The sequence below is a fragment of the Nicotiana attenuata genome, unplaced genomic scaffold (assembly GCF_001879085.1).
Source record: "Nicotiana attenuata strain UT unplaced genomic scaffold, NIATTr2, whole genome shotgun sequence".
NCBI classification, from domain to species: domain Eukaryota; kingdom Viridiplantae; phylum Streptophyta; class Magnoliopsida; order Solanales; family Solanaceae; genus Nicotiana; species Nicotiana attenuata.
This window is the reverse complement of record NW_017674664.1, coordinates 10,612-82,700: the sequence shown is the minus strand read 5'-3', so window position 1 is coordinate 82,700 and position 72,089 is coordinate 10,612. Positions and strand designations below refer to the sequence as shown.

At 39.7% G+C, this 72,089-nt stretch overlaps 1 protein-coding gene across 1 annotated transcript; it reads right to left on the bottom strand.

Annotated features, from left to right (window-relative positions):
* Window positions 1-34,921: 34,921 nt before the first annotated feature.
* Window positions 34,922-35,911, bottom strand: LOC109219082. Its single transcript, XM_019383502.1, has one exon. It carries the CDS (start codon window positions 35,909-35,911, stop codon window positions 34,922-34,924), a length of 990 nt encoding a protein of 329 aa, XP_019239047.1.
* Between the last annotated feature and the right edge of the window lie 36,178 nt (window positions 35,912-72,089).

Here is a 72,089-nt window from a genome sequence, read left to right as displayed (position 1 = left end):
ATTCCCGAAAGGAAACGAGTTGTTCCCAATAAATGTCGAACCCCGGACTCCGTGAGGAAAAATGGGGCGCGACAGGTGGAAGAACAGGATGAGAGACCACATCATAGGAGAAGACTATGAACTTTGGGACATTGTTACTAATGGTCCCCTCGCTACTACAAAGAAGAATGTTGAAGGAGTGGATGTGCCAAAGACTAGAGCTGATTGTACTGCTAAAGATTTGAAGAAGTGGGAAAAGAATGCAAAGGCCAAGAAATGGCTTGTGTGTGGACTAGGTCCAGACGAGTATAGCAGAATTCAAAGCCGTACTACTACTAAGGAGATTTGGGACACTCTACAAGTGGCCCATGAAGAAACTCCTCAAGTAAAGAGATCAAGAGGAACACTGCTGTATTCTCAATATGAGAACTTTACCATGAAGGAAGGAGAAACCATCTAAGAGATGTACACAAGGTTCACAACTCTAACAAATGAACTTAAGTCTCTTGGAAGAATTATCCTTGAAGAAGACAAGGTTGAGAAGATCTTGACAAGGGTCTTGCCAGTAACTTGGGAAAGCAAAATCACTGGTATTCAGGAATCAAAGAACATTGCTACTCTCAAGTTGGATGAGCTGAATGGAAATCTCACTGCTTATGAACTGAGAAGGAAAACCATGAAGATGGATGCACCCAAGAAGGAAAGAAACCTGGCTCTCAGAATAGCTGAAGGTGCTGACTTAGAGGATGATGAAATGGCTATGATCACAAGGGATTTCAAGAAGTACCTAATGAGAGGAAAGGGTTCTTTAAGAGGTGCAACCTTCAACAAACCAAGGGCCCCTGAAAAACAGACCAACGAGGGCTGCTACAAATATGGTAAGACTGACCACATGATCAAGAATTGTTCTCAGTGGGAAATTGAATGGAAGAAAGAAAGGGCTGAACAAAGAAACAGGAAGAAGGAACAGGTTCAACCCAAGAAGAACAAACGATCAATAAAGGCTATGATTTCTACTTGGGGAGAAAGCTCAGATGAGGATTCAGAAGATGAAGTTGGAGATGAACAAGCACTTATGACCATTGGAGAATCAGATGATGAACAAGAGGTAAGTGTGATTCATCTCAAAGACAAGATTAAATTTTTATCTAAAGAAAAGCTATCTGAATTACTGCTAGACTTCATTGATGAGTCTGAGCTCATAAACAATGAGAAGGAACAACTGTCTAGGGAATGTGTGATCCTAAATGCTAAGTGCAAAAATCTGGAACTTAGGGCTAGTGAAAGAGATAGTAAAAATACTGAGTTGAAGAACCAGGTTCTTGAACTTGACATCACCGACTTAGAACTTAGATCTGAAAATTTAAAACTGAAATTAGGAATAGGTAAAAAGAAAGTTGATCACACACACATCACCTTAGAAGAAAATCTAAGAAAAATGAAGGACGAGTTGTATAAGAGAGATGAGAAGATAAGAGTCCTAAAAGAAGATCTAGGCAAGGTTAAGCATGAACTAGACAGAACTTCCAAATGGAATAAGTCCTCTGATGCACTATCTTGGCTACAAGAACATTACAGTAGCAATAAGTGAGGACTTGGCTATGGAACCCCTGTACCTAAGTGGGATCCCAAAAGCAAGTATATCACACTTCATGAGAACAAAATCTGCACACACTGTGGTAAGACTGGACACTTTAAAAGTGAATGTAATGCAAAAGAAAAGGCCAGTTAAAAGAATAAAACCTTTGTTCAAGGGAAAAATAGGCTGCCAGGATGGGTTAAAAGAATTTAATTCACCCATTTGCCTATAGAAAGGGACCCAAACTAGTTTGGGTTCCTAAGACTAACCCCTGATTTCTTTTGTAGGTCAAAGTGAAGGGGAGCAGCCAAATACAGTACATGCATAGTGGATGCTCAAAACATAATACCGGTAGCAAAAACAAGTTCCTTTCACTTGAGGACCTCAAAAGAGGAAATGTCTCCTTTGGAAATGGTAAGAAAGGTGAGATCATTAGGTTGGAAATGTAGGTAAGACGGACTCACATTCCATTGAGAATGTCTACTTGATAGATGGCTTGAAATATAGCCTAATCAGTATATCACAACTGTGTGACAGTGTGACAGAGGTAACTTGGTAGCATTCACCTCTACATAATGTTATGTGATAAATCTTACCACTAACAAGATTGTTTTGCAGGAAAAAAGGGTAAACAATATATACATTGTAGATCTGTCCACTCTTTCAGAAAATGAACTCACCTGTCTAAGTGTGTCGGACAATGATCGCCTCCATTGGCACAAAAGACTTGGACATGCAAGTCTAAGTCAACTCAACAAATTAGTCTCCAAGGACCTGGTGATAGGGCTGCCTAACATCAAGTTTAAGAAAGACAAAGTTTGTGAAGCTTGTGCAAGGGGGAAGTAGTTAAGATCCTCTTTTAAAAGTAAGAAACTGGTAAGCACGACCAGGTCGATGGAACTGGTTCATATAGATCTCTGTGGTCCAATAAGAACATTGAGTAGAGGTGGTAAGAAATATGTGATGGTGCTTGTTGATGATTACTCTAGGTTTACTTGGACATTGTTTTAACATCTAAGGATGAAGCATTTGACATGTTTACTGCCTTTGTTAGAAAAACTCAGAAACAACTAGGTAATCAACTTGCATCAATTAGGTCTGATCATGGAACTGAATTTGAAAATGCCAAGTTTGCTGAATTTTGTGATGAGCATGGTATAGATCATAATTTTTCTGCCTCTAGGACTCCTCAGCAAAATGGAGTAGTTGAAAGAAAGAATAGGACTCTTGAAGATATGGCTAGGACTATGCTTCTTCCCAGTAAACTGCCCCATAGCTTCTAGGCAGAGGCTGTAAATACTGCATGTTACATCATTAATAGGTGCATGACTAGACCTCTTGTAGAGAAGACTCCCTATGAGTTACTTAAAGGGAGAAAACCAAATATATCCCATCTTAGGGCATTTGGATGCAAGTGCTTTGTACACAATAATGGAACGGTCTCCCTAGGTAAGTTTGATCCCAGAAGTGATGAGGGAGTATTCTTGGGATATTCTTCACATAGCAAAGCTTATAAAGTGTACAACAAAAGAACTTTGTGTGTAGAAGAAAGTGTACATGTAGTTTTTGATGAAACTAACATTCTTTCTGAGAGACAGGAACATGAAGATGAGGCTATTGGGCTGGTAAAAGAATTGAGTGAAGTCACAGCTCAAACTGAAGTCGCACCAAAAGAAGGAACAGGTGATGGAACAGGTTCTTCCATCCAGAGCAACCTGACAGGGGGAACTGAAGAAAGAAGAAGTGAATCTAATTTCCAAATGGAACCTGTCCATGAGCCTGTTCCTCAACAACAGAACATGGGAGAAACTCCAAACAGAAATCAGTTGGTTGTGAAACCTTACAAGTATCAAAGTTCTCATCCCACTGAGAACATCCTTACTGATCTAACTTCTGGAGTTAAAACCAGATCTCAATTAAAGAATTTGTGTGCTTTTGATGCATTCTTATCTCTTATTGAACCTAAAAATGTTGCTGAAGCTTTGCACGATGCAGATTGGGTGAATGCAATGCAAGATGAACTCAATCAGTTTGAAAGAAGTCAAGTGTGGCATCTGGTCACAAGACCCAGGGAAAGATCAGTAATTGGCACTAAATGGGTCTTCGGAAACAAACTTGATGAAGATGGAACGGTTACAAGGAACAAGGCAAGGCTGGTGGTCCAAGGTTATATCCAAGAGGAGGGCATAGATTATGATGAGACCTTTGCTCCAGTTGCAAGAATAGGGGCAATAAGACTCCTCATTGCCTTTGCAGCACACATGGAATTTACCCTTCACCAAATGATGTGAAGATTTCCTTCCTAAATGGCTACTTAAAGGAAGAAGTCTTTTTCAAACAACCTCCAGGGTTTGAAAGTAAGGAGTGTCCAGATCATGTATACAAATTGGACAAGGCCCTATATGGACTCAAGAAGGCTCCTAGAGTATGGTATGAACGTTTATCCAAATTCCTACTTGAACATGGATACAAAAGAGGTAAGATTGACAGCACTCTATTCTTGAGGTAAAAAGGTAAGGATCTACTAGGAGTACAAATATATGTCAATGACATAATTTTTGGGCAACCACTGAAAAACTGAGTAAGGAATTTGCTAAATTAATGGGGAGTGAATTTGAAATGAGTATAATGGGTGAGCTTAACTTCTTCTTAGGCTTACAGATCAAAAAACCCAAATGGAACCATGATCCATCAGCAGAAATATGCAAAAGAGTTGATTAAGAAGTTTAAAATGGATGAATCAAAAGAAATAGACACACCCATTGCAACAGCTACTAAATTAGACATAGATGAACCTGGTTCATCTGTTGATCAGAAGTTGTATAGGGGTATGATTGGTTCACTTTTGTATCTTACTGCTAGCAGACCTGACATTGTTTTCAGTGTAGGGCTTTGTGCTCGTGCTCGTTTTCAAGCAAATCCTAAGGAATCCCGCTTCACTGGTGTCAAGAGGATACTGAGATATTTGAAAGGCACTACTGACTTTTGCCTTTGGTGCCCTAAAGGTAGTAACTCTAATCTATTAGGATTCGATGATGCTGACTGCGCATGTTTCCTTGTGGATAGGAAAAGCACCTCAGGTATGGTTCATTTTCTTGGTTCTTGTCTGGTATCATGGGCCACTAAAAAGCAGAATTCAGTGGCCATATCCACTGTTGAGGCTGAGTATGTTATTGCTGCCTCTTGTTGTGCTCAACCGTTGTGGATCAAACAACAGCTGATGGATTTTGGCATTGAAGTTGGTTGCATCCCTATCTTTTGTGATAACACTAGTGCTATTAGTATGACTAAGAACCCAGTTCATCATAAGAGGACTAAGCACATAGATGTTAGACATCATTTCATAAGGGACAACTATGAGAAAGGATTGATTACTATAGAATTCTGTGCTACTAATAAACAAATTGCTGACATCTTTACAAAAGCACTGAGTAGAGAAAGCTTTGAAAGGAACAAGTTAGAATTAGGGATGATTAAGATCACCTAATGGGACCAGCTCAGAATGCACAATGAAAAAAAAATTGGCTAGGAAATCTGGAACTTGTGTAAATATCTAGATTAATTTTTACTCAGATTCATACTGTAAATAGTATACTCCTGTGACATGTGTTGATATGACTCACTGATCTCTAACAAAATTTTCTCTATTTTGGTAAATTGAGGCATGATCAAAAGGATTCTAAATGAAGAACCTGGTTCATCTGAATACCGAGGTATGTTTTGCTATACTCTGCACAATTAGAAATATAAATATTTAAATCATGAGCAGAGTCCTACCTATATTCAAAAATATCAGAAAATCCTATCCGTTTATTTTTGAACCAGTTCTGTCTCTACTAGAGTTCTCACCACAAAAAAATGCCTAAAATCTAGGAAAGCTTAACCGCTCATTCAACCTGAAATTTCAGGTTGATTGGACTTCTAATTGACTGCAAAAAGCTACCTTTAGTAATTAATTAAGTTTCTCTCTTTAGAAACCCATCATCACCTTCTGCCACTCTCATAAATCTCTAAACCGTCGAAATTTCTTCTTTCACTCTCAAATTACTCTATCTTCCAAAAGCCAAACTCACAAATTCTCTCACAAAATCAGTCACAATGTCTAACCCCCAAGATAACCCAGGAAATCCTCCACAACCTACCCCCTCTGATTCATCCACCCCTCTTCCACCCAGTACAACCCCTCAACCTAGGCGAAGGCGAGTAAAAACGCTTGCTCGCAAAAGGGCGGCAACTGGTGCTCTTTCAAGGAAATTGAACGAAAAATTAAAGGCAGACCAAGCCCAAGATTCAGAGAACCCAGATGATTCATTCAAATATGCGAGTGAGGGAGAAGGAACTGGGTCTTATGACTCTGAGAAGGCTCAAAACTTCTCTTCTGAGGTATGTTTTGTTTTGGTTGAGAATGTAGACAATAGGTTTGTTCTGGTTGGTTCTGTTAGGAATGTGGAATTTTCTGAGTCAAGAAGGAGAGGTGGTAAAAATAAAGGTGAAAAAGAAAAAGAGAGTAAGGGTGTGTCTGGTAATGTAAGGGGAAAAAGGAAAGAAGTGGTTGGTTCTTTACCCACTTCTGAATTAGTGGTACCAGCTATCTGTGGGGTTGATCGTGCAACTGAGGAAGAAAGTAGCAAGAAGACAGGGGGAAGTGGCTCAGGGGAGGCTGCTAAAGGGTTGGTTAGACTTAGTTCACAGGCAGATGAATCTGGTTCATCTATTGAGGAGATCCTAGAAGACCTTCCGAAGAAGGTAGGTGCTCGCTATGATCCAAAGAAAAGGAGAACCACAATACCAAAAGCCCCCAGCACTGCCAAACCTTCTAAGAAAAGAAAGGCTTTTTCACCAACAACTACTGAAATTCCCTTGCCAAAGTGGAGAGCCACAAGAAGTATGGTGAAACAAAGTGAGAGTGAATTACGAAAGGCTTTGGCTGAAATCAAGAAGAAGAGGATGGATAAAGGAAAAGCTAAGGTTGCCGAGCCTTCTGAGGCTGTTGAAGTTGAGGAGATGGAACAGGTCCATCATGAGGAACATACAATTGTGGAGATTCAGACCCCCAAGCCTAAAAAGACCAGGACTTCTTCCAAGATGTCTTCATCAGGGTCTAAAGCTACTGAACCTTCATTGGCCAAGAGGACAAGGTCTGCAGTGAAAAACAAACTAGTTAGAATTGCTGAGGACGAAGAATGGAGTGGTGAAGACGAAAGTGAGTCTGATGGTGAACAAGACAAGCTGGCCAAGTTTGGCAAAAGAAATATTTTGAAGGGTAGATTGCTGAAAGACTTGGTGGAACCGGGAATGGTTCGATTGGTTGATGCACTAGCTCAGGGTTGGAAGGACATGGTCCTTCAGATAGATGGAAGGCTATCCATGAATGAAATCATTGAATTTATGGCCAATGCGGAGGTCAAGAATGGCAGAGTTACCAACCAAGTGAAAGGGGTTCAAGTGACCTTCGATGCAGAAAAGCTGGGTGGGATTCTTGACATTCCCGCTGAGGGATATGATGACTATACTATGCAAAGATGGCCAAGTCTGGATTCCCTTCCTCCTGCCCTTGAAACCACTAGGAGATTCTGTGATATTGAAGAAGTGAATGAGGCCATGTTTGTGCACAAGAGTGAAATGAAGCCACAACATAAAGTCCTATTTGAATTTGTCAACAAGTGCCTACTGCCCAGGCAGGAGAGAAGGCACATTGCTAACTATATGTACTTAGTTCTGATGGAGTGTCTTGAAAGTGGCAGACAAATCAACTGGCCTGTATTCATCATCAAGTTACTAGACAGGGTTATCAATGGCTCCAAGGCCCATGCTACTCCTTATGGGTTTATTCTGACTATTGTGCTTGATTGTTGTAAGGTGCCACTAAAGAAATAGGAAATGGCTACAAGCAAGGATCACTTTGGAATCAACACTTTGATTGCTTGTGACTATGAGGTCACTGCCTTTCCTAATGATATCCAAGAAGACACCTATAAATAGCAAAGTCAGAGCTCTAGTGCAGGAGAGTGGGGCAAAGGATGCTGAGATAGCTAGGCTGAAGGCTCGCTTAGCAGAGGTTGAATCTGAGAGGGATGCTCTCAGAACTGAGCTTACCAAGGAAAAGGAGAAGAATGAGGGCATTCTTCAAAATATGCTGAATCTTCTTCAAACCCAAAGCCAACCCTCTAGCTCTTCCAAGCCTTAGAACCTCTAGCATTCATCTCCTGAACCTGTCTAGTACCACCGATGACCCAGATTAGGGATTTCTCTCTCTTTTGCTCATGTTTTGAATATTTTGCTTTCTTTTTGTGTATTGTGGTAGCAGTAGATCTCCTATCAATTAAATCTACTATATTTGCTCTTGTTGATTGTTAATATTTCCTTGAATAGTTTGAATGTGTTTGCTTGATTACTGATGATTAATCCATGATTGCACTTGTAGTTGCCACAGTGCCCATGAGTAATTGTTAAAATTTCCGGAATCACACTTTGTCTATGTAACTTTTCGATGATACCAAAAGGGGGAAGAGATATTGTGCTTTATATATTCTGAATAAGTAATGTTTATAACCTAATGAACCTGGTCCTAGATGATAAGTAAATTTTTCTAACTTTGTATTAATGAATAAGCTGAGTTCCGATAGGGCCTAAGTGAGTGAAAAGCACAGAGTTTGTCATCATCAAAAAGGGGGAATTTGTTGGCCCAAGTAAAGGTAAAGTTTTGAAGACTGACAAAAGGAACTCAGACATGAACCAGGTCCATCTTGTAAAGCACAGTTATTTTCAACCCAAACATGCGAGATGCACGTGAAGGAGATAAACCATACTTATCAGAAGTAATACCTCCTAATCAGGATCGAAAAGGTTGCATACTGGATAAGGAGAAAGACTCCTTACACAAAGAGAAACACGGCTTAAGAAATGGATAGAGTTAGAGGATGAGACCAACTAGAACTCTTCCACCAAGGAAGAGTAGATTTGTATTCTAGTCAATCTCTAATTGCTAACTCCTTAAATATTAGTGTTGTTCTCTTTTACAGGCAATGCACATAAGCAGAAGTTAAACGTGAATTGAGAGCAAAATAGCAAGGCAATTTTGCAAGCAATTTATGTGTGATTCAAGCATGCAATCCTGAAGCTACTTGACACTACAAGAAAAACGTCCTTTAAGGAAGGGAAATATGGTCCCTAAAGCTCCAAATCTGGTCCTAATAAATCTATTGCGACGGTAAAAAGCTGGTCGCCACTGGTCGCAATAGCTNCAAAATTCAAAAAATGCAGTTGCTCGACTACATATCACAAATGACTCATGTCCTTCTGATGATCACAAGGAAGGGAAATTACAAATGCTTGTTACAGCTGCTCCAACACTGGATATTTCAGTAGTACTGAGTGATGGTGTCAATAAATATGCTCTTTTACTGTTCGAGAAAAAAAAGTTCTAGGCTTTACTTCAAATGGCACACTATTTATGCCGAAGGCATATCGACTTCTATCTAGCAAGGGTTCCAGCAATCACAAACCAAGCCATTTGAATAGTGCAAATACTGTTGGGTTCTTCAGTTTTTCCTTGAACACCCCATTTCAGATGCTGCTCTCCTTGAAATTTCTAGCTAAAAAATGAGGCCATTGGAGAAAATGGGGATTTTCAGGGTGGTTGACCATCTCCAACATGCCAGTGAATTCTTTTTTGCTCTAATCAACAGCCCCTTTTGCATATGTATGATTGTGTGTATATATGTGTATTGTATGTCTGTTTCTTTCTTTCTGTTTGTCTATCTATCTATGACTACTCTGCCTCTGCATGTCTGCTTTTTCAGGCGATTGCTTACACATTACCCCCAGATCCCACTTGTGTGATTTCACTGAATTTTTTTTTTTGTTGTAATAAGAACAGTTAGGAAGAATCCTAGCTAGGTTGCTGTACCAACTAGACCTTTTTCTAGTTGTGGTACCAGCTAGGCTCTTTTACCCTTTTTCTACTTGGAGCACCAATTAAGCTTTTCCAATAAGGCATACAACAATAGAAGTGAATATTTCAGAGTATACAACATACAAAGGCCCTGGAAAAATATGAATAGTATCAACAAAAGTATTTTATCAATAATCAAACACAATAAAAACGCACAAACAAGTCTCAACAAGTATAGTCCTAAGCCTATCTAGAGAAGACTCAGCAGAAGCAGCAAGGAACTGAAGCTGACAATGGGCTCTGAATAATTGTTTCCCTCTTTTCAGAAAGCATTGAATTTCCTTTCCCGTTGCCGTCATACTTCCCAGGAAGTTGAGTGAAATGCAAACTCAAGCAACTATCTGGATTTTCTACAAATATGTATGTGTATATATATAATACTAATCAATAGGTAAAATGCTGTCAGGGGCATATTAGAGAACAACAAAATGGATACAATGTTAAATACTTTTTGCTTTTTGCAGTACTAAGGTACAGGGTACTAAGCAGAGTTATCATCTAAACCACCCACCAGACATTTTTTTGGGAGAAAAAATAATAAAGTTTTATTAACTGTTTAGAGGAGGGAGGATTAGTTTCTCAAGTGCAGACTTAAGGGGTCTCTTCGGTAAAATTCTCTCTTATAAATCAGAGAGTGTTTTACTTCACAAAATGGAGGTTCACCCCAGAACGAAGAATGAGGCCAATAAATAGAAAAAGGGAATTCTTCTGAGGGTGGTTTCCCCCTCTGCTTGGCCTATGATTTCTCCATTAACCAAACCAACAACCCTCTTCAAAAGTACAACTACTAGTGTTCTGATTTCTTTGAGGTAAAACCAAACATCCTCTGATCTTAGCGTTTGTTTATCAAAGATTGTTTGAATTGTCCAGATGTGTCTACTGTGGAAAAGTTTCAACTTTTCAAAAAAGGCAGTGATGATATTGCTAATACTGGGCTGATATTCGGGGGCATGGAGACAGTCTAACCCACTATTTTGCTAGGATAAGGTAAATCCTCAGTGACAATAGGGATAGCAATAAGATAGAAATGACTATATAAATCAACAAAAAAAATAAAAAGTAGGGTATATTGTTACTAACTTGGTCAGCACACAAAAGTAGTGGTCATTCAGTTGAAACATGGGATGTCGAAGGAGAGACATGTGATTGTTTAGCAGCGACGTATTCCTTTATTATCCTCATTTCTTTCATCTCATCTTCTAAGGTAGACAAGCGATCATGTAAGGATTTGTTTTCCTCATTCAAAGATTTGTTTTCCTCTCGAGTTGAACGTAGCGCGGACAATAATTCAGCCTTTGAAGAAGTGCCACCTTTCAAGTCTTTCACCTTTACTCCACCCCCAAAGCCAAATACATGGCTACGAGTTTGAGGTCCGCAACATTTTTCTACTATCTCTATGGTAGGTAAAGATGTATCTGATTGAACTATTTCATCAATATGAGCCTACAAAACATATGAAGAAATATTTATATTAGAACCGATAATAATTTCAACTAATTTACATATTCAATTGACTAAACATATATGTTTTTCAATTGCTTCAGGTTCAACAAGCTTGTTATTTTTCTTACGAGTCTCAAAGAAAATTATTGCCAAATCTGGTGGATTGCCATCTTTCCCGCCCTTTACATCAAAGGCAAACATGTCAATAAACACCTCGTAAATATTTCCTTTAGAAAAATAGAGATTTTATGATAATACCTCTTGATAAATTATCTCTCGAATAGGCTTGCTACCAATATGATGGAGCATCTTCAACTTGGCTCGGTTTACTGCATTCCTATTGCTTCTCGCCTTTGTGAAACAATAAACATAAATATAATTATTGTAATAAACTTAAATAGTATACTTAGGTTCGATTCTTGATATAGCGGAAAAAAGATATCTGGTGCTAGGGGGAATTCAGACTACATATGCTTTGGCGAAATAGACTATATATTAAATCCTTCGACATACCTGAAAACTTTCAGAAGAAAAATGTTCCTTTACTAACCACTCCCATTCTTTCTTGTCTACTCCCTTTGGAATATTCTTAAGAGCTTGTTGGATTGGCTTGTCCTTCATATATTTTGCATGCAAGTGTGCTCTCCATTTGTTCCATAACTCTTTTATCCATCCCAAGATATGATCACGATGATCATTCATGTCAACACTCTCAAACTTATCCTACAATAATCAAAATATTGGTTGAGTTAATGCATCACAAGAGTTCTCCTTAACCACGTGGGGTTTAAGGGGGGAGGAGTCAATTGGCTGAGAAGGCTGGACATTGTGCTCTTAAAAGTTAAAATCCAGACATTTCTATCTTTTTGTTATATTGGATGATTGTGATTTGCTTTCATATATGCTTATATTTGAAGTTTGAACAAATTTACCACTGCTAGAAAAAATTTCAGCATTATGCCAATGTTTCAGTCACATTGCTTTCAGTCACATTTGCTTTCATACATGCCAATGGTATGCACTAAGCAGATCTGCTTTTATTATCTTTTGTGTGTGCCTATGTGGTGCTATTTGTTAATATTTATCTTGTTTAATAGGGTAACACGTGCATCAAATAATCAGCAGCCACCTGCCAGTGTACCATGTTATAATGGACCTCTTAATAAGAAGCCGGAGACATGTAATCCAGCAGCGTTTTCTACAGCTGTTGGAAGCACAAATCAGGTATCTAGCAGCAGATGTTTTCAATTATATCAAACTTGTTAAGCCGGAGACTACAGTGGCTACACCAGAAAGACAACAAACTGAGAAACAATTCTCATAACACTGGATTAGGAGCTAGAAAGAAGAAAACAAGAAGCAAGAACACAAGAAACCACTACTCTTTAAATTTAGTATGCCATGTGATGATAGGAAATCACTTCTCTTTAAAAACGAAGAGTTAGAGCCAATGAAAAGGAGCTCAAACCACCTGCCAATGCACAGAACGTCCAAAGAGAAACAAAATAATAGTTATACCTTTCCTATTCAGTTTTTCAAACTTCTGTTGTTGTATCGAGTAAAGCGAGATGCTATAGGAATGTTATTAAACCTTATATCAAACTTGTTAAGCCAAAGACTACAGTGGCTACACCAGAAAGCCAACAAACTGAGAAACAATTCTCATAACACTGGATTAGGAGCTAGAAAGAAGAAAACAAGAAGGAAGAACATAAGAAACCACTTCTCTTTAAATTCAGTATGCCATGTGATGATAGGAACAGTTTGTAAAAGAGCAGTTAGACTCACACATATAATTCACGGATATAACAGAATACCTGCAACAAACATAACTAATCAACTAAATTAGCAATTTGACATCTAGCACAAATAGCCACATTTCACAGTACTATACTTTCCAGTGTCATCACGGTTAAAATGCACAGGCATACTCTTAACTATATTTGTTACCTCATTAGCTGCTCACATGTGATTCAACTTTTCTTGCTTAATATCATTCCACGATGATACTCCCAAAGGACATATATTGCGGTCACGAACTATTCTGCCCAAGTGCCTCAACTGTCTTACGAGTTCCTAAAGTTATATTGCAACATTTGACACATGGACATCTTATTTCATATTCTTCTCCTGTTTTCTGAAAAGCATAATTCAAAAACTTTTGCACTCCGATTAAGTAGGCTTCATCAAGCCGATTATCAACAAGTTGCATCCATTGCTTACTAGGTGCCATAACCTTGGAGAGTACATAAAAATTAGATTAAAAAAAGGATAGAAGATAGGAAAAATACTAAGATGAACACAAGTTATTACAGTCAGATGCACACAACTGTGTTGAACTCTAAGGTCGCACTAGAGGATTAGGCTTCTTTCTCTTTTTAGTTAATGTATTGTAATGTACAGTCAGATAAAAGAACTTGAAAAACTGAACTTTTCAAGAATTTCTTCTGGATACCAATTTCCAATTACCTTTGAACAAAGGTAAATAGAACTTTTTAAGCATTTCTTTTTGACACCATATATTAATCTATAGACCTTTTATCGTGAATGTGTGTAAATTTATGAAAGATCTGCTACAATTAGAAATATAATATTTGCTACCGAAATTAAATTTGCTACCCAATCACTGACACATGAAGTCGTGTTTTAACATCAAGAATTCATAAGGTTAAAATCCTACCCCGCGCTCGAATGCTCGAAGAGCAACTAGAAGAAGGAAAAGTCGCAAGACAGAGACTCGTCAATTGAGCACAAGGGTGAGGTTGACTAAATTAGACATGAAGGTCAGAATTTCTATCTCAATTTTTAGAGTGAATATAGTAAGGTCTCTGATTCCTCTACATTAAACCACTGCTACTTTCCAGTAAATTAGGCTAATCTTGTTTTGCATTTTTCTTGCAACTCCTTGCTATATACCTTCCCCTAAACTATAAACATGAACAAATATGAATATACGTTATTTCCCCCGTTTGAAGATTAATATTTCATACACGCTACAAACACGAATATACTTCAAAGAAATCAAATTATCAAATTAGAAATCCCAACCCAATAATCTTTCTATTGATTATACAAATAAGAAACAAAATTATGAAACCTTTTACCAATTTAATTTAGAGAAGAAGGAGAAGAAGAACTTAGAGAAGAAAAAGAGCAAATCGAAAGAGGAGGCATACCTGGGATTCACGAATGAGCGAGGTCGAAAGCTCGGGTACACCTGCGATTCACCAACAAACAAATTTGCAATCTTTGCTTTGACAAAATACTGATTTTGAGAGATGAAGAGAGGGAGGCAGACCTGCGTTGTTTATTAGAGACTAGGGCACACTACCTGAGATTCACGAATGAGCGAGGTCGAAAGCTAGGGTACACCTGCGATTCACCAACAAACAAATTTGCAATCTTTGCTTTGACAAAATACAGATTTTGAGAGATGAAGAGAAGGAGGCAGACCTGCGTTTTTTATTAGAGACTAGGGCAGAGTAGTCGTGTATTGCTTGAACAGAGAGTTTTTTTAGTTTAAGAATTTTTTATTTTAATTAGTATTATAGTTTTGGCGCCTATTTTTTAGAAAATAATAACTTTTTAATATTTTAGTATTATATTTGGCGGTATTCCCTCCCGCTCATGGCCCTCAATTATAATTTGGGACCAGTTACTAATTTCTTTAGGGACCAGATTTAGTACCTTCGCAATAAAATACACCATTAAGGACCACAATATAATTTCGTCCCAATACATATACATTTTAGAGACGAGATTATTAACTCGTCCCTAAATGTTGGTCGCAGATAAAGCTTTTTCTTGTAGTGGAATATTTATCAAAATATATCAAATTCTCCTTTAACAAATTTCAAGTAGTAAAGTTTAATCCCTTTAGAAATTCATTTACAAATTCCATGTGATTTAAGCAATTCAAGCTACCATAGGGTTTACAAATAATTCAAGTATTCATGCTTGTGGGTCCTAGCTACCCGGACAATAGCATAATAGTAGCTACGCACGGACTCTCGTCACCTCGTGCGTACGTAGCCCCCGCAAGTAGGAGCACTTAATCAATTATATTCACCTACGGGGACAATTCCCTCTTACAAGGTTAGAAAGGAGACTCACCTCGCTCCGAAGACTCATAACCGGCATTCTACATTCCTCCGAAGACTTGCAGCAACGCACAATGCTCCAAAACTAGCCGATGATTATACAAATCCATTAATATATGATCAATTAAGCTTTACAACCCAATTTGTAATAATTCCTAACCCCGAACGAAAAGTTGACAAAAATGCCCTTGGGCCCACGTGCCCGGAATCCGAAATTTCTCGAAGATAAAGCTTACCCATGAACTCACAAACTCAAATATATGATTTTCTCTTACTTCCATGCTCAAAATCGTGATCAAAATTCAAGAACACTAATTTTCTAGGTCATCCCTCAAACCCCCAGCTTTTCTACAATTTTCATGCCCAAATCCATGTATAAACCTTGTATTTAACTCAAAGCTAGCATAAATTACTTACCTCCTAACAAGTGACGAAAATGGCGCCTCAAAGCTGCTCCCATTCGACTCTAATGGAAGAAAAATGGGGTTGAAATGAACTCAACCCCGAATTTTTTAAAGACCTCACAGCTCCAGTCATTTCCGCTTCTGCGGAATTATTTCCGCATATGCGGATTCCGCTTATGCGGTCAAAACGCCGCTTCTGCGGCTCCTTCCCAAGCCGCCCAGCTTCCGCTTCTGCGCTCCCTTTTCCGCAGGTGCGGTCCCGCATCTGCGGCTCCCTGACCGCATCTGCGGTCCCAGCTCCCCTCACCAAAATCCGCATCTGCGGTCTTCCTGGCCGCTTCTGCGGCTCCGCTTCTGCGGTCAACCCTCCGCAGAAGCGAAAATACCAGCAACCAGATTCCTTAAGCTGTCCACAAATCCCATTTTCGATCCGTTAGCCACCCGGAATCCACCTGAGGCCCCCGAGACCTCAACCAAACCTACCAACCAATCCCAAAACACTTTACGGGCTTGCTCGAGGCTTCAAATCACATCAAACAACGCTAAAACCACGAATCGACCTCCAATCCAAGCTTTATGAACTTTAGAATTTCCAACGTCTATTCCTGATGCTTAAACCTATTTTAATCACGTCCGAATGACCTCAAATTTTGCACACAAGTCTTATTTGACATTACGGACCTATTCCAACATCCGGAAACGGATTCCGACCCCGATATCAAAAAGTCAACTTCAGGTCAACCTCTCAAAATCCTCCGAATTCTATCTTTAGCCAAATGATTCCAAAATGACCTACGGACCTCCGAATTCCCTTCCGATCGCGCCCCCAACTCCAGAATCACCATATGGAACTACTACCAGACTCAGAATCCCAAACTGACATCGATATCACTGAAATGAACTTCCACCCAAACTTATGAAATTTCTTCCAAAATGCTAACTTCCACAATATGCGCCAAAACACTCCCGGGTTATCCGAAACCCGAACCGGGCATACGCCCAAGTCCGAAATCATCATACGAACCTGCTGGAACCTTCAGATCCTGATTCCGAGGTCGTTTACTCAAGATTCCCATCCTAGCTCATTCTTTCAACTTTAAGCTTCCGAAATGAGAATCCTCCTTCCAAATCAACCATGAACTTCCCGAAATTCAATTCCAACCACGCGTACATGTCATGATACCCGAAATGAAGCTGTTCATGGCCTCCGACTGCTGAACGGAGCGCTAGGACTCAAAACGACCGGTTGGGTCGTTACAAATTATGTGTCACTTTATTAACTTGTTGAGACTTAAAAATAAACGATGCTAGAGAATCATATTTAAATTGTGAATTATGTTTTTTTATAAATTCTCATTCATAGAAAGCATATTAAATAAAAGGAGTATTTTAAAAAAAATATCAAATTATAATATCAAAATTCTTTCAAGATTCATTACTCCTTAAGAGATACATATAAGATTTCATAGCGGATACATTACTTTTGATCTTTGAGTTGTAACGACATTGCAGCTAATTTGCATATTATGATATATGTCATACTTTATTATAAATTATAAATATTTTAAATAGATTATTTGTTATAATTTTGTGATTTTAATATAATTTTATAAGTTTTTTTTTATTTTATACTATCTTAAATTTCTTGAAATTAGTAAAATTTAAAGATCCGTAGGACTTACGCCCTATATCTCAGGGCTTACGCCTCGCCTCACGCCCCACCTTTTAAAACATTACAAACTTGACCATTGAATTGTCACAAAATTTATTCAAGCGTCCTTTTTTAAGCTGCGATTTATATTTTGTCCCCTTTTAAAAATATTTGCAGATTGTAACTCTTCTCTTCACAAGCGGAAGTAAACCTTTAAAGTTATACGGAAGATTTCACCCAAGTTCATTGGGAATTTTAAGTTCGACGATCTAAAGTTGTTAAAAAAACTATAATAAATTTATGATCAAACTTAGACTTAATGAAATTGTCCACAAAGTTTCACCAAGTTCACTGGAGCTTTAACTAGATGGTCTAAAGTTGTAGAAAAACTATAAAAGTCTATGACAAAACTTGGTCTAAACTTGTCGCAAAATGGTAGGGTAAATTTGGTCTAGAAAATTACGCATTCGGACTGGATTTAACCCAAAGCCCGTCTTCTCTTTCCATTTGGACAACAAATGCAAAGTCCAGGATGCTGGAAACAGGCATAAACTTTTATTGAAAAGCTCACTGCTTTTAGTTGGGCCTCAAAAGACTAATGCAAAGCCCAGTGGTGTTTGTTTCAAAACAAAAAATTGCTGAAATAAAACACTTCTGGGGATGGTTTTTAATAGGGATTTTTACCTTCCTATACCATATATGAAACCTTATTACCCTCAATGTTTAAGGTTTGTGTTAATTACATTTCAGTATACTAAATTATCATTTATATACCATAATTCAAATTAGGGATATAATTAAGGGTGCATTTATATTAGGTGCTATAATTAAGGGTGCAATTATTTTCTGACCCTTCAGCCATAACTTAAAAAAGTTATGAATTTCTTTCTTTGCTTCTTCTTCCTATTTGTCGTGTCCGGCTAATGCAAATCACAGCAAATGAAACAAATTACCTAATTTTGCTTGCTTTCGCTGAGATTCAAATATTGGTATTCGAAGTTTTTGTGTATTTTATTTTTTATAATGATGGTAAGTTACACCTTTGAATGAGAATGCCTTCATCACAGGTCTGTGCATTCTATAGTTTTATCTTCTACTTCCAAGAACTGCACTCAGATCTATAGTTAATTTCATAAACAAAACATACCTTCTTTTGTAGATAAATTGTAGAAAAATTAGAAAAATTATAGATAAATTGTAGACTGTTTTTTGCAGAAGATTTTGTTGAAGCTTTAGTCGTTTTGGATTTGTGAAAACAGAAAACAATGCATCTACAATCAGAATACAATTTATCTACAAGATATTTACAAACTGGATACATTGAATTTTAATATCTCAATTCCCATTTCAATTGTAGCATTATTGGCATTTTCGACATAATTGTAGAAGTTTTAGTCTTCCCAATCTACAATTTATCGATAATTTATCTACATTTTATCTACAATTCTACAATTTCTGGAAATATGTCTTCTTCTTCTTCTTCTTCTTCTTCTTCTTCTTCTTCTTCTTCGAGTTTCAATATGAAATTCAGTCAAAACCAAGTCTAATCTTCACCAAAACCCCTCAAAATTGAGATATAAACTCCAAACCATATTTCCGATTATTTTCAACAACACCCAATCCAAACAAATAATGATTTTTGAAAAACCAAATTTGAATTCAAAACTTTCAAGCTTTTTAATTGCTATCAATGGTGAAAAATATATGGAAGAACAGACGAAGATGAAGATGAAGAACAGAAATCTCCTTTCCGTTTCAAAATTACGCAGCTTCGAGATCTCGTTTCCGTTTCAAATTTTGAATTTAATGTGGAATAAATCAATCCCAGATTCTGTGGCTGATTTTTCGCGCGCTAAAAATGGCAGATTCTGCCTAAATAACGAATGGTATATAAATTGTAGATAAACTGTGGACTGGGCGGGTAATATACATACTATGCACATATTTGGTAATAAGGTTTCATATATGGTATAGTTAGGAAAAAATCCCTTTTTAATTTTTGATCCCTGCTTGCCTCTATAGGCAGAATTTCAAGGTGAAAAGTTAAAACTTAAGAGTGTTGCTTATAAGGCAAGCAAGGGGCAACACTTGTTAAACTTGAAATTCTAGTAATAGGGTAAGCGGGGATAAAAATTCAATACCATCTATTTTGAAGGTTATTTGTGTACTTTTATATATATATATATATATATATATATATATATGACACATCTGTTTGCTACTTTTAGTATAAATGATTGGGTGAGGACTATTTAAGTAAATTCTTGTGAACTTTTTAAAAACACAAAACAAATTGTCTATTTCCTTTTTTCCCCTTAAACCAAACAGCATTAGAGAGGACTGGGGAATGTTTCAGTATTTCGAGAAAATGAAAAACTCAAAGAAAAGATAGGTCTTTTTAGCAGGAGTATTATTTAGTATAAGTTGATTATGTTTTTTTATTTTTTTAAATCTCTTTGAGAAAAGTCTAGAAGTTTAGAGTGATAGTGATTATTCAATAGACCATAAGGTTGTTTACCTTAAAAAAACGGATAACAATTGAATTTATATGTGGATTTAAGGATACGTGATATAACTTGGTACAAATTAAGAAGACAGATTAATATTGAAATTGACAATAAAAAAAATGCAAACCACACAAATTGAACAGCCTTGGCCTTAGAGTTCGATCACCCTCGAACCAAGAAATGCCTCTTCTGATGTAAGAACAGAATAACAAGTTGTTAAGAGCTAGAAATAACAATATATTGCTTTGTATTGCGTACTTCAATGTGTGTTACAAATGAGTAGACCCCCCCCCCCCTTATATAGTAGGGGTGTCCTTCTCTTGATATAATTCTATACAAGGTAAAAAATCTCATGATTTGCTAATATCTCGGCCTCTCCCTGAGACGCGTCATGATTTCCTACCGATCGCAAATATTTCGGTCTTCTATTATTCGGCCGGGCACTTTTCCCTCGATCTCGTTTGGTCTCGATTTTGTTCGGTCCCGGGGTCACGAGCTCAATGATGTAACTTTACACCTTGGTTCGATTTTTAACCTGTCATGTTTCAGTCTTGATTGGTCATACAATAGGCGAACTCGGTTTAGACCATATACAGATAGTCCACTCGTTTTTCTGAGAGAAGACGACGAGAAACGATATGAACCTTGGAACCCCGCTTATATAGACCAAGACGTAAGCGACAAAAGGTTACTGAAACGTCCCGTCAGTCCACTTATTAAGGCATTAAATGCGTGTCAGTTTGGTCGGCACTATGGGTTTTGAACCGCCATTAGCAGACTATAAATATCACGATTTTCATTCATTCAAACTTTATGTCCAAAGCTTCTTCCATCCTTGTTCTTCAAAAATCTCTTCACTCTCCAACTTTTGTACGCAAATTTCTTGAACTTTCTGCAAACCGCTAAGCATACCTTCTTAATTTCTTCTTCTTCATCTTTGCTCTAAAATGGCAAAACTTCTAAGACTGTCCCACAAAAGGAGGCTGCCTCTTCATCACGGCGTGCCGGCGACGGGACTGCGGCGGAACCACATCCCGACGAGTTCATTCCTGGGGTGCGAGACCACTATTGATTTCAAGATCGAAAAAACTTCCTCGGTACTGGGTCGATATGAGTCGGTCTCGAGATACAAATGTTCGATCACCGATGATCTCCTCACCAAGGTCAAAGAAGAATGTAACTAGACTGATAAACAAGCGGCGGTGCCCTCACTCGAGGAATCAATTACCACCCATGTGGAGGGTTTTTTAAGTGCTTACACTTCCCCTTTCACGTTGGGTCCCTTAGACTCGATCATCATTGCCTTCTGCAAAAGGTATGAAGTGACCCTCGGTCAAATCTATCCCTCTTTCTGGAGGATAGTAATTCTTCTTCGCTTTTTCATAAACAAAATCGAGGGGTGTTCCTTCACCCTCGATCATCTTATACGTCTATACAGTCCCCGACTCTCTCGAGGGGGATTAATCAAACTTGCTCACCGGGCCACCAGGGCCCCATTCTCTAGCATAGATGAGGATCGGGACCGAGGCTGGATGGGTCTATTTGTTCGAGTAAGGTCCTCGGACTTGATCCCTGCCGAGGATATGTCATTTCCCGATAGATGGAACATGAAGCATAAGTATAACTTCACCTTAAAGACTTCATTTATCGCTTCTTGCCTTCCCTCCCTTCTCATTGGTGTTATTGTGGTGCAGCTGTGGCTCGGATGCCAGAAGTGGTTCCTCGACTAAAGAAATGGGTCAAAGGTCTCGTGTCATAGAGACCATATTCCAAGTGCGCATGGCGTGAACTATCGAAGGGTCGGTGCGAGGCCCGTAATCATGGTAAGTTTTCTTTTATGATTTTCTGATATTTGGTTTTCCTCTTGCACCATCGGACTCTTATTGATTCTGTTTTCCTTTTGTAGGTCTCCTAAAAGACGTTGCTATAAAGCCTCCATCCGGTGATGAGGATTTGCATTTCGAGTCCCCTGCTCCGAGGCAGGGTGATGAAAAGAAGAGAAAAAGAACCCCCAGTTCTCCGAACTCGAAAAACAAAAAACCAAAAAGGAGGCCGAGCAAGCCCAAGGGAAGCTTGTTATATCTTTTACTATTCTTGCATTAACCTATTCGAGGGCATACGAGCTCGAGAGCTTAATTACGTTGCAACACTGGTTTGCTTTATTTTACTGTCAATTCCCATTGTTAATCTTCACATTTATCAATTAGTATTAGGTTAAATCATGTATACTTAAAACCACATTATAAGTTTAATTATGTCACGACCCAAACCAATGGGCCGCGACGGACACCCGGTACCTTACTCAACCGAGTACCAACATAATGTATCTTTCATATCATTCTATCATAGGTAAATGAACCGGAGTAAAGCATGAGGGAATACAAACTTATACATATGAAGTACAGGCCTATAAGGCCGGCATGATTCTTTATATACTCGAAACATAGGCCGACAAGGTCATACAAGTATCCGTATACATGACATCTGTCTACAAGCCTCTAAGAGTACATAATTATCATAAAGGTCGGGACAGGGCCCTACCATACCAAACAATATGCGTCTAAATCATACTGACCAAACAACCAACTCCGGAGCAAATGGAGCGCACCAACATCTTCCGCTGAGCTGATAGCCTACTTGGAGGACTATCGATCAGGACTTGTGGGCATGAAACGCAGCGTCCCCAGGCAGAAGGGACGTCAGAACGAATAATAGCTGAGTATGTAAGGTACATAAATAAGTACATAAAAGACATGGAAGAAATATAGAGTAAGTGACTCAACCTGTATATCTGGATAACTCTGTAAATCATGAAATACTTATAGTGTCATGCATATGCATATGAATGTCATGTCGTGCATAGGTACATGTGTTCATAACATCATCAAGCATCTCAGGGCATCCCATCATATCATCTCGGCCTCTGTGGGCAAAATCATCAACGTATACTAGCTGATCAGGTGGTGGTGCATATATAATGCCATAACTTTTCCCATATCCCATATACATATATATACATATATATACGCGTATATAACGCCATATGGTCATGGGTCAATGTGCATGTATAAATGAATGAAATGCATATGAAATACGTTAATAAAATCTCTTGGCACGTCATAAGACCATTATGCCTCTGATTAACATCATGAAATAAAATTTATCAATTTACGTATTTTCTGAGACCCATAAACAGACGATAGAATAATAAGACATATGGGGAATCAAGAACATAGGCATCTCTAGTATTTCTATGAATAGAGTCATTTATGGAAGTTGTGCATTTGCTCGTGTCGTTCGTGTTGTATAGATCATACCAAAAAGAAAGAAGGGATAGCCTTAACATACATGTATGATCTCATCCTTATTACTCAACCAAGCTCAACACAACTTCTTGCATCCACAACAAGTGAAATGATATTGTCGTTAACATATAATGTCGTACCATCGTATTTGGCTAGTCGCATGACTTAAGGAAAATCGGACAGAAACTCCCCTATTTTTAATCATCCCAAAGACCACTAAGGGTCATCAACAACCCAACAACAACTATAACCAACCCCAGCAACAACAACAACAATATAATCCAATATGAGTTTCTCCGATTAACTTAACAATCATATTGAGCGGCAAGCTCGTTTCTTTTACTCATAACAAGATATAAATTGAATCCAACTCTTACTTAATAAATTAATTTATAACCTTCAGAGCATCATACTTATATGTACCATATTATTTCTAGTTTAAAACCTCCACAAAATGCCTTCCCAAACAACCCGATACGTCTAGCACCTTAATATTTATTGCCAATCACTTGTTTTTCATCTTTTATTCTTCAATCAACTTAATTAACACCTAGGAAAGCTTAACAACAACAGCCACAACATTATAAAATTATTTCTCACAATTTTTAGCCACCACAAACGTATTTTTAACCACAAAACAGTCCAACCAAAAGGACAACCGTATCCCATGTTCCTTCAAGTGCATCTTATGGTTTTTCACTCAAACAACACAACAAACACAAGATTAAATTTAGGCACAATTAAGAATATGTTATACATACCTTGGAAAGCAGATACAACTCGAAACACCATCCCAACTTAGCTCACATAGCCCTCAATCACACCACAACATCATAGAAGTATTCTCTTGTAGTCTTTAACACCTTTGATGAGGATTTGAGTTGATTTCTCTTGAGTTTAGTTCTTGGAACCATGGAAAAGTTCTTTGAGAGTTTGAGAGTATTTTGTAGTAATTGATCTCTGGATATTGACGAAATATAATGGATAAAAACAACTTATAAGCCCACCGCCTCAATTCTCCAAGCAGGTGGGTAAGCTGCATGCTTGACAGCTTGAGCAGTACCACTTCGGACACTTGTATCTCTCTACTCCGATATTGTATTGACAAACGGTTTGCAGAGTTGGAAACTAGAACATAGATCTTTAATTCCATATAAAGATCTCTATGTAACTCTCTACATATTGGGAGAAAACTGCGTCGCAACTTGGCCTATAAACCTGCCACTTTCTCCGAAGTGCGGCAACGTGACTTGGTGATCCTTACTTTAAAAATCCATATTTCTCTACCCCTATGTCGTATGAATAAATGGTTTGGAACGTTGGAAACTAGGTTCCAAGATCTTCATTTTGCTATGATATATGTCCCAAAATGACATCATAAAGCTTACGAATTTAATTTCTCAAAACGGCTCGTTACAAGGCAAATCTTAACTCGATTTTTCCGTAAGTTAAATACAATTTTCCCCAAACTTTATATTTTGTGTCCAAACATCATATATAGTCATATTATTACTTTCTCATTTAATCACGATTAACAAGTCTCATATTCATTATACGTCACCTTAGAACGCACAGCGTGCAAAACCAAACTTGTCTTACTTTCGACCAAACTTATCTTCTTCAATTCCTTTAGCTTCTAAGCCTTCCAACCATCTTGGTACTTGTTATTCATGATCTTCATTATTAACTTCCACGGTAAGATGATTAACTTACTTTATAAATTTTTTTCAAAGATGATTTCATTTATGAGCTTGCATCAATTGACTTACGACGTACTCTTAAGTACGAAAACATGGGGTGTAACAAATTGTTATCCGACTTTTAGGGTAAACAATTTGGCGCCCACCGTTGGGCTAAGAATAATAGTGTTTGCCCAGTAATTAATCCTCATAACACACACTGCTTTACACTTGTTCTCGGAAGTGTCTTTGATTTCAGGAATCAACATGTCAAACTCTCAAGCAACACCCACTCACACAGACGCCGGCCTTGGTCTTCATGGCCAGAACGAACACATAGTTGCCCCGGGAAACGGAGTACCTCCAGTCAATCCCGATGGACCACCGGCCATAGATCTTGTCGATGCCAGTTCTCGCGTCGCCATCCATGGAAATTTAGGCGCCGACCCTGAAAATAGCATCCGCAGAGACGCTCGGGTAGCCGATTAGAACGTACATAGTGGTGAAGAGGGCGGGATTAGCCTTCGAATGACATTTGAAATGTTATACAATCAACAAGATGCGATGGCACAACTCCAAAATCATAATCGAACTCGATACATCACAGGAAGTTGTTCATAGAGTCGAACCTGTACAGGAGAAATTGAACGATAATGGATAGGGAACTGACCCCGCCACCATGAAGATGCTCGAGGATCTCACTAAACGGATCGAATCGGGAGAAAAGAAAATCGAGGCTAATGACAAGAAGGTAGAAACACACAATTCATAGGTTGACCAAATACCGGGGGCACCCCCGATTCTAAAGGGTTTGGATTCGAAGAAGTTTGTGCAGAAGCCATTTCCCCCAAGTGCGGCTCCGAAGCCCACTCCAAAGAAGTTTCGCATGACAGAAATTCCCAAAAATAATGGAACCACTGATCCTAATGAGCATGTCACTTCTTATACCTACGCAATAAAGGAAATGACTTAGAAGATGACGAAATTGAATTTGTTCTGTTGAAGAAGTTTGGGGAAACTTTATCGAAGGGGGTGATGATATGGTACCGCAATTTGCCGCCCAATTCCATCGATTCCTTTGCCATGCTTGCTAATTCATCCATAAAGGCACACGCCGGAGAAATAAAGGTCGCGACTAGGAGTCGGACCTCTTCAAAGTGAGACAAAAGGACAATGAAATGCTAAGGGAATTCGTTATTGAATGAGTTTTTTCCTGAGCTCGGGAGTTAACCCCGTGCCCAGGTATACCTTTCGACCAAGCAGATGTTCGATTAGTATGACTTGCTCCAGCTCTTCGACCGTTTATTTGGTAGCGTCGGAGTCATCGAGGACTATGAAGGATCGAGGAACCCCGTAATCATCATCTTCGTCAGTCCCCTACTTGTCCGGTTGGGTCGAGGCCAGTATCGGCGATTGCTATTTGGCTTCCTGTTTTGTTTTCGAATCTGGCTCCTTTGTCAATCAGGGTGTTGATATTGGAATTACTTCATTGACGACAAATATTTCCTTTGCGGCGAGCTGCTCCCCATAGATCATTTTAATTCCCTCCGGCATCTGGAATTTTAACACATGGTGAGGGGTCAAGGGCAAAACTCTCATGTTGTGGATCCACGGTCTCCCGAATAGAGCGTTATACCTCATGTCCTCTTAGATCACATAAAACCTGGTCTCATGGATGGTTTCGGTTGCATTTACCGGCGATGTTGTTTCTCCCTTAGTAGTTTCACAAGCCATGTTGAACCCGTTTAGCACTCGGGCTGCAGGCACGATTTGGTCCTATAGGCTAAGTTGTTCTACTACCCTTGATCGAATGATGTTGGCTAAGCTACCTGAATCAATTAACACACGTTTAACTCGAGTTTTATTCATGAGTACAGATATTACTAGTGCATCATTATGGGGCTACGTGATTCCTTCTTCATCCTCGTCGTTGAAAGATAAAGTTCCTTCTAGAATGTAATCTTGAGTTCGTTTTTCCCTCGTGATTAATACTTTGGTGCGCTTTAACATCGCACCTTGAGGAACATCGACCCCTCCGATGATCATATGAATGACGTGCTGAGGTTCCTCTTGCTCTTTTTGTTTGTTGGATTCCCTATTTCTGAAATGATTATTGGCTCAGTCGCTCAAAAACTCCCGAAGATGCCTGTTGTTTAACAACCGGGCTACTTCTTCTCTCAATTGTCGACAATCTTTCGTTCTATGGCCATGAGTGCCATGATATTTGCGTATTTGGCTGGGATCTCTTTGGGATGGATGGGTTTGTAAAGGTCGTGGCCATTTGGTGTCTTTAATGCCTAAGATTGCCGATACGATGGCCATTTGGCATCAACATTAAAGTTGTATTCTAATTGTCGTGGTGCTTTTTTGGATCCGATTGGCTTGTCGAAGCCATTCTTTTTCATGAGTCCCCGAGAGCTCTGGCCTCGATCGCTCCCCCTTTCATTTCGTACAGGATTTTGCCCAGATCCACTGCTCCTATGGTCTCCATTATATGGCTGATATCGATCTCTGTTTGACCTCGGTTCTCAGTCAAAATCCCTCTTGATTCTGTCGACGGGTCTGAATAGGATAAACGGACCCGGAAGGAGCCCCAAGTTGGTCGCCTTCGACCCTGATCTTCGATTGGTACCGATTATGCACATCGACCCAAGTAACAGCCGGGTACTCTATCAAATTATGCTTCAACTGCTACGAAGCATCGAGCTTCGAGCATTGAGTCCTTGGGTAAACGCTTGAACAGCCCAATCGTCAACGACTGGTGGTAGGTCCATCCGTTCCATTTGGAGTCGGGACGCAAATTCTCTGAGCATTTCGTTGTCCTTTTGCCTTACCTTGAAAAGGTCCGATTTCCTGGTTTCAACCTTGATGGCTACGGCATGTGCCTTTACAACAGAATCTGCAAGCATAGCAAATGAGTCAATAGAATTAAATGGTCAACTGTGGTACCATGTCATAGCCCCCTTTGACAGGGTCTCTCCGAATTTCTTTAGCAAGACAGATTCGATCTCGTCATCCTCTAGATCATTCATTTTGATAGCACATGTATAAGAGGTGACATGCTCGTTCAGATCGGTCGTTCAATTGTATTTAGGAATCTCGGGCATTCAGAACTTCTTGGGGATCGGCTTGGGAGCCGGTCTCGGGGGGAAAGGCTTTTGCACAAACTTTTTGGAGTCCAGACCCTTCAACATCGGTGGTGCCCCTGGGATTTGATCGACCCTGGAGTTGTAAGTTTCCATCTTCTTGTCGTTTGCCTCGATCTTCTTTTCCCCCGATTCAATTCGTTTTGTCAGCTCTTCGAGCATCTTCATGATTGCAAGATCGGTCCCTGATTCTTTCTCATCCGATTTCCTCAAAACCGATTCGACCCTGCGGACAACTTCCTATGACGGCTCGGGCTCGATTTTGCTCGGTGGGTGATTCTGGTTTTGGAGCAGGGATATCGCTGCATGTTGAGCCTGCTATATTTCGAAGATCACCCGAGGTTGATCCTGCCGTCTTCGCCACTATGTGTACTTTAAGCGGATGATCGAACGACCCTGTTGACGCTGCCCTCGGGATCGACAACCAAATTTGTGTTGAGGGCTACATATGAGTTGACGTCGATTGGATCTACATCCGGAACTTCATTGAGATCGACCGGGGGTACATCGTTTCCTCGTGCCATGTTATCATTATCGCAGTGGTGGACGAAATCGTTGTCAACGTGAAGGGGTAATGACTGAGAGCTCGACATTTTGACTCTAGAATCAAAGATACTTCAAAGAATAAGTGAAAAATAGTGTGTGTTATGAAAGTTTGTACCGAGTAACCACTATTATTCTTAGCCCTACGGTGGGCGCCAATCTGTTTAGCCTTAAAAACGGATAACAATTGAATTTATGCGCGGTCTTAAGGATACGTGATATAACTTGGTACAAAATAAGAAGACAGATTAATATTGAAATTGACGATAAGAAAATAAATGCAAACCACACAAATTGAACAGCCTTGGCCTTAAAGTTCGATCACCCTCGAACCAAGAAATGTCCCTTCTGATGTAAGAACTGAATAACAAGGTGATAAGAGCTAGAAATAATAGTATATTGCTTTGTACTGCGTATTTCAATGTGTGTTACAAATGATCAGACCCCCTTTATATAGTAGGTGTGTCCTACTCTTGATATAATTCTATACAAGGTAAAAAATCTCATGATTTGCTAATCTCGGCCTCTCCTTGAGACGTGCCGAGATTCTGACCATGATTTCCAACCGATCGGTCTTCTGTTGTTCGACTGGGCATTTTTCCCTCGATCTCATTTGGTCTCGATTTTGTTCGGTCCGGGTCACGAGCTCAATGATGTAACTTCGTACCTCGGTTCGATTTTTAACCTGTCATGTTTCAGTCTTGATTGGTCATACAATAGGCGAACCCGGTTTCGACCGTATACAAAGGTGTATAATCTAATTCATTGTTTAATCTCTCTCACGCAACTTGGCGTTTGTTTCAAAAGAGAGTGTAGTTTTTACAGATTTTGGAAAAACATTTTTCAACCAAATGTCGTTAGAGATTTTTTATTTTTTTTATTTTATAAACATTTTGAAAAAACTGAAAGCCCACCTCCAGACAAAAGTGAAAAACTAATTCTATTTCAAAAATGGAGGAGTGCAATGGGAGGATGTAGATTAGAAAATATAGATTAATGATAATTCACATTAAAAACCTCAATTCCTTACTTAAAATGATATAATAGAAAAAAAATTATAACAATCGAAATGTGTGAAAGCGCAAAAAACATATTCCCATTTCCCTCTCATTTGACATTTGAGTGGGCAAATTTTGTGTTACAAGTCCAAGGCGGGTACTGAAAGCTGAAATTTTAGTTTTGACTTAAAACTCTAGTGGGTCCCATATATTCAACAAAATTTCAAAATCTCCCTCGTTCTACTCTCCTCGTTATCTCATAGATTCTCTGCCATTAAAAATTCGAAAAACGAAATCCTCCCTCCAGTGCTTAAAAACTTAAGCACCTACCAAAAATTTTACAGTGAAAAACACAAATTCAAAACTATCCCTCCAACATTTTCAGTTTGTCCACTTTCAATCCATGTACCTATAAATATTTCTTGAAATCCCAGAAGAGCTTATTATCTCTCACCTCCATTTCTATTTTCTGCTCAGCACTTCTCTTTCTCAAATGGAGGTTTTAGATATTATTTCTCTATGCGAAACTGATTCAAACAAAGAAAATATCCCGCCTTGTTCTGCAGAAAAAGTGAGCTCAGATTGTTCAAAGTTGAAATCTTGCAAAAGAAATGTGAAGAGAAGTTTCAGGAGGCCTTTGACAGATATTACTCACCTCTTCAATTCACCAGTTCAGCCCAGCTCAATTGCATTTAGAAGATTTCAGCGATCTGTTTCTATTTCTAATAAAGTAATTGTTTGTGGAAAGCGAAAAGCTGCTGATGAGAATATTGATTCAGTGCAGAAATATAACTCGAAAATACTAAGAAGAGATTTCAGATAGTCCAATTTTATTTTCATACATACAATTGTTACTGTACTATGTCTTATAGTACAAAATTACGGAGAAAAACAGAAAAGCATTTCTATTTGTGCAAAATAAAGCTAATGGGAATCTCGGAGAATGAGAAATTTGTAATTGCATAATATTATTGGAATTGATTTGATTGAAGAATATATTCTGCTCTCTCTAAATTTATTTTCTTATAAAATGAACTGCAGCTACAGAATAAATTGCCAACAATTAATATGATTTTCTATGAGTCTAACTTATGGAATTGGCTTGTTTTAAGGAAAAATGATATTGTATACTTGAAAAATAATAGTAGAAAAAATGTATAAAATTGTATATTTTTGTATATATATACATTTTGTATGTTATATACAAAAATTATATAAATTTTATATTTACTTTTTCGACTAATTGGGGTTTTAGAACTAGTTTGAGGGGTACTAATTGCTCCGTCAAGCGTTGTTCTTAATCATGGTGCGACTCTAGCCAAAAGCGGATGGAGCTTATGTGCAATAGTTTCTAATAATATTTTAAAATTATTAGTATCAGTATTCACTATGCTCTTTGTCCCAATTTATGCGGCATTTTTTAGTTTTTCGAAATTTTAATTACGTGAACTTTGACCAACAGTTAAAAGTGTAATTTTTTAACATGAGAAGAATGACAAATTTAGTACTTTTACATAATTTTTAAATATTTAAATCTTAATTTTAAAATATTGAGTTAATGTAATTTATTTTAACTTTAAATATTAGTTAAATTGACTTTCGATAAGCGAAAAGTGTCACCTAAAATTGAAACGAAGGGAGTAAAATTTTTGACAAATAGAATAATATTATATTTTGAACTTAACAAAACAAGCAAACAAGCTCAGATTTGCAGAGCTTCCATGGAGTCTTCTGGAAGGTTCTAGGAAGAGAGAAGTAGAGAGAGCAAACGAGTGGGGAAATATTTTGTGTAAATGTGAACCTTCATTTTACTTACTCAACTATACAAGTACATATATACATTGACCAATTGACCAACTAATGATCAACTACCAAGTAAACTACTAGCTAAGTATATACAATAATAAAGAATGTACAAGTACAAGCAACGGTTAATAACTATTAACTATTAACTATACTCAATACCCCCCCTCAAGTTGGAGGTGAGGCCTTCACAGCTAACTTGCCTAGGACAGCTGAATGTTTGACCCCTGTGAGGGCCTTGGTGAGGATATTAGCCAGTTGATTGTGAGTGCTCACATGATGAAGAGAAATGAGACCTTCTTGTAGCTTGTTCCTCACAAAATGACAGTCGACCTCAATGTGCTTTGTTCTTTCGTGGAATACTGGATTGTGGGCAATGTGTATAGTAGACTGGCTGTCACAAAACACCTGAATTGGTTCTAATTGGGCAAGAGTAAGTTCTGCAAATAGCCTGCTCAACCACACTAACTTTTCTGAGGGACATGTACTCTGCTTCAGCTGAGGACAATGAGACAGTTTCTTGCTTCTTAGATTTCCAGCTAATTGGACTGTCTCCTACTAGAACAATGTACCCAGTGACAGATATTCTAGAATCTGGGCAGGCAGCCCAGTCTGAATCACAATAGGCTTTGATTGAACAATCAGGACTGTTGGAGAAGAATATACCCAGGCTAGGGTCATTTTTGAGATACCTAAGGAGGTGGAATGCTGCAGTCAGGTGAGTGTCCCTTGGAGCTTGCATGAACTGACTTAGGAGCTGCACACTATAGGCTATGTCCAGTCTCGTATTGGTGAGAAAATTGAGTTTGCCTACTAGTTTTGTATAGTATGTGGGATCTGGTAGGAGGTTGCCCTCTTGTGCCTTCAGCTTGACAGTGGGATCAAGAGGTGAGGAGACATTACTATAATCAAAACACTGATACTCTTTCAGCAGATCCAATGTAAACTTCCTTTGAGATACAAAAACTCCACCATGTTTGTAGAGGACCTCTAAGCCCAAGAAATAATGTAGCCTCCCCAAATACTTTATTCTGAACCTCTGATCAAGGAAAACCTTCAAGCATGCAATCTCTTCTCAGTCAGTTCCAGTGATGATAACATCATCAACATACACAGCCACAAAAATGATGGATGTGGAAGTTTTCTTGCAGAATAGGGAGTGGTCATTTTCAGAATGTTGATACCCCTTTGAAGACAATGCTTCAGTCAACTTTGCATATCATTGCCTACTGGCTTGCTTTAGTCCATACAATGACTTGTTTAATCTGCATACTACTTTACTTGAACTAGATTGATCAACCACAAGTCCAGGTGGAGCCTCCATGTATACCTCCTCATGTAGGTCTCCATGGAGGAAAGCATTATTTACATCTAATTGGAATATGTCCCAGCCTTTCTTAACAGCCACTGTGATTAGGACTCTGACAGTTGTTATTTTCACAATAGGGGAGAAAGTTTCAGTATAGTCAATCCCAGCCTGTTGAGTGTAGCCCTTTACTACTAACCTAGCTTTAAACCTTTCAATACTTTCATCTGCTTTATGCTTGATCTTATACACCCACCTGCAGCCTATTGCTTGCTTTCCATGTGGTAAGGGAACTAGGTCCCAAGTGTTATTAGCATGGAGAGCCTCAAACTCCTGTGTCATGGCTAGTTGACAAGCAGGATTGAGGGCTGCCTCTTCATATGAGGATGGCTCACCATCATGACAGACACTTAGCATCAAGTGCTGACTTTCAGAAAATAGAGCATCAGGAGTGATATGATGGTGATTAGAAAACAAGCATTTAGTGAAGGGGTGCAGTGAGATACATTAGACAACTGAGTGACACTCTTAGGCAATTGATAAACATAGTCCTTTAAGTAGGTAGGAGTTTGATGAGTTCTGTTGGATTTTCTTAGAATTGGTGCTTCTAACTGTTAATGTGGAAATGGACTCTGTGAATTGTCACTATTAGAAGAGGGTGTATCATTGGTAAATGATTCAGAGTGATGTTCTATCCCTGGAGATGTGATACTTTCAGGACCTTGAACAATATCAGTAGGAGAAACTGGATTGTTGTTATCTTCAGAATAGTTAGGGAATGAGACTGTTCTGAGGACTGCAGGGAAGGAAATATTAGTAGAATTTAATGAGAAATTAAAAATACTCTCATGGAAGATGGCATCTCTAGAAATGTAAATTTTCTTGATAGTTAGGCGTAGCACCTTGTATCCTTTTGTTTCAAAGGGGAATCCAACAAAGATATGAGGACTGGTTCTAGGCTCAAACTTGTCTCTATATATTTTGGGTACAGTAGGATAGCAAAGGCAACCAAAGCTTCTCAAATGAGTATAATTGGGCTTCTTTTGGTACAGTATCTCATAGGGGTATTTGTTATTAAGGTAGGTTGTTGGGAGTCTATTAATCAAGTAAGTGGCTGTCAGAATACACTCTCCCCAATATCTGGTTGGGAGTTTGGACTGGAACAAGAGAGCTCTGGCAGTTTCAAGGAGGTATTTATGTTTTCTCTCTACTACACCATTTTGTTGTGGTGTGTAGGGACATGTTTTTTGATGTATGATTCCTTTAGACTGGTAAAAGGAAGAGGCTTCATGACTTGTAAATTCTAAGCCATTGTCAGATCTAATGGTCTTTATAGATGTATCAAATTGATTTTCAATCATAGCTACAAAGACTTTGATGGCCTGAAGAGCATTACTCTTACAGCTTAACAGATGTGTCCAAGTGGACCTACTGAAGTCATCCACAAGGGTAAGAAAATATCTGTAGTTATCATGAGTAGTTACATGGTAAGGTCCCCATATATCTATGTAGACCAGCTCAAATAGTTTTGATGTAGTGGTGGTTCTTTGAGGGAATGGAAGTCTAGTCTGTCTTGCCATAATATAGGGCAAATGAAAGGTTGTCTTGGTGCAAATTTAGTAGGGATTGATGATATACCCTTCATTTTAACAAAAGGAACATGACCAAGCCTATTATGCCACAGAAAATTCACATCATGTTTATCAAGCACACATGAAGACTCATTCTTATTATTTGAAATGGAAATATCTACAGATTGAGGAGTGTTATGAGAATGAGTGTGACTAATGGACTCATGACTATTTACATTGGAAGAAGGAATGCAATTGCAATGGGAAATTGAAACAGTAGAAGGTAAGGTGGTCCTTTTACCCTTCAGGCACCTGGAACAGAGATAATACAGACCCTCTTTGCTGTTACCAATCACCTGAGGCCTCTTCACTGAAGGGGCCTGCAACAGACAAAGAGTATCACTGAACAATACTAGACTTTTAAGATGTACTGCAAGGGAGTGACCTGAAATCAAGTTATATTTGAAGGATGGAACATAAAGGACCCTATACAGGACAATATCTGAAGACAGTACCACATCTCCAAATTCAAGAACTTTCACCCTATAACCATTTGGTAGACTTGTTCATAAAGGGTAAGGCAATCTAGTAATGTTAGTGAGTGCATGTTTGTTAAAGGTCATATGGTTAGATGCTCCTGAGTCTATGATTCAAAGGTCAGTCTTTGATTCAAAGCATTTGCATGAGGGCTTGTCAAAGTCAATAAAAGAAGTGCAGACAACAATACCTGCAAAGTTTGCACTGCCAGTAGTGATGTTGTTGTTGCTGAGAGATCCTCCCACATTTCCTACTTGAAAATGCTGCAGCAGGGTCATTATTTGCCCATATTGCTCTTTAGTCAGGTCAACACTCTGATTCTCATCCTGCAGATCTTGGCTACCCCCATTCTCATGAACCATATCAGCTGGAATCCCATGCACATTTGCCACAGATCCTTTTCCCTTATTGAATTTTTAAGTCTGGTTGTTCCCCTGGTTATATGACCGTGCATTGGCACGATTGAAGTTCTGATTATTGTAAGAGTTACTTTGGGGGTATCCATGTAACTTATAGCACTTTTCTTTTGTATGTCCTGATTTCTTACAGTAATCACAGAATGGTCGACCTTTGTTACCATTGTTTGTTGTGTAATTTGTCCTGAAGTTTCTGGCTCCAAATGAACTTTGATGCTGTGGATTTGCATTCACATGCAATGAAGTAGAGTCTAGATTCTGCTGACTATTGGGCTTGAATTCCCTTTGTTTTTCTTTTTGTACCAAGAGAGAGAAGGCTTGAGCCATAGAAGGCAAAGGCTTCATCATGAGGATACTCCCTCGTACTATTGTGTAGACTTCGTTTAATCCCATCAGAAACTGAATAAGTCTTCGATCTTGTTCTGCCTTGTGCATGGTCTCTTTTGCTCCACATGTGCAATTGCAACTGCACTGAGACTTAGCACTCAAGGTGCTCAGTTCATCCCATAGTCTCTTCATACGCGTATAGTATGCAGTAATGCCTAAGGAACCCTGTGTAAGATCGTTGATTTCTTTCTGAATCTGATACAGTTTCGCTCCATTTGTTTGGTCATAACGATCCTCTAACTCCCTCCACAACTCAGCTGATTTGCTTACATATTCCACACTATCAGAAATCTCCTTAGCGAGGGAATTGAGGATCCACGAGGTTACTATGTCGTCATACCTCTCCCATTGGCGGAATTGAGGTGAATCGGAGCTAGGTCTTACAAATTCCCCATTTATAAAATCTAATTTATTCTTGACTGACAGAGCTCGCAACACGCTCCTTCTCCATGAGCGATATCCAATTCCGTCAAACGGAATTGGTACTAGAGTCATTCCGGGACTATCAGAAGGGTGAATGTAAAGGGGATTACTAGTATCGATGACGGATTGGTCGTTTCTGCTCGTGCTAGGACTCGTTTCTTCACCTTGATTGATAGCCATGTGTAAGGTTTCAAATCGATGAAATCGTGAAATGTAAAGTCCTTAATCGAACCAGAGATCGTCAATTTTGAGACGAATTTCAGAATTAGGTTGGAACACAGCGATCGAAAATTTGGAGATCGACGAAGCTCGACTAAATTTCAGAATAGGATTTTGAAATGTTGAGGAAAACTTGAACCGACACCCTGAGCTCTGATACCATAACAAAACAAGCAAACAAGTTCAGATTTGCAGAGCTTCCATGGAGTCTTCTAGAAGGTTCTAGGAAGAGAGAAGAAGTAGAGAGAGCAGATGAGTGGGGAAATATTTTGTGTAAATGTGAACCTTCATTTTACTTACTCAACTATACAAGTATATATATACGTTGAACAATTGACCAACTAATGATCAACTACCAAGTAAACTACTAGCTAAGTATATACAATAATAAAGAATGTACAAGTACAAGCAAAGGTTAATAACTATTAACTATTAACTATACTCAATAGAACTCGTAATCTCAAAAGTACCATATGTTTAATAACAAATAGTAGTACTTTAAAAGTCGAATTCCTTGAATGTCTTGCTCCATCTCTAGTCTGATTTTTGAATTTGAAACTAGAATTCTGATTCAACAAAGAATTGTTGGGCAGCCCAAAAGCGAAACTTTTGGTCAAACAACAAATCACCCGCTAATTTTTTTTCCGGGACTCATAAAATTTCAAACGTCCCACGTTGTTGTCTACTGTTTCGCATCTTTAAATTCTCCGCCAAAAAACAGCCATGAAAATTCGAAAAAAAGGAACTTCTCCCTCCATTGGTTACCTGAAAATTTACACAGAAAAGCATTTTCAAATACTTCCCTCCAACAATTTTTCCCAACAACACCTATAAATACTAGCCGAAAACCCACTTGGCTATATTCTCTATTTCTCTTTCTCACATTTTTGGTTAATACCTCTCTTTTTCATCTGAAAATGGATGTGTTGGTTATTTCTGAATGCCACAATGATTTTAATAAGGAAAATATCCCAACTAGCTTAAGAAATGTGAAGAGAAGTTATAGGAGGCCTTTGAGAGATTGATTCAGTCAACTTCAGCTGCATTCACAAGATTAGTGGATAGTTCATTTGATAAGAGAAATAATAGTGTTCTGTTCAATTGTTTGCCCTCTCTCAATTAATGTTCGGAATTAAACGGCTGGCAGCAAGAAATGCATTTGTTGCCTATTTGGACAGTGATGTTTTTTGTTGATTACTTCCCCAAATGATGTTTTTTGACTAACAGAAGTAATGCACTCAATGTTGGAGTTGGAGTTGAAGTTGAAGTTGAACTGGAGCAAGACAAAATTAAGATGTATATCCTCAATTGAAAAGGAGTTATGAAATGGTTTAATTGGAAATCGCACAAGAGAAGAAAGGCGGCTGACCAATAAAGTACCCTAATCTTTCGAGGCATAATGGTATTGCAGCTTATTACCTCCTTTTAAAAATTTGTTGATCACTTATTCCCTCGTCTTATATTATTAAAAATAATTGTCTCAAATTTTTGTTATTTTAGAAATTCAAGACAAAAATAATTATTTTTGCCCTTTTTTACCCTTAGTAATAATTATCTTTGAAAATTACAAACACCTCAATTATGGATTACTTTGTTCAAATACCAATGAAAAAAGATTAAACATTAAAACATAAATAAGGGTAAAGTGGACAAATTATATCCTAATTAATTTTTCTTAAGGGACGTGTACAAGAGAATCATGATAAATAATTTGAGACAGAGGGAGTATTAGATTAGAGTAAATTTGGAAAAAAGGATTGATAATACTTTCTTGATTTCTTAGAAATATCACTTATTTTGGATCAAATTTAAAAAGCTAAAAAATCACTTAAGAAGAAATGGAGGGAGTAAGATTAATAGAGAATTACTCCCCCTGTCTCATATTATCTGTCATAATTATCTCTACATGCCCTTAAGAAAATTTAATTAGGATGAAATTTTGACTACTTTACCCTTATTCATGTCTTAATATTTAATATTTGTTCATTGATATTTGAATAAAGTAATCCATAATTGAGGTGCTTATAGTTTTCAAGGATAATTATTACTAAGGGTGAAAAAAAAAAAAAAACTTTGTCTTGAACGATTGATAATATAAGACAGATGAAGTACTGGCTTAAGTCGAAAAGAGGCTTCTTCATTGACTTCAGGTTGATTGTGAGTTGTGACATTTCCATATGATATTATCTTTGTTGTGGTGTTGACTATTCCAAACAAATAAAAAACCAATACTACATTTTCTAAAAGCAGAAGTACTAGAGACGACAATATTTCCACGGTGTATGAGATCTCAAGTTGTCATAAGGCATATATGGTATGCTTATTTCCTTGGACGGTTCTCTTGTAATTCAAAGCTAGAGCTAGTGCTAATGAGTAGTGCATTCGTGACATTTCATTAACCTTATTAATAAAACCAAAACAAGAAACCAAACAAGAGCAATACACAATATTTCTGGCCAGTAAACGGGGTTATACTTTATATATGTTGTTTGCACTTAGACTCTTGTGACTTTATAAGAGTATCGAGAGTGAATTTTTTCCTTTAATTAAGATCAAGCAACCAGATACTTATCAGATCCGTGAATCTTCCTTTGACATATAAAAACTTCTAAAAGTATATTGCTTTTAGTGGCGGTTGTTCAAGGCGTGGTTTAGCACTAAAATAATTTAGAAGAAACAGAAAACACAAGAGAAAGGTTGTTTTGTTTGATGTGGATTAGCAAACGCATTTATACTTGCTTCTGCCGAAAGGACAAATAGAAAAGGTGATGAGTAGGTTCTCACTGATTTAAAGCTTTAACATACTAGTAGTTAGTATACAATTGAAGTAAGAATTAATGGCTATAGGAAATTTTACTTTTCTGAGGTCCTAGGTTACGTTGATCCAAATTGCTAGCGAACAGTGAAATGGATCGGATTAGCTCATTCGGGTTAAGTCATTGGCTGTAATCCTTTATTTAATCTATGATATGCATCCATATAGGACGAATTATTACTTGTGCCCCATTGATTAATATTAAAGGAATTAGCACAACAGGAGAAAGGCAATTTTGTATGCTCACATAAGCACGATTCCATTTTGTTTGAACGTGAAAACCTATTTAAAAATCAACTACATATATCGCACGTGGAGACTTATGTCTTAGAGCACAATGTCTCGGGGGAAAATCTACCTTTATCTAATCATTACGCTTATTCTGGTGCAATGCTCACACGCTCGGACCCTCAACATCAACAACAACTATGTCTTAGTCCCAAACATTTTGGGAGATACTCGGCCTCCGCAGCAGAAAGTTAGCTTAACGGAATCTTTTCTTGCCCTTTTCGAGAGAAGGAAAGCCCTTGAGGTATATTCCAAGCCAATGCGATATAGTCCTCAAGGACCTGACCCCAAACATCATTCCAAGGTAGGTTATGAGTTATGACAGATATAGCAGCCAAGAAACTGCCTACAAGCCAATGCGACATATTCCTGGAGGAACTGACCCAAACATCATTAATCCATGAATTTCTAGTTATTCCATTCTTATTTCATGAGAAGCTCATCTTATTAAGAGAACATAATAACTTTGAAGTAATTGTAATCAGAGGCGGAACCAAAATTTGAAGCTAAGGGATTTGGGATTCTAGTATTTTTAAGTTACTTGGTTTAAAATTAATAATTCTACCTTTTTAATGGATTTTTTTTAAATAAATACACGGTATGGACCAAAGTTACTGGATTCGACCGAACCTATAACCGGCATGCTAGCTCCGCCTTGATTGTAATAGATGAATACGTAGTCGTTATAAGGCTCTATTATAAATTATTATTATTATTATTATTATTATTATTATTATTATTATTATTTTTTTTTTTTTACTTCTTTAATTCATTACATCAGGGGAAGGGAGGGTGGAAGCCGAAAAGGGGAAAGGGATGCTATACCACTGATGGAGTTTGAACCCTTCTCCTCAACTATGGAAACATGGAGCTCACCAAGTGGGCTAGCTCTTACCCGGACCCTTGTATTGTAGTTACTTTTTTTCTTTTCTTTTTGAGTAGTATGAAGACACGGTCTAATATTATATGAATTAAATAATTAATGTCTTATGCAGTTCTAGTACGTGAACAGAGGTATGCATGGTCGAGCTGAGCATATATATTGTTACGCGGCGCCTTCCTGAGATTCCTTGGAAGGGCGACGTAAGGCTAAGCAACTGATGTCAATGCAGTTACTGTCCGCCAACTGAGGCCCCCTCCGTACGCTAGACTAGATTATTAGTGCCGTACGGGAAAACCAATGTCAAGAGCAATTGAGAGAACATAAATGAGAATTGAGAATGAAAGAAAGCTTGATTGCATTAATGAAAGCTATTACAGAAAAGCAACACGGTGTCGAGGGGGAGAGACACCAGTACAGAGAATTATTTGCTAGCTAGAAAGTTTGATAGCTTGATCCTCCCTAATAGTGCTTAAAAAAAATAAACCAAAGTTACAAGACTTAACCCAGATAAGCTAGAGAAACATAATGGATGTAAATGAAATAAAACTACTCCATATTTACAATGAAAAGGACTTAGTTTTCTACAAATTAGAGACAGGTCCGTTGGCAACAACTTTGTCTTTCGCATCAGGGTCTGTGCGCGCGGTGCTATTGGTGCGCACGACACTATTTGGAGTCTGCTTGCGGCTGGCCCTTGGCAAGGCATCAGGATTTGCGCACGCGGCGGTGTTGGCATCATCATGAACTGTGCGCCTGGCATTGTCTGTGTGCACGGCACTGTTGGTATCTGCAAGCCGCTGGTCGCTGGCGTGGGCTATCGGTGGGGCGACAGAGGCACATGCGCGCTTGTCACTTGGCGCTGCCGAGACCACGGGGCTGACCATGGCGCTGGGCGTTGGGAGGCTTGCCAGGACGCCATGAGGTGCGTCCAAGGAGTCATGGGGCATGGCTGGAAAGCCGCCCATGACATTCTCTCCCACATGAGTTGGCGACGTCCTCGGAGCCTTACCTGCAAGATGATGATTGATCAGGCTCTTGTTGTTTGTGAGGTCTGTTCCCCTCTGTCTTGTGAGTTAGCTTTGTGAATGATGTTCCATGTCTTTCCGAAGAGATCTCAGGCGACTAACATGGAAGACTGGATGGATCTTCCACCAGGCTGGGATGTTCACCTGGTATGTGGCTTTCCTAATACGTCTTTCAATGGACAAGGTCACAATGTGTTTTTGCAGTAGGCAAGGGTCATGGGTCCTCTCTGCCAACAAGTACCGCCTTGGGATGTTTAGCATCACTTTATCTCCTGCTTGGTGTTGGACAGAGCAAAGATTTTGATCAGCGAACCTTTTCGCCCGCTCTTGGGCTCTGACGAGATATCTCCGCACTATCTCCAAATTGCGCTCCCATTCCCTCGACAAGTTGGCAGCTCGAGGAGATTTCGGCGTGGTTGATGCATTCACCGTTTGCGGGAGAAGCGGTTGCTGTCCGGGAACAATTTCAAAAGCGCTTTTGTTTGTATTAAGGCTCTTTTGAGAATTGAAACACAGTTGAGCAGCACCTAAAAGCTTCACCAAATGCTGTTGTGATCCGGTTGCAAAGTGATAGAGATATTCCCCTAGCATGTCATAGAATCCTTCCGTCTGGTCATCTGATGGTGGATGGAAGCTTGAGCTGTGACTCAATTTTGACTCGAAGCACTTAAAGAGATGGGTCCAGAAGTTGCTAGTGAGGCATGAGCCGCGACCACTAACGATGTCTTTGGGCAGGCCCCAATATTTGACAATGTGCCAGAAGAAGAGTCGAGTTGTATCTTTTGCTGATATGCTTTGTGGGGCTGCTATGAAGGTTGCATAATTGGAAAACCGATCTATTACAACCAATATGGATGCAAGGTTTCCGACTTGGGCAATCCTGTGATGAAGTTAAGGGAAACACTTTCCCAAGGTCTTTTTGGGGAATGTAGTGGCTCCAAGAGTCCCGTTTGTGATGAGCGGTCCGACTTGTCCTTTTGGTCTGCTTGATGAGTCTTCACACACTGAGGAGCGTCATCAGTCATCTGAGGCCGATGATATGACTTCTGATTCTTGTTGCAAAGGGTAGTCGGAACCATAGGTTCATGTCTTTTGACTCCCTTCTTCAACTGCATGGCCGAGATGTTTTTAGTTGCCATCTTTATGGGCATGCACGGTATGATGCGGGGCTTGGCCCCGTTTTCTCCCATCATCAGGAGCATGTTGGCATATGGTACGGGTATGGTGTTGGTTTGCCTCAGGAATTCCAATCCCACTATGAGTTCGAAGTCATCTATGATTGCGACGAGGTAGGTTGAATCTTCCTTCATAAGGTCCAAGCTTCATGGGCACTTCTTTGGCTATTCCACCCACTGGTTGGGGTGGTGAGTTGATAGCCTTGACATGACCTTACTCTTTTGTACAACTAGACCGAGGCGCTTCACCTGAGTCGAGGCTAAGTAGTTGTGGGTAGCACCAGTGTCTATCATTGCCCGAATGGGTTTGCCGTTGACTTTAATTTCGACGAACATTAAGGTCCTCTCTTGGGTAGGAGGAGGCCTCTCATCCGCCTTCTTTTTCCCTTTCTTGGCGATTGGGCATGAGTCCTTTTAGGGATACCAACACTGGTTCCCGCTAAGGTATCAGGGATGGAGCCAACAATTGCATTGAAGGCACCTACTTGTTCTGCTTCGTCTGAGTGGTCATCTAACCCATCCTCAACAGTCTGATGAGCGTTGATCTGTATCTGTGGGCATTCATTGTTCCAATGTGGCCCGCCGCAATGACGACATTCTGAAGGGGTTTTCCTCCCCTGATTGTTGTTGACAGATGCAGCGCTGTTGCTACTTGAGGAAGGAGTCTTGGATCTGGTTGCATCCCCAGTTCTGCTAGGGCCACCATTGCTAGGCTGGCTCCTGTTGTAAGTTGTAACCCCCTCGGACAGGCGGCTAAGGCCTATCCTTATGAGTTTCCATATGATAATCCCCTAGGCATTTAGCAGCTTGGATCGCCTTAGGGAGGGTATCTACCTGTTGGCCTAAGTAAAAGTTAGTTTTGAAGACTGACAAAGGAACTCAGACATGAACCAGGTCCATCCTAGTGGAGCACATATACGGATAGACCTAAGTATGTGAGATGCACGTGAAGGAGATAAACCTATCTTGCCAGAAGTAATATCTCCTGATCGAAAAGGTTGCATATTGGATAAGTAGAAGGACTCCTTACTCAAAGAGAACACGGTTTAAGACAGGGAAGGAGTTAGAGGTTGAGATCAACTAGAACTCTTCCACCAAGGAAGAGTAGCATCAGAATTCTAGTCAATCTCTATTTACTAACTCTTTAAATATCAGTGTTGTTCTCTTTTACAGGTAACGCACATAACCAGAAGTTAAACTTGAATTGAGAGCAAAATAGCAAGGTAATTTTGCAAGCAGTTCGTATGTGATTCAAGTGTGCAAACCTGAAGCTACTTGAACCAGATAGAAGAACCAGTTCCAAGTGTCTGTCTTTTATCCTAGTTCAATTGTAGTAGGTGGTTTCATATTGTACCTTTTAGCTTTATCTATAAGCAATTGTATTAGGTACTCGGAGTTTTCAAGTTAGAGTTAACTTGAAGTTGCCGCAACAGTTGAGGCTGTGTGCTACAACAGGATTAGAGTTAGTCCTAGGTTTACAAAAGAGTTTTGTAAATGCAGTTTTTGGCTCAGTGATTTTAGTGGAGAGTTTGGGAAAATCCTACTGGAAAGTAGGTCGTGGTTTTTTCACCTTTTGAGCCAGGTGTTTTCCACGTAAAATACTTGTGATCTTTACTTTCTGCATTTACTATTTCTGCAATAGTAGGTTAAGGAACACTTAGAAGAATCAGGTCCTTCCATAATCAGTTTAAGCGAAAAATTAGTCACCACACAAATCACCCCCTCTTGTGTGGTATCAAAGTATAAAACAACACTATAAGATGATCACAAGTATAAAACATCACTATGCTCCATACGGGCATGAGGTTTCAAACCTTCTAGGAATGTGAAGAGTTTGTATTTGTCACCCATATCCCGTATGTTTAGCATGAGCGCGGAGAACTCCCGCACGTAATCCCGCACTGACCTGGTCTGGCGGAGCTCCCGTAGCTTTCTCCGTGCATTGTACTCCACGTTTTCGGGGAAGAACTGCAGGTGTATGGCTGCCTTCAGTTCTGCCCATGTCTTGAGAGTATCTTCCCCAGCCTTGATGGCTTCGTATTTCACTCGCCACCAGAGTTTAGCATCACCCTGAAGATACATGGCAGCAATTGCTACCTTTTTGGCTTCTTCCAACTCGCCCACGACATCGAAGTATTGTTCGATGTCGAAGATGAAGTTTTCCACTTCTTTAGCATCCCGAGCTCCGTCGTATGGCTTTGGCTCCAAAATTTTCAATTTTTGTGGCACAAGGGCGAGGTTCACAGTACCCCTGATTTAGTTTTCGCCTCCTCGAAGTAGGCTTTGTAGAGCAGCATTGACAATATTGAGTTGGACTGTCAGGTTGTGTATGGTTTGCTGCATGGCAGTCACCCTGTTTGCCTTTTGTTCTCTATGAGCTAGATCCTTGGCGCGCTCCTGTAGGAGGTCCTCGAATTTGCCATAAATTTCGACTGCCTCTGTGGCTGCCAATTGCCGGTCTCCTTCAGAGTCCCGACTGATGTTTGCTATGTCAACTTCGGCTTGGAGCATTCTGCGGTCCAGGTCGTCCAACCTTTGCACTAGGCTAGTTCTTAGTTCAGGAACCGTATCCACGATGGGCCGCAATTCGGTCCCCATGGTCAGAAATGGTGGTAATGGCAATGTGTTCCCTCGTCCGATGTCGAGCCTAGGCTCTGATACCAACTGTTACGCGGCGCCTTCCTGAGATTCCTTGGAAGGGCGACGTAAGGCTAAGCAACTGATGTCAGTGCAGTTACTGTCCACCAACTGAGGTCCCCTCCGTACGCTAGACGAGATTGTCAGTGCCGTACGGGAAAACAATTACAAGAGCAATTGAGAGAACAGAAATGAGAATTGAGAATGAAAGAAAGCTTGATTGCATTAATGAAAGCTATTACAGAAAAGCAACACGGTGTCGAGGAGGAGAGACACCAATACAGAGAATTGTTTGCTTTCTAGAAAGTTTGATTGCTTGATCCCCCCCTAATAGTGCTTAAAAAAAATAAACCAAAGTTACAGGACTTAACCTAAATAAGCTACAGAAACATAATGGAAGTACATGAAATAAAACTACTCTATATTTACAATGAAAAGGACTTAGTTTTCTACAAAGTAGAGACAGGTCCGTCGGCAGCAACTTGCTCTTTCGCATCAGGGTCTGCGCGCGGTGCTGTCGACGCGCGCGACACTATTTGGAGTCTGCCTGCGGCTGGCCGCTGGCAAGGCGTCAGGATCTGCGCGCGCAGCATTGTCTGCGCGCGCGGCGCTGTTGGCATCATCATGAACTGTGCGTCCGGCATTGTCTGTGCGCGCGGCACTGTTTGCATCTGCCAGCCGCTGGGCGCTGGCGTGGGCTATCGGTGGGACGACAGAGGCACATGCGCGCTTGTCACTTGGCGCTGCCGAGACCACGGGGCCGACCATGACACTGGGTGTTGGGAGGCTTGCCAGGACGCCACGGGGTGCGTTCAAGTGGTCATGGGGCATGGCTGGAAAGCCACCCATGACAATATATATGAAGGGAATATTTGAGCCAACTTGATTATTATATTAAGGCATATAGTTAACACTAGCTAATCATAAAAGAAAAAAAAAGTTTACTCCACTAATAATGATTAGGTATAGATGAGACAACAAGTCCATTCCTATTTCACCTTATACATTATTTTAGTGATGCTAGCGCTAAGAGCTTATTTAAAGTTTAAGAGATGCGGAGAGACGTGCACAATTTAATTAGGACATGCTTTAATTTCCTATACTAAATCAGAAGGCAAAAAGCAACTCATTTATGGACGCTGACAATAACATCACATAGATTTAGATAGGCGCCATGTATGCAAGTGAATTAAATTAAGAAGCTCATCTAAGTCTTTCCAATTAAGTCAGCAGCGAAGACTGATCCTATTTATCATAATAGGAAATGAGACGTATGTGGCAAATTTGAGCAATTCCAAAGAGTTTGTACGTACGCGCATATATGTATAATTTAATTTTCTTTTTCTTTTTCTTCAATGCACGTATCCTCGAAAGAATATTGGAAGTTTGAGTAGTATTAGTTTAAAGTCTAAAATAGTTCAAGCAAGAAACAAGAAGTGCATCGTAAGCTGTCTATAGTTGATTTTGCTACTACTTTCGTTTCGCTTTACGGGTGTGTTTGCTACGAAAGAAAATGTTTTCATGGAAAATGATTGATTTTATCACTTATTTTTCTTTGTTTGGTTGGTGAATGGAAATTTTTTTCGGAAAATAGTTTTTAATATTTGGTTAGAGAGTAGAAAATATTTTTTTTATGCTACTTTCCTCACCCCCACCCCCTTCCCTCAAATACCCATGTTACCTTTGCTCTCTCTCTCTTCCCCCCCCCCGAATACCCAACATTTTCAGGACTCTATTTTCTTCAAGTAATTAATTATTCTTCTAAAAATTCACTTAAACCCAAAGCAACTAATGTACTGCTTTACTTTTTTACGCAAAAATAAGGTTGAAATTTGTGCTCCATAACTAAAAAGAAAATATCTTTTTTTGGTTGAAAAAGAAAGTTCTCTTTCTACAACATGAAAATAAAGTACTCATTTTATTGAAATAAAAGAAAATACTTTTTCTACATCATGAAAAGAAAGTACTTTTTTTGTAAAAAAAAAAAAAATTTTTATATCATGAAAAAAACTATTTATAACATGAAAAGAAAGTACTATTAATAATATTTTTATTTAGGGTGAGGATGGGGGTTGAGGGGGTGGGGCGCGGGTTGGAGGTGGGGTTTGGGGTGGGGGTGCGGGGTGGGTGGGGATGGGTAGGGGTTTTCATGGTTTGGTTTGGATCGGGTTTTCCCTAAAGGAAACCAAACCAAGCAAGTCGGTTTTTCAAATATTAAAACCAAATCAAATCAATTAAGTTGATTTTTTGTCGATTCGGTTTATGTCGGGTTTTTGAGTTTTTCGGTTATTTATCGGTTTTTCTTAAATAGGAAATATACACTACCAACATATTCCGGCGACTACATTTTCAGCATAACACTATCAAATCATTTGCCCTTCGAGAAATCTATCATTTACCAAGATATATTGATGATAATTAAATCCAATAGTGATGAATAATTTAAGGACTCAATTAAAAATAGATTATTTTTAACATGAAATAAATTCTTATGCTTAGCAAAAGAAAACTACCAATCAAACTAGAATATAAAGGCAAAGAATTGTACTAAAAGTGCAAATCATTAACATATACCATAAAATTTTAGAAACTTTGTACAAAAATATACATATATATAGGTGTAATAATAAATCTGAAATAACTACTTCTATAGTCGGTTATTTTTAAAGCAAATATACCACTAGGCAGGCTGCCCAGTGGCTAGTATATAAATAAAATCCCAAAATGGGTCCAAAGCTTACAAGATGTCCAAACCAAAATAGAAGTTGCATGAAGCTACTAGTTACTAAAAAGATAGAAAAGTTAAAGTCTAATGAACTAGCTATTACAACATTGTCCGCTGAATTCTTCCTTCTCCAGTCAGTGTATGTGAATCCAATTGCCAATGGCAAATACCAAGCAGCACCTATCAAGCTCTCACCAGGCGCCAAGGTATGCAGTCCATAGGCTAACATGAATTCCAAACATCTCCACTACAGAATTGAAGCCAGCATAGTCTTCCAATCATTAGTGTTGCTACAATATGATCCCTATAGGTAGTGTACTGACTCTATCCAAGTATAAATTATGTGGTCGATCATCAATATTATCATGTAAAATAGTCTGGCTACACCTATCTTGAAGCTGGCTTTAGGCAGGCTTTGCAAGGCAAAAGCCAGGCTGGGGCTGACTTTAAGCAGGCTTTGCAAAGCAAAAGCCAGGCTGGGGCTGGCTTTAGGCTGGCTTTGTAAGGAAAAAGCCAGGCCAGGGCTGGCTTTAAGCTGGCGACGCCAGGGTAACGCCAGGGTATCATCAGGCTTTAGCCTGGCGCCGCCAGGCCTGGGTGCTGGATGGTTTTATGAGCTTGTAAGCTCAGATCCTTCTCTTCCCGAACCTTTAATGTAGAAATCATTCCAAACATTGCTAAACCATCCTCAGATTGAGCATGAAGACATGCTAATACCACTGAGAAATGATTCAACAATCTCCAGAAATTCCACATAATAGATTCAACCTTTTCCTTAACATTTGAACATATCAGAAGTAGAATAAATTGCACCATCCAATACCTGCTTATCACATTGGTCCTGTACACTAACAAAGCACCTCCAGAATGAGCATGTGACCATGCTAATACCACTGGAAAGTACCTTAATAGTATACAGAATGAGACATAAAAGAAACTCGCAGGTATGTGCAGATTCTAATGCTGTGAAGCCATTAGTCTAGGGCTCTTCTCTTTGCTATTCTAACCCTAAGGTTAGGAGCTTGAGACTTGTCTAAATTAATCAACCTCCTCCCTGCACTAGGCAGTTTAGAGAATGAGTGAAACTCAGATGTACCTGCAAAAGACAATATAATGTTAGCTATAAAATCTGCCACTGAGTTGCCTTCTCTGAACACATGTTGAAAGATCACATTGAAGTTGCCTTCATCTCTATAATTTTCTTCACATCATTTGCAATTACCCAAGGAGGATCCCATTCCCCTTCTATCACTTTCTTCATCACTAATGAACCAGTCTCTAATATGAGAGGGTGAAGATCATGCTCCACACAGTATTCCAATCCTTGAAAGCCTTAGCTTCAGCCACCACATTAGTTGTCACCCCCAGGTCTACTGCCCTTGCATACACCACATCACCTTCATAATTCCTTACACAAAAACCTAATGAGCTAGGACCAGAATTTCCTTTTGAGGCTCCATCAGTATTGCATTTGTACCAACCATGAAAAGGAAGCTGCCGTGTTACTCTTGTAGTGATCAATATAGGTTTATATCCTTCAAAATATTGAATTATGTCTGGCCATATCAATGGAATATTAGGCATACAAGCATAACTCACCCTTGCCAGTTGATGCAATGTCCTATTGATCTCATGAATCACCCTATTTGTGGATACTGAACCCCCATGTTACCTGCATTTCTTCTCTTCCAAAGTTCCCAAGTGATGATAGCTGGTACTGCTTGAAACAATGGCTTTAACTTTGGACAAGATTGAGCATACCACCAATGCCTTATAACCTGCTTCAATTGAATCAATGGCACAGTAATTATAGCAGCCCCCATGAACAAGTTCCATACCTTAGAGGCAGTAAAACTTGTGACAAATATATGCTCAATAGATTCCTCTTGGGGCTTCTGACAACACCAACACCTAGACATCACCATTTGCCCTTGCCTCCTCCATATGTCATCAGTGGATATTTTCCGCCTCCACAATCTCCACAAGAAGAAGGATATCTTGAATGGTAAGCCTTTAATCCACAGTAACTTGAATTCCTGATTGGGATCAACCCTATGTCTTAATATTTGCCAAGCACTACTAACACTGAACTTGCCCGAAGGAGTTGGCGTCCAGTATGGCCTATCCCAGTATCCCTCACTGCCTTCATAATGCACATTTGGCCTTATATGTTCTGCAATTTCCTCATTGAAGGTTTGATCTAGCAGCTGATCATCCCATGTTTCACCTTGCCGTAATTCTGCCACATCCTGAAGATCTTCATTGATTGGGAAGTCTTCAGGTAATAAGTGATAAAGTACACCCAATCCAGTCCAATTTTCATGCCAAATATTAGTTGTTCCACTATTCAATTCCCATAGGATCTCATGTTCTACTTCTTCCCTAGCATTCAGCATTTGTATCCAAACATGAGACCCTCTTCTAAACTGCACCACTGTTGGTATCTCCTTCTTGCAATACTTATTCCACTTGAAGTTAGACCACAAAGATTTTGTGGTCCTAAAACTCCACCATAGTTTAGCATACAATGCCCTCGACACATCATGTAAGGACCTAAAACCTAGGCCCCCTTCCTCTTTAGGAAGGCAAAGATTTTTCCATGAGGCCCAATGTCTGCTTCTCCCTTCTTCCTTTGTGATCCAAAAGAACCTAGCAAAAATCTTATGAAGATGCTCCAGGACATTTTTTGGTGGATGAAGGACTGATAACATGTGGACTGGCATACTTTGCAACACACTAGAAATGAGTGTTGCCTTTCCTCCAAATGACAGCAACTTTCCTTTCCATGAATGCAATTTAGCCTTTACATTCTTGATAAGATCCTCATAATATTCCTTCCTCCTTCTAGTGTAGAAAATAGGACACCCTAGATATGTGAAAAGGAATTTACCTCTTGCAAATCCTGTAATAGCTCCAACCGCCTCACACAATCCATTAGAAATCTTTGAATACATGTAGTATGAACTCTTATCTTTGTTGATCATCTGGCCTGATATCTTCTCATAGTTCCCCAACACTGCCATAATCTTGCTCAAGGATGGAGGATGAGCAGAAGCAAAGGTTATAGTATCATCAGCATATGCCAAGTGGTTTAAAGGATCGAACCACTTAGGCATTCCAAATCCCACAAATGACCTATCTTCAAATAGCTTATTCAAAGACCTGGAAAGTACCTCAGCTGACAGAATGAACAATGCTGGTGATAGAGGGTCCCCTTGCTTCACACCTCTTGTAGACTTAAACAACCCTGAGGACTGCCCATTCACCAATACTGAGTACCAGTTATTTGACACCAAGTTCAACACCATGTTGATGAAGTGCTCAGAAAATCCCATCTTCCTTAGTACATGCAATAAGTACTTCCCTGAAACCCTATCGTAGGCCTTAGCCATATCAAGCTTGATCACCACATTAGCTGGCTTTCCCCTTAACCTTATGTCAGTGACAATTTCTTGAGTCAATAAGATGTTCTCAAATATACTCCTACCCTTCACTATAGTTGGTTTGGTTTGGTTCTTTTTTATTAAAACCAAAATCAAACCAAATTTGATCGGTTTTTAAAATTAAAAACCAAAACCAAACCAAACCAAACCAAAAAGTATGAGTTTTTTTGGTTGGTTTGGTTTGATTTTCGATTTGATTCAGTTTTTCGGGTTTTTTTTTTCACGACCCGGACTTCCCACCCTCGGGAGTCGTGATGGCGCCTACTCATGAAAGCTAGGCAAGCCGAGTATTATAGATTCATTAACTTTTTTGCTTAGTCTTTTTAATAGTTCAATATAACAGGTGATCAACATCAAAATAATTATAATAAATAGAAATGCGGAAGACGAAAACTAATAGTTTAACCGTATACTAATGCAGAATCCAACATACAACTCTACCCAGAATTTGGTGTCACAATGTCACGGACTATCTACGAATACTACAAACAGTGGTCTGAAAGATAAATACAAAGTTGTCTCTGAAATACATAAAAGAAACAGAATGGAAAGATAGAAGAAGATGCCAAGGCCTGCGGACGCCTGCAGGGCTACCTCGGGTCTCCGCCACTAGACTGAAGGCAGCAACCTCACTGTGGTCCAAAAGCTACAGCACCAGAATCTGCACACAGTGCAGAGTGTAGTATCAGCACAACCGACCCCATGTGCTGCTAAGTGCCTAGCCTAACCTCGGCGAAGTAGTGACGAGGCTAGGACAAGACTACCAATTAAACTTGTGCAGTTATATCATATACAGCAAGTAACATTGACAGAAACTAGCAGTTAAAGATGGGAAGGGGAAATATGCTGCGGGGAATATCATGTACAAACAAAATCTCAGTAAAGAAGTGAAAGGAACACGAAAATTCAACTGTAAGCAAGAATAAGGAAATCAAAGACAAGTGCACGGCATCACCCTTCGTGCTTTTACTCTCGTCTTCACTATAAGAATCAATATAATCGGCACGACATCACCCTTCGTGCTTTTATTCTCGTCCTCACCATAAGAATCAATATAATCGGCACGGCATCACCCTTCGTGATTTTAACTCACATAATCATGGCACGGAATTATCCTTCGTGCATTATCACTCATATCATGGCACAACATTGTACATCATGCGGCACGGCATCACCCTTCGTGCTTTTACCTCACAATGTCGGCACGACATCACCCTTCGTGCTTTAACACTCTCAAAATCATGCACGACATCACCCTTCGTGCTTTACACTCTTCCTCACCCAAGCACAATCACAAAGCAATTTGGGCAAGGGAATCAATAACGTCACAACAAAATCCCGGCAAGGGAAAAATAGCATAACAACAATATCCCGGCAAGGGAAACAATATCATGAGTAATAACATCCCGGCAAGGGAGATAATATCAAAAGAAATAACATCCCGGCAAGGGAGATAATATCAAAAACAATAACATCCCGGCAAGGGAGACAATATCATAAACCTCTTCTCTTTTCCACAATTACTTCACAACTCAATTCTCAACTTGAGCCAACGCTCTACAATGTTCAATTACCAATAATACTTCCACAAGCCTTGTTCAACAATAGAAATCATCATATAAAGCCTGAACACAACGAAACGGAGTCACATTTATCATAGTATAAGACTCGCAGGCATGCTTGACACCGACGTATAGATACTCGTCACCATGCCTATACGTCGTACTCAACAATTAACACATAGCAAATAAGACACAACTCCTAATCCCTCAAGCTAAGGTTAGACCAAACACTTACCTCAATGCCACGAACATAATTCAAGCCTCAACTACCGCTTTACCTCTTGTTTCCACCACCAATTCGCTTGTATCTAGCCACAATTTACTTAATAATATTAATAAATGCTAAATGAATCAATTCTAATGCATGAAAATAGGTTTTCAAATGATTTTCCCAAACAGTCAAAAATCGACCCCGGGCTCACATGGTCAAAACCCGAGGTTCGAACCAAAACCCGATTACCCGTTCACCCACGAACCCAAATATATAATTTATTTTGAAATCGGACCTCAAATCGAGGTCCAAATCCTCAAAATTTGAAAATCCTAAGTTCTACCCAAAACACTCAATTTCCCCCATGAAAACCCTTGATTTTGAATTGAAATCATGTGAAAAGATGTTATAGATTGGAGAAAATGAGTTAGAAATGACTTACAAATGATTTGGAGAAGAACTTGTCTTTGAAAAATCGCCCAAGAGAGTTTAGGTTTTGAGAAAGTTGCAAAAATGGTTGAAATCCCGTCTGAAATTCATTTAACAGGACTCTGATATTGCAATTGCGACCAGGGTTCGCCATTGCGAACCCTTAAGGACCCTGCTACCTTCGCATTTGCGAGGTGGATGTCGCATTTGCGACTCTTGCTTCCATCGCATTTGCGAAGGAATCGTCGCATTTGCGACTTCTGGCATGTGCTGAAGACTTCGCATTTGCGAAGTATATCTCGCATTTGCGAGACAAGGCTGGCCCTGGGTTCTTCGCACTTGCGACAAAAGTCTCGCATTTGCGGCCCCTGCTTGCATCGCAATTGCGATGCCTGATCTCGCATTTGCGAGATCAGAGGCCTGCTACACATCTGCAACACACCAGAAACTCTCCTAAGTCCAATTTCACTCCGTGGCCTATCCAAAACTCACCCGAGCCCTCGGGGCTCCAAACCAAACATGCACGCAAGTCCAAAAACATCATACGGACTTGCTCGTGCGATCAAATCATCAAATTAACATTAACATCTATGAATTAAACCTCAAATTCATGAAATCACTCAAGAACATCAAAATTACTATTTTTCAAATAAGGGTCCGATTTATACTCAACGAACTCCAATTCTTACCAAACTTCACAGATTCAACTTAATTATTATTTCAGACCTGTACCGGGCTCCGGAACCAAAATACGGGCCCGATACCATCAATTCAAACATCTTTTCATTTCCAAAAAACTCTTATAATTTCAGTTAAACAATTTCTTTCAAAAATTCATTTCTCGGGCTTGGGACCTCGGAATTCGATTCCGGGCATATGCCCAAGTCCCAAATTTTACGACGGACCCTACGAGACTGTTGGATCACGGGTCCGGGTACGTTTACCAAGAATGTTGACCAAAGTCAACTTTATTTAATTTTAAAAGCCAATTTCCTTATTTTACTTAGTTTTCACATAAAAGCTTTTCGGAAATGCGCTCGGACTGCGCACGCAAATCGAGGTGAGATAAAAAGAGGTTTTAAGGCCTCAGAATACAAAATTTACTTGTAACACAAGTAATGAACTTTTGGGTCATCACATTTATGAACACCCCTAGGGATGGAGAATAGGGCGGGAAAGGTTGAGAATGAGTTTTTGGGAATATTTTCCGTTCTCTTGATAGGGTATTTTCCTCCAACTGGAGGAAAATGAGTTTATGAGAAAAATATTGTCCAAAACATTTAAGACAACCAAAAATAGGAAAATTGGAAAATATTTTTCGGAAAATATTTTCCTTCATGCCAAACACACCCTACGTGACACTATTTTTTATAATAAATTATAAATTTTTATAATTAATTTTAAACATATTATTAGGATTAATGAGAAGATTTTATAATCACATAAATATCAAATCATGTTTAAAATTACAAGATTTAAAAGTTTAATATTCACACAAATCTTATGACATATTTAAGATTAGAAGTTTGAGAAGTAATCTTTCTTTCTTAAATTTGATGCCAGAAACAAACAACATCATGTAAATTGAATATATCTCAAACTCCTTTCAGTAGCTAAACATTTTGAGGATCTTTGATCAGTTCCGTCGCACCATAAAATTACTGAAAATTCAGGCAAACTTTAACTATGAAATCTGTATACGGTTAAAATCGGGCCTACCCGATTGTGCTATTTGATCGAGACCAGGGAAGTGCATCGAGGGTTAGCCTCGTAATGGATCAGAACGAAGCACTAAAATAAGGTATCGAGTCCAACGATCGAGGTGCCTGTCGAGATCGAGGCCAGCAGCGATCGAGACCAAATATGACAGACTTCGAGCAAAGCTCAATAACGGAAAGGCGAGATATTCGTGACTGGTCGAAGATCATGGCGTAAATCTCAGAACAGATCAAATCAAGGGCGGTTATTTAGTTGATCATGGGATTTAGTTCCGTAGTTAGAATTGTGCCATAAATAGGATTCCTCTACTATATAAAGGGGATCCTAATCATCGTATACACATCTTACATTCACGAATATCAAAGCAATACAACACTTTCTAGCTTATATTATTGTTTATCAGCTTGTTATATCTCTTACTGTTCTTGCATTAACCTGTTCGAGGGCATACGAGCTCGAGAGCTTAATTACTTTGCAACACCGATTTGCTTTATTTTATAGTCAATTCACATTGTTAATCTTTAAATTTGTCAATTAGTATTAGGTGAAATCATGTATCCTTAAAACCATATTATAAGTTTAATTGTTATCCAACTTTTAGGGTAAACAGTTTGGCGCCCACCGTAGGGCTAAGGATAATAGTGATTGCCTAGTAATTAATCCTCATAACACATACTGCTTTACGCTTGTTCTCGTAAGTGTCTTTGATTTCAGGAATCAACATGTCAAACTCTCAAGCGGCACCCACTCACACAGACGCTGGCCTTGGTCTTCATGGCGAGAACGAACATATAGTTGCCCCAGGAAACGGAGTATCTCCAGTCAATCCCGATGGACCACCGACCATATATCCAGTCGATGTCAGTTCTCGTGTCGCCATTCATGGAAATTTAGGTTCCGACCCTAAAAATAGCATCCCCAGAGACGCCCGGGCAGCCGATTAGAATGCACAGAGTGGTGAAGAAGGCGGGATTAACCTTCGAATGTTATTTGAAATGTTACAGAATCAGCAAGCTGCGATAGCGCAACTCCAAAATCAGAATCGAGCACCAAACAGAATCTAATTCGATACATCACAGGAAGTTGTTCATGGGGTCGAACCTGTATAGGAGAAATTGAACGATAATGGATGGGGAACTGACCCCGCTATCATGAAGATGCTCGAGGAGCTCACTAAACGGATCGAATCGGGAGAAAAGAAAATCGAGGCTAATGACAAGAAGGTAGAAACATACAATTCACGGGTTGACCAAATACCGGGGGCACCCCCGATTCTAAAGGGTTTGGATTCGAAGAAGTTTGTGCATAAGCCTTTTCCCCCAAGTGCGGCTCCGAAGACCATTCCAAAGAAGTTCCGCATGCTAGAAATTCCCAAATACAATGGAACCACTGATCCTAATGAGCATGTTGCTTCTTATACCTGCACAATAAAAGGAAATGACTTAGAAGATGATGAAATTGAATCTGTTCTGTTGAAGAAGTTTGGGGAAACTTTTTCGAAGGGGGCGATGATATGGTACCACAATTTGCCGCCCAATTCCATCGATTCCTTCGCCATGCTTGCTGATTCGTTCGTAAAGGCACATGCCGGAGCAACAAAGGTCGCGACTAGGAAGTCGGACCTCTTCAAAGTGAGACAATAGAATAATGAAATGCTAAGGGAATTTGTATAGGGGTGGGCTTCGGTCTGTTCAGTTCGGTCATGAATATTATCGATTTAGCATATCGGTTATCGATTTATAAATTTGATAAACCGATAAGATATCGATTATCGGGTATCGGTTAATTAGTTATTGATCATTATCGGTTCGGTTATCGGTTTACCCGATAAGATAACTCAATCTAGAGTTAAGAAAAAAAAGAGAAGACAATTCACTTGAGTTAAGCAAAAAAGAGAAGAATTCACATATAGTATACTACTCGTTTCTGCTTCTGTCCAGTGGCCACAACTGGAATAGTACTAATTCTACAACAACAGTTGTCCAAATACATTAATAATACAAAGTAGTAGCAATTTTACCTTAAAATTAACAAATCCAAACATATAGTACTAACAGTTCAAATTCAAGTTAACAAGACAACAACTACTCAATCCTTATAGGCTTCACCAAAAAATCAATGGATAAATAGTTATCAAACTGTACCAATTCCCACAAAATGTTCCAAGGCATTAGCTTCCTCCTCCGATATGATAACAACAATAGTTGATTTAGAATTTTTATTTCACACAATACCTGCACTTCCACAAGCGTTGAAGCCGTCAAACAGTCCAAGATAAATTGGATGTTGTTTGTCAAATGCCTAACCTGAAAAAAGAAACCACAATCCCTGTATGAAGATGGATTTTGTTATAGAAATTAAAAGCCTAATGTATAAGACTAAAGACTTACGCTAGGAGTAACTAGTAAGGTGTATGAAGAATGAAGATGAAGCAACTGAAGAGTGCAGCTGAGAAAAGAATAGGAGAGAATAAACTGAAGCCCTAGCATATGTATATACAACAGGGAAAAGTCATAATTTTATTAATTCTTATTGGATTATCGGTTAACCCATTAAAAAAATTAGCAAACCGAGGCCCGAACCGATAATCCAATTGTGAAAAAATTCTAAACCGTTAACCCAATAACCCGATACCGATAACCCAATAAATAATTAACGGTTCGGGTTATCGATTTTACCTGATATATGCCCAGCCCTAAATTCGTATCTCTGTTCTAGATGGAATGCATGGACCTACCCCCGGTCACCGATGATTGGGCTGTCCAAGCCTTCACTCAAGGTTTGAATGAGCGAAGTTCGGTAGCTTCACGGCAACTAAAGCAGAATTTGATTGAATATCCAGTAGTGACCCGGGCCACTATACATAAACGATACCGGTCAAAGATCAGGGTCGAGGATGATCAGTTGGGAGCCCCTTCCGGTTCCGTCTACCCAAATAGATCCGACGACAGAGTTCAAAGGGATGTCAAAGGAGAGCACCGGTCAAACAGAGATCGGTACCAACCATATAGCGCAGATCGTAGAAACAACAGATCGGGACGTAATTCCATTCGAAATGATCGAAGGAATGATCGAGGACAAAACTCCCGAGGGCTCATGAGTAAGAGTGGCTTCGATAAATATGTCGAGCCTAAAGAAGTGTCAGGGTTATTAGAATACAACTTCAGCGTCGATGCATCGGGTATTGTATCAGCCATTGGACGAATCAAGGATACTAGGTGGCCTAGACCCCTACAGATTGGTCCAGCTCAAAGAAACCCTAATCAAATGTGCAAATACCGTGAAACTCATGGTCACAGAACCGAAGACTGCAGGCAGTTAAGGGAGGACGTATCTCGTTTATTCAACGAGGGTCTCCTTCGAGAGTTCTTGAATGACCGAGCTAAAAATCACTTCAAAGACAGCGATGCAAATAGGAAAAACGAACAGGAAGAACCGCAGCACGTGATTCATATGATCGTTGGTGGGGTCGATATTCCTCAAGGCCCGATATTTAAATGCACCAAAGTGATAATCACAAGGAAGAAGCGTATCCGAGACTACTTACCAGAAGATATCTTATCTTTCAACAATGAGGATGCAGAAGGGATCGAACAGCCTCACAACGACGCACTGGTAATATCTATCCTTATGAATAAAATTCAACTTAAACGTGTGTTGGTTGATTCAGGTAGCTCGACAAACATTATTCGATCGAGGGTCGTAGAGAAACTTGGCCTCCAGGATCAAATCATGCCTGCAAATTGAGTACTCAACGATTTCAACATGGAAAGTGAAACCGCCAAAGGGGAAATCATGTTGCCAGTAAACGTGGCCGGGACTATCCAGGAGACCAAGTTCCATGTAATTGAAGGTGATATGAGACAAAACGCGTTGCTCGGAAGACCTTGGATTCATAATATGAGGGCAGTACCTTCGACACTCCATCAAGTCCTGAAATTGCCGATGTCGAAAGGAATCAAAACGGTGTACGGTACAACCCGCCGCCAAAGAGATTTTTTCAATCGACGAAGTAATACCAGTATCGACGCTTTCGGCAGTAAAGGAATTGGAGCCGAAGGGAAAACATGAAGTCAAATAGCAACCACAGGTATCGGCCTCGGCCCCATAAGAAGAGCACGAGATCTTCGAGGATGAAGATTTTATGATACCTTGAACCTTCATGACCCCTGATGATTTTGATGCAACGATGTCAGCGATCGAGGAGCTGGAACAAATCATATTGATCGAGCATCTTCCCGATTGAAAGGTATACCTGGGCACGGGGTTAAGTCCCGAGCTTAGGAAAAAACTCGTTCAATTCCTTTTAAATAACATGGATTGTTTTGCTTGGTCCCATCTAGATATGACAGGGATCCCACCAGAGATCACAACACATCCATTGAGCCTGGACCCGAAGTTCAGACAAAAGAGAAGGCCCTAGTCTGAGGTAAGACATGCATTCATCAAGGACGAGGTAACTAAACTTCTCAAAATAGGATCTATTTGGGAAGTAAAAATGGTTAGCAAACATAGTTGTAGTCCCTAAAAAGGGGAACAAACTTAGAATGTGTGTAGATTATAAAGATTTGAACAAAGCATGTCCCAAACACTCTTTTCCTCTGCCGAATATCGATCGCATGATCGATGCCACGGCCGGCCACGAGATCCTTAGTTTTCTCGATGCCTATTTCGAGTACAATCAAATTCAAATGAACCCGGATGATCAGGAAAATACTTCCTTCATCACTAAGTATGGTACCTATTGTTATAATGTAATGCCGTTTGGGCTAAAAAATGCTGGTGCTACTTACCAACGCCTAGTGAATTGAATGTTTGAAGAACAAATAGGTAGATCAATGGAGGTATATATTGATGACATGTTTGTTAAGTCCCTGCGTGCAGAGGACCATTTGACACATTTGCAAGAAACTTTCAACATATTGAGAAAGTACAACATGAAGCTCAATCCTGAGAAATATGCATTCGAGGTCGGTTCGGGGAAGTTCCTCGGCTTTATGGTGTCAAATCGGGGAATCAAGATCAACCCCAATAAAATAAAGTCAATCGAAGACAACACGGTCGTAGATAGCGTTAAGGCCGTACAAAGATTAACAGGGCGGATAGCCACCTTAGGCCGGTTCATCTCGAGGTCTTCAGATTGAAGTCACAAGTACTTCTCACTGCTTAAAAAGAAGAACAACTTTGCTTGGACCCCGGAATGCCAACAGGCATTGGAAGAGTTAAAGCGGTATCTTTCGATCCCACCATTGCTTCATACCCCGAAAGTGGACGAGCAACTCTACTTATATTTAGCAGTTTCGGAGGTCGCGGTAAGTGGTGTCCTAGTTCGAGAAGAGCAAGGTACGCAATTTCTTGTTTACTATGTTAGTCGAACTCTAGGTGAAGCCGAGACCTGGTACCCACACTTAGAAAAATTAGTGCTTGCTCTAATAAGCGCCTCTAGGAAATGAAAACCGTATTTTTAGTGCCACCCAATTTGTGTGGTGACCACATACCCTCTTTGTAACATTCTGCACAAGCCCAAACTCTCTGGCCGATTGGCTAAATGAGCCGTTGAAATCAGTGGGTATCATATCGAGTATCAACCCTAAACGGCCATAAAGTTTCGAATTTTAGTAGACTTGGTGGCGACTTCACGCCAGCCCTCGTACCTGAGGTCGAAAAGGAACTTTTGTTAAAAACCTTTTACGTCTTCGGGGGTGTGCACCCTTTTCACAAATGGTACTTCAAATGTGAAGGGGTCCGGGCTAGGTGTCATTTTGAAGCCGCCCACATGCAATACAATTAGACAATCTATAAAAACCCCTAAGTTAACTAACAATGAGGCCGAGTATGAGGCCATGATTGCAGGTCTCGATTTGGCTAAAAGTTAAGGAGTAGAGGTCATCGAGTCCAAATGTGATTCCCTACTTGTGGTTAACTAAATCAACAGGACCTTCGAGGTTCGAGAAAATCGAATGTAGAGGTACTTGAACAAACTGCAGATAACTCTACACCGGTTTAAAGAATGGACCCTACAACATGTACCTCGAGAGCAGAACAGTGAGGCCGATGCCTTTGCAAATTTGGGGTCATCAGTCGAAGACGACGAAATTAGCTCGGGGACTGTCGTGCAACTTTCCACAAGCCTAACTTGGGATTGGAGGAACAAATATATCGAGTATCTAAAAAATGGGAAGCTTCTATTGGACCCTAAGGAATCGAGGACTCTGCAAACAAAGGCTGCACGATTCACATTGGCCGAAGATGGAGCATTATACAGAAGGATGTTCGATGTACCATTAGAAATATGTTTGGGTCCGGGAGACACCGACTACGTCCTACGAGAAATTCACGAGGTACTTGCGGGAACCATTCCGGTGCCGAATCACTGGTTCACAAAGTCATCAGAGCGGGGTATTATTGGTCCAATATGGAAAAAGATACTAAGGAATTTCTTCGAAAATGCGACAAATGGCAAAGACATGCACCGACGATCCACCAGCCCAGAGAGCAACTTCATTCGGTCCTATCCCCATGGCTGTTCATGAAATGGGGAATGGATATCGTCGGCCCTCTACCATCGGCCCCAGGTAAATATAAATTTATTTAATTTATGACTGACTATTTCTCTAAGTGGGTTGAAGCACAGGCTTTCGAGAAAGTCAGAGAAAAAGAAGTTATAGACTTCATCTGGGATCACATCATATGCCGATTCGGGATACTTTCTGAGATCGTATGCGACAACGGAAAACAATTCATAGGCAGCAAAATAACCAAGTTCCTCTAAGATCACAGAATAAAGAGGATCTTGTCGATGCCGTATCATCCTAGTGGGAACGGACAGGCCGAGTCGACAAACAAGACCATCATTCAGAATCTAAAGAAAATATTTAACGACGCTAAGGGAAAATGGAGAGAAATGTTGCCCGAAGTCCTTTGGGCGTATCGGACAACGTCAAAATCCAGTACGGGGGCAACATCGTTCTCCTTAGCATATGGTGCCAAAGCTCTGATACTGGTCGAGGTCAGGGAACCTAGCATCAGGTTTCGATACACAACGGAAGAGTCAAACCGCAAGGCCATGAATACAACCCTTGAGTTGCTAGATGAAAAATGGGAAGCCTCCCTTGTTAGAATGGCCACCCAGAAATAGCGGATCGAAAGATATTACAATCAAAGAGCCAATCTTTCATACTTCAAAATTAGGGACTTGTTCTGAGAAAAGTCACCATCAACAGCTCGGTCCGAACTCGGAGGGACCGTATCAGGTCCTCGGAATCGTCGGAAAAGGATCTTACAAACTTGGCACGATGAACGACGAATTGCCAAATAATTGGAACATATCACTCCTCAAACGATATTATTGCTAAGGTATGACCCTCTCCTTTTTCATTTGTATTTTATACTAACTTCTTGCAGGTGTTCGATCGAAGGCATCGAAGTCCTCACCAAAAACGATGTCCTTAGGTCTAAAAGCACGCGTTGCACTCTTTTTCCCTTCGACCGCTTTTTAATCCCAAATGGGTTTTTCCGGTAAGGTTTTTAATGAGGCAACCATTGCTCGTGCTAACCTAGAGCAATTTAACAGTATCTGAGGCTTCTTCACACTCAACCTCGAATACTGGGGGGCATCACCCTCGGATGTTATGTTTTCAAGGAAAATACTTCGTGTCAATAGGGTCTCGATAGGTAAATTTTGTAAAGGTCCAAACGGTCAAATGAACCATGTCCATGTAGATTACTCGAGACCTAATGGCAAAACATGTACGCATGAATGATCTATTGAAAAAAGTATTTTTTCCTTACCAGATGTTCCATGCCTTAATGAAATTTCCACTTTTACAATTTCGTACTTATGATCTATTGCGGAAACTGGCTCAAGTGCCGATTGCAACTAAAGCTCGAACAATCAACCCCATATTCGGGGATTACCATCCAAAAATTAACATGCTCGAATTATTAAAATTCAAGATTATAAGACCTTAAAAAGGCAACTCTCATTTTTATAGGCCACGACCACCCCACTCGGGGACTGACGCTTCTAACAAGTTCGAAGTATAATTGAGAAACAAACCCAAGGGAAAATCTCAAAGTTAAAGGCTACGGCCAAACTAACACGGTTCGAAGACATTCAAATTCCGTTACAAAATAAGACTTCTAATATTTTCACAAAACCGGTTAAAAGGGGCTACCCTCGGCACAATTACAAAAGGTTACGATAACATCAACCCTCAAAAAAACTTAAGAGGTACCAAATTGTTCGAACTCTCGAACAAACTTATGCTAAGGCATAATAAAAAGGGTTTCGATAACACCAACCCTCGAAAATCCTAATGGATACAGATTTACCTCGTGCTAAGGCATAACAAATTTTTATAAACTTTTTAAGCCAAAAAGGGAAAAAGCCGCTCTTTTGAGGCCATATTGGTCCGATTTCGATCAAGTTACCTGAGTTTCGGATTCACAAACAAAATTTTCACAAGGCAAAAGTCGAGATAAGAAAGGAAACATTTTATATATACATGAAAATATTTACATGGATCGGTCAGGATCCTAGACAAAAGATTCAAAAACAAAAAAAGGAGAAAAATCCTAAGTGCCTAATTATCTTCGGGAGCTGCGTCTTCGTCCTCAGAATTCCCTTGACTCTCGGATCCACTTGCGCTCCCAGAATCATCATCAGAAGAGAGCAACACTTTGGCTTCAGCCTCGAGTACTTTCGCGTTCTCGATATCGACAGCAAGGTCGAAGCCGCGAGCATGAATCTCCTCGAGAGTCTCTCTTCGAGACTGATACTTGGCATACTCAACGGCCCAATATGATTGAGTCTGAGTAGTGTCAGCCACTTCCTTTGCTCAAACTTGAGCAGCTTCTGCATCAGCCCGATAGTCGAGCACGATCGCCTCCGCTTCAGCCTTTACCTTTTCTGCCTCAGACGTGGCCTTTGCAAGTTCGGCGGCCAACCGAGCATCGAGCTCCTCAATTTTCTTGGCTCGGGCCGAGTTTCCTCCTTCATTCTTTGGAGTTGACATTTGGCCGATGACAGTTGGGCTCGAGCAATATCTTTCTCCGAGGCGAGGCGGTCCATGTTTTGCTTCCACCCCAAAGTCTCTGCCTTCATCATCTTGGCCTCCTCACAAAATTGCTCAATCTTTTCGGTCTTCTGCTGAACCTGCAGGATTAAAGTATTACTCGTTGTTCCCGACTTGATATATCGAGCTTCCAAAAATTTACATTACCTGCTCAATCAGGTCGGTCTGCTCTATATGAGTTGTTGCCAATTCAGCGCGGAGGTCCTTGATCTCCTCTTCTTTTTTCCCATTGAGAAGTTTGAGGGCATCTCTCTCCTCCGTGAGCTTTTTGAGATCGGCCTCGCACCGGCTCAGCTCTGACCAGGATTTAGAAAATGCTTCTTGATGAAGTATCAAGGCCTACGAAGAAAGAAAGGAAGTTAGGCAAGAAGAAATAAATTCAAGCGTAATATTAATGAATGGAACTAAGGCTTACCCGACTCAGAAGTCATTGAGCCTCATCGAAGAGACTTAATGCATCACCCGGGTGAGTAACATCCTCGACCCCCGTAAAGCAACCACGGAAAAGGACCCCCCCTTCCTGTGCCGTTCCCACATCGGGGGTCTCCATAGCCTGGGCTTCCTGAATTTGCCCCTCGGAAAATGTTGGGAGGGGCGGTGAATCACCAATATCTATTTCCACAAGCAAGTCATTTCGGGCGTTCTCTTCATTTCGAAGAGTCTCGGGACCGGTCCCTTCAGCCACATTCGCCGATTGTTCATTACGGCGGGAGGCATATTCAGCCTCCGACGACTCGGGACTTTGCTCGGGCCATCTTCCGATATCTCCTCGGTCCGGGGCTGAACCTCTTTGATTATCATCGGATTAGCGGCCTTTGGGGCCTCGACACTCTTCTTCGATGGAGCTACTAGCTCGAAGTCGGCATCTTCATCTTCATCTTCTTCCTCCCTTAGCCGCTGAGCTACATCAGCAGGCAGGACGGCAGTGTCTTTCTTCGACCTGCGAGCCATTCTCTTCTTGGGCTTCAGAGTGTCGGAGGGCGAAACACTTTTTCTTTTCTTTTCTTTCGACGGCTTCGGGATCGGGGGCGAAACCTCCTCCTCCCCGGACGGGGGCCTCATGACAGCATCTATCCGAGGCTGCATGAAAGGAAGTCAAGTGAGTATAAGAGAGAAGCATTTTAAGGCAACCAGATACGCAAAGAAAAAGACTTACTGTGATTTTTGGCCTCCCATTGTCCCCTTGGTAAATCGCGCCATGAGCGCTCAACGTACGAGGAGGTTGAAGCTAGGGTCCGAACCAGGCTCTCGAGGTACGGGATCGCACCAGGTGTCGCGCCCCTTTTTCTCGCGCAATCGGTTTTCGATATTTTGACAACTCCTTTTGAGAGAGTAGGGAAAAGTAATTGGTTGTTAGAGCCGCCACCTAACGAATTAAGGTGCGTTAGAGCACCTAAAGCAAATAACTTAGATTATACCAGTTTGCATCACCAGAGATCGGGTAAGGGCTCAAATTACCTTGAGGGGAAGGTGTTAGGCACCCCTCGAGGTCCACAACAGTAGGTCCCGGCCGAACTTAAATGATGTGAATTAGTCTAAGAAAGCGAGTAAACTATTTAATAAGAATGGGGGGTCCTAAATTTTTTAGCCTATAGGATCACCCCATGCAACATAAATAATACTTCGTAGCTCCACTAAGGTGGGGGTGTTACTCATATTATTAAGCGGGCATAGACTATCATTTCCTGCTACCCGATTACTATCTATGAGTTTTTACCTAAAGCGCTCTAGTTTATTCTTACTCATGTCCTATGCGTGGACTACCCGTCCCTTATCTAAGATCCTGGAGGCATTGGGACCTCCATTTAGGAAGGTTCTAGACTGGGCCTAAGGTTCTCAAAATTGTAAAATACTAGGCGACAAGCAAAACAATTAGAACTTTTCAAATAAAGACAGATATGGGCTCACATTTGTGAGCACGTGAGTTTAGCCCTATGTGAAATACTCCTACAAATCAAAGAAATAAATTCTTCCCACTGTTTGCAATTTTATAGGATTTTTTTTAGGAATTTGTGTTAGTTGTTTGCATTTTTGTGCATGTTTAATTTTTATTAAAATTATGAAAAATACCATGCATTGCATTTACATTTTGTTATTATACTTTTTAGGATTAATTAGTTAATTAATTATTTTATTAAAAATGAAAATCACAAAAAAAAGGCTCATTTTTACATGTTTTGTTTTTAATTATTGATTTTTTCTCTTTTAATTTAGGGTCAAGTAGTCTTTATAATTATTATGATTGTATAGTTAGTTGGTTTCACAATTTAGATTAATTTAGGAATTTAATTAAAGAAAAAGAAAAAAAAGAAGAAAAAGAAAAGAAAAAGGAAATAAGGGTTTAATTGAAGAAAGGGTTTAAAATTGAAATTGGGCTAATCTTTATGCTTGAACCCGTTCCCAAACACATCCCAAACCCAGGCCCAAAACCCCTTACCCGTCCAACCCCTCACTAGACCAAACGACACCGTTTTTCGTCCCAAATAATCCCAGCCGTTGATCATCATGGATCTAACGGCTGGGAACTGGTCTTGTATTTTATATAAAACTGTCTGAACCTAGAACACCCATTAAACTTCCCTCATTCCACCTTCGTCCCCTTCCCCTTTAGAAACCCTAGCCGCCCTAAAAACCCTCACCGTTTCCGCCGCCAACCACCACCGGAAATCGCCTCACGGCGGTTCCGGTGCTCCAAATACCACCAAATCAACACCCCATAATCCCCGTCCTCTCCTCATTCTGAATTCCCAAACGGTTCCCTTCGAATCCCTACCAAAAGCTTCGAATCTTAGATCGAAATTCGGAACCTTAAAACCCTAATTCACCCAAATGCCACCAAATTCACACCATACAATCTCCCCTTCCTCCTCTTCCCAGATATCCCCATGGTTCCCCTCGAATCACCCCCAATCTTGTCGAATTTTAAATCTAAGATTCCATTAAAAAAACCCTAAATTTTCCTTTCTTCTTTTCTTGGTCAATTTGTTGGTCAAATGAACCCAAAGCATCCATTAGTCGACTGTTCTTGTTAAGAACAGTCGATTAATGGTAGTTCAAGTTCATTTCTTCCTTGTGAAGTTTGATCGAGTTCATAGTGGTTCTAGTATTGAAAAGGAAAGTGTAGGTAAATTTTCTTTCTTTTCTTTATCTTTGTTTGATTTTGTTTCTAGTTTTTCTTCTCTTCTGAATGTTACTTGTTTGATTTTGGTAGCATGTTTTAATTTTACCATGTTTAGGTTTTATTTCCTGTTGTTCATAGCTTTTGGTTCTGCCTATTTGTTTGTTCATTAAGGCAATTGAAACTTCAGCATTTTAGTATTTATGATTTATCTTCAGTAGCATGAAATTAGTCTAGTTAGGGTTCGAATGTATTTTTTGTTTACCATCCATGTTTATTTAAAAATTCATGCTCTTGTTAGATTTATTTAGGTAAACGTTTCTATTCACTGATTAATCTAGCTTTTAGGTTTGAATTCCAGCATGATTCTGTTAGGCATTTTGAAACTTTGATCTTTTGATTTTTGTTTTGTTTGCCTTGGTCTGTTAACTTTTAGGACTTATAGGGACTTAATTAGACTAAAAAGAAACTTAGGGGATTGCATAACCTTATTAAAAATAAAATATCTAAAGGAAAAAGGTTCTAGAAGCGTACCAGCTGTCCACATTGGTTTAAAAGAAGATGCTGAAAATGGACAGCTGGACATTTTATCCCCTGCCAAGATGCTGTACTATTCTGATTTTCAGAATTTTAGGTTAGAATATTCCTTTTTGATGCCTTTTGTGCACTCTATAAAAGGAAAACATTCCCTCATTCACAGACACACAATCATTAGCATTCTCTGCACAAAAGTCCTGAAAACACAGATCTATTACTCTAAAATAGATACTGATTCTGCAAAATACCAAGATGAACACAAAAATACTCCGAAAACTAGTTTCTTTAGCTGGGATTTTCTGGTTTAAAGCTGGTTCTTCGGTTGAATTTCTGGGTAGCATTTTGGGTTGCTTTTGCTGTTTGGTTTTACTGTTGCTGCTGGGGTTTTATTTGGTTGTTCTTTCCTCAAAACTCTGACTAGTATTCCAACCTGTTCACTGTTTGTTTTTGCTGCTACAAGGTACTAATCCCAACTCCCCCCATGTATTGTTTGCTTTGAGGTTATACAACATCAGTGAGTTTGCAATTAATGTGTATAATGAATGAGTTTTTTCGTGTGATGTTTGATTGTTTTAGTGTGAATGTAGTATATTTAATTGCTTGGAAAATGGACATTCAATTGCTGAAATGGTCTCCTCTCTATATCTTTCTGATTGTTCATCATTTAGGTAAAAAATGTACTAGTTAATGCATCTCTATATATACTGAAATCTGCACTTTATCTTTGCTGTTTTGGCATGTGAGTGGTCCAAGCAATCTCAGGGCTGGAGTTTGAAATGCTCACTTGTGAGAAACAACTCTATAGCTGATTTCTTGCAAGTTGAAGCTGGTTGAAGGATTTTGATGGGAGTGGAAAGGCTTGAAGAATTCTGCTCTTTTTACTTAAAAAAAATTTCTTTCTTTTCTTTTTAGATGTTCTAGTTATACTTAGGAATATATTGTAAATTATGGACTTTCAGCAGTGAAAATGGACTGTTTTATTATTTTCTAGTTTCAAATTTAATTGATTTCGATTATTAGTTTAGGTTCACAATAGTAGAATTCCTTTGTAATAAACATAGCTTATTACTGCACAGCTGTTTGAACATAACACAAGTTGGGCCAGACTTGCAACAAGGCCCAATGTGGGAATCACCTAAGCAAGTTTAGGCCCAGGTGAATGAGCTTGGGCGCTAAGACCAGCAGCTTTGATTTATTATAGACTTCCCTGGTGAATAACAGTATACACGCTCATTTTTTCCTTGCAACTCATGTGACTGATCTTCAAGTTAGAATTGTGTTTGATTTTTAAATGTTGATTTCTTTACTTAAAAGCAAATTGAGATATAATTGTGGTAAACGTACAAATTTGGCCAGCTTTAGAACATAAAGGTAGACATGCCCAGATGTTAGATAACCATAACTGGGCCCGCCTAATACCATCCCAATGTGGGCAAACCTGATTAAAGTTCCGGTAGGGGCGAAGGGACTTGGGGTTCTTTTCTACTGGACCAAATCCTGAGCCCAAATACAGCTTTCAGAGCTAATTTAATTAAGTAGTGAGCCATTGCTGGCCCAAAACTCCTTTTCAAAAGTGATTTAAAAGCCTAGCCCTTCACACTTTAAGTTTGTCTTTGATTAAAAGATTCTTAGTTTGGAACTTCAAATTAGGATTAAAACCTTGTTAAAACAAAATTGAGGTGTGCCATACACAAACAAAACCCATAACCTATGGCCCTCACATTAATATTGATTTGGTATAGAAAACGTTTTAAAAATATTCGTAGTTTGCTTTAGGCGTGTTTTATAATAAATCACCGTGGCTATGGGTACGGTTCCCGTGGCATAGTCATGATACCTAATTCCCAAAATCGGGGGTGCATTTCATGTAGCCCGATCATAACAACTTCGAATATTAATAAAACAAACATGTCGTGAATTGCGGGTGCATTTCATGTAGCGTGGTTAACGATTTGCTTCCAAAACAAACAAGTGTACGACAATCGTAACTTGTTCAGGAAATAATTCCATAAATCCTAAAAGCGGTTAAAATTATTAAAAGCGTTTTTAAACGGGATAAAAATGCACTAGGTTTAAAACATGTAACTGATAAGATAATTAGGCCAATTATTAATAGTTAAAGCGACCGTGCTAGAACCACGGAACCCAGGAATACCTAACACCTTCTCCTGGGTTAACATAATTCCTTATCTAGAATCTCTAGTTTCGCAGACTTTTAAATAAAGTTGATTTCCTCGATTTGGGATTTAATAATAAACCGGTGACTTGGGACACCAAATAAACTATCCCAAGTGGCGACTCTGAAAAATAAATAAAATAATCCCATTTCGATTTATGTCACTTAAATTGGAAAAACTCTCTTATACCCTCTTCCGGGGGTAGGAAAAGGAGGTGTGATAGCTCTGGCGACTCTGCTGGGGACAAGAACTCAGAATCTCTGGTTCAGGGTTCAGAATTCGAGCTTAGAATAATTGTTATAGTTGGGTTTTATTTATTGTCTGATTTTTATGTGTTTGAGCTTAATGTGCTAAATGTTGCTTTTTACCGCTTTGATATTGTTTGAAATGTATATAAATTGTTGCGAAACCCTCTTCTCTCTGAGTCTTCTAAATTATCTGGGAAGTGTGTACTTTGTGTGACTTCTCTTCTGTTAGAGTCATATCCCAATTTTAGAATGAGGTTCGGACAAGTTGCAAAGCCAGTGAAGCTTCTTTATTCCCGGTACGCTGCCCCCCCCGCTCGAGCTGTCCGCTCGGGTAAGCCAGGTCTAGAACAATACCCCAGGTTTAAACCTAGAATAACATAACCTCATGCCGGATCCCTAGTAGGAATGCTTGTTTTCATCACGTACATTTGACTTAGGGGACTCAACACAGGGGTTGGGTCCGTCTAGGACAGGTGTACCCGGAATAAAAGACCATCCTGATGCATTCTACATGCTACTTGTGCATTTATTTGATTCGGTTTGCATGTTGACCTGCTTCTAGAATAGGGAAGAATAATCAAGAAAAACCAAGTTCGAGGTAAGAAAGAATCACCCGTTTCTAATCCCAGTATCCAAAGTACCCTGAAACTCTGCCGAAATTTTTAAAAAAGAAAGGAAAAAAGGAAAGTCATTTCAAAATAAGTCATATTTTCTTGTTGCGTCATAACTTACCGAACTACGCGGGTTTGATTCTCACCGGACATGGGATACGTAGGCAACCCTTATCGGGTCCAGCCCCGTTCTTGCCAAAGTAACCAAAAAAAAAATTTCTTTGAAACGTTGTCATTTCTGTCATAAATAAAATTAGGCGATGCCGTTTTTGTCTAAATAGCCAAATGTCCCAACAGGGCACCGGAAGGCTGTTTTTGCAAGAATAGCCACCTATGGTCTTTTTCAAATTTTAGCCAATTGGCAAAACAACCCTAAAATCTTCTTCCTTGAGGTGCTAAAGGGCCGTATTTGCAAAGGTGTTTTGTTTCGAGTTGCAATTTTTGAAAAATGATAATCTTCTTTTGAGTAAAAATAAGTCATAGGTTTTTAACCAATCACTTTAAATAAATGTGCAGGATGAGCACTATTGAAAATGAACCTTTCAAAATCGTAGAGGAAATCCCGCTAGAACTCCTTATGTGGTGCACTGATCTAGGGGAGGTTAGCAGAGGTGCTGTGGTAAAGGCTTTAGGTGGGCTCAGTTTTTTGTTAAAGATTAAACCGAGGTTGGACATAATTGAAGCTTTGATACCTTTCTGGGACCCGACGCATAATGTGTTCCATTTCTCTGATTTCGAGTTAACCCCTACACTTGAGGAGATAGCAGGCTATGCTGGCTTTAACGGGAATCTCAGGAGCCGATACCCAGTAGCACCAAGGGCTGTAACCCCTCACAAATTTCTGGATCTGCTGAGTATTAGTCGGGAAGTGAAAGATGGAAAGTTGGCTGAAGGATTTTGCACATTCTATTTCCTATACCGTCGTTATGGAGACCCACACGGTTTCGAGGCACCAGATACCGGTCTAACTCGTTCAGGGAACAAAGACAAATGGGAAGCACGTCGGCGATTGGCCTTCGTAGTGGCATTCTTAGGTACCTTAATTTGCCCGAGGAAGGATGCACATATAGAATTGGGGCTCGTCGGAATGGCTGACTTCATGATTAAAAAGGCTAATGGCACTATTGTACCAATGATCCTAGCAGAAATTTATCGAGCTCTAACTGTTTGCCGAGCAGGGGTAAAATTTTTCGAGGGTTGCAACATGCTTTTACAACTTTGGATGGTAGATCACCTTTGCCATCGTCCAGGGTACATGAACTATGGTATGACCGGTCTTAACTGCATTGAAGAACATGAAAATCGGGTGGATGGTCATGAGTTTCCAGAAGGAATGGAGGCATGGTTAGCACATTTGCGTTCCTTGATGGCAAGCAAAATCGAGTGGACATTCGGTTGGCTCCCGGTCAATGAAGTCATCTATATGTCGGCCGAAGTATGCTTTCTTTTATTGATGGGT

Bases quoted from the DNA above. Each gene is read 5' to 3' on its own strand.
- LOC109219082 (XM_019383502.1), bottom strand. From the start codon at position 35,911: ATGGCTATCAATCAAGGTGAAGAAACGAGTCCTAGCACGAGCAGAAAC.